At 41.6% G+C, this 72,089-nt stretch overlaps 1 protein-coding gene, 1 long non-coding RNA gene, 1 other non-coding gene and 1 pseudogene across 3 annotated transcripts in view; 3 read left to right on the forward strand and 1 right to left on the reverse strand.

Annotated features, from left to right (window-relative positions):
- Positions 1-6,326: 6,326 nt before the first annotated feature.
- Positions 6,327-46,930, reverse strand: DNAJC12 (DnaJ heat shock protein family (Hsp40) member C12). Its single transcript, XM_021672821.2, has 5 exons — positions 46,685-46,930; positions 33,492-33,570; positions 23,868-24,007; positions 15,624-15,828; positions 6,327-6,874 (listed from the first exon to the last, which is right to left on the reverse strand). Exons 1-5 carry the CDS (start codon positions 46,760-46,762, stop codon positions 6,780-6,782), a joined length of 597 nt encoding a protein of 198 aa, XP_021528496.1. The 5' UTR covers positions 46,763-46,930; the 3' UTR covers positions 6,327-6,779.
- LOC135274050 (U6 spliceosomal RNA) lies at positions 18,551-18,657 on the forward strand. Its single transcript, XR_010341866.1, has one exon. It is a non-coding gene; the product is annotated as a U6 spliceosomal RNA (small nuclear RNA).
- LOC105716651 (mitochondrial import inner membrane translocase subunit TIM14-like) lies at positions 41,938-42,252 on the forward strand (annotated as a pseudogene).
- Positions 46,931-60,652: 13,722 nt separating the features above from the next.
- LOC135274009 (uncharacterized) overlaps positions 60,653-72,089 on the forward strand; it is a 16,083-nt gene continuing 4,646 nt past the window's right edge. The window contains exons 1-2 of the long non-coding RNA XR_010341798.1: positions 60,653-60,981; positions 68,608-72,089. The exon at positions 68,608-72,089 is cut by the window's right edge and continues 4,646 nt beyond it. This is a non-coding gene — a long non-coding RNA (uncharacterized LOC135274009). The remainder of the gene's footprint in view (positions 60,982-68,607) is intronic.

Raw genomic sequence — 72,089 nt, forward strand, 5'->3', positions numbered from 1 at the left:
AGCTCTGTGTTACAGAAGGAATATCTGCAAAGTCTTCTCTGCATTTCGAATTTGGTCATCAAGGGGCATATTTTTGTCAGGTTGGAAATATGTCCAGGTACTGAAAATTATTTGGATTCACTGGAAATTGTGAATTCTACCTGAGTTTTCCAGTGTTCACTGTTGAATTGCCCTTTACTTAAAATGTTTTAGAATTGTATTTCAACATTTCAGGATATCCAGAGGCAAGTAGCCACAGCACTGGGGAAAAAAAAAAAAAAGCCCTGTTCTCCTCTCTCTCTGTAGAAGGTGCCATAAGAAATGTGTGCTCTGGTTTTATTATTGCTCTATATCTTGGGCAGTCCTGGTATTAGGGGATAGAGAAGGTGCTGGGTAAATTATCCCATAAGCACAGTGCTTCAGACTGAGCCACTCAACAAAGTCCGGTCTAGAATGAAAAAAAAGGCAAGAATCTCAGTGAATAAGCATTGTTTCCTGGGTCTTTTTAATCCAATGGCCCTAAGATCTCTGAAGCCTGTCAAATTGCATCTATTCATTTATTGAGAATATGGTAATCAAATTATAAGTGCACATACCTACTCTTTAATCCAGAAATTCCAGTGCTAAGCATTTATCCTACAGGTATACTTTACATAGAAGAAATACTTTATACAAAGCTGTTCATTACAGTGCTATTTGTGATTGCAAAAAAAAAAAAAAAAAATTGTAAATAGCTTGAAAAGGCATTGATAGAGGGAGGATAAGTTAAAAAAAAAAAATGATTATGGTTCCAAAACTTAGCTGGGTATGGTGGTGTGCACCTGTAATCCCAGCTACTTGGGAGGCTGAGGCAGGATAATCACTTGAACCCAGGAGACAGAGGTTGCAGTGAGCTGAGATAGCACCATTGCACTCCAGACTGGGAAACAAGAGCAAAACTCTGTCTCAAACCAAAAAAAAAAAGAGAGAGAGAGAGAAAAGTATGGTTCATTCACACAATAGAACGCTATGTAGCAGGTAAAAAGAATACAGTAGCACTCAAACACTAAAGTGAAAAAACTTCCAAGTTATATTAACTGAGTAAATGGAAATTATTCAGGAGTGAACATACTATGCTATCATTTGTGTAAGGAACAGAAACACATAAATGTATGTAAATCCCAGGATACCTAAGGAAAGATAGGCAAGAAATAGTGCATCAACACATACGAATGCAGTAAGAACGGTAACTAATACACATAGCACTTACTCCTCATGTTCTAAGCACATTACATATTTAAACTAATTCAATATACTACTTTTAAACTGACAGTTATTCACATACCTGTCTTACTCCACTAGAATATCAGCTCCTTGAGACATGATATAAGCCTTCTGATATCCTACACAGGCCAAGTGTTGTGGCTCAAACCTAAAATCCCAGCACTTTGGGAAGCCAAAGCAGGAGGATCACTTGAGGCCAGGAGTTTGAGACCAGCCTGGGCAATACAGCAAGACTCCATCTCTACAAAATATGTATATTGTGTATGGTGTGTGTGTGTGTGTGTGTGTGTGTGCACTTAACATGCTAGGTTTTTTGCATTTATTTTCTATTTTTGAAGTAAAATTTGCAGAATGGTAATGCCAAACCATGTTTTACTAAAGTGCTAAGATATTGATATAAATAATTATCTAAACCAGGCACGGTGGCTCACACCTGTAATCCTAGCACTTTGGGAGGCTGAGGCGAGCAGATCACAAGGTCAGGAGTTCGAGACCAGCCTGACCAACATGGTGAAACCCCGTCTCTACTAAATCCTACACAAATGCTAGTATAATATTTATCACATAATGTTCTCAAGAAATATGTGCCTCATTCAGTCAGTATCAAATATAAGAGAAAATATCTTCACCATTTAGAGCTGCTGATTTTACAGGTTAATAATCGTTAAGTAAAAATGTCTTTTCATAATGAGTTTGCTATGGCATGAAGTTGAGCCACAATGCAAAAATAAGTGGCGTTTAAAGTGTGCTATTCTATATATGCACACCCGATTATGGTTGTGCTGGACACACCAGGAAACTGAACTGAATTATTGAAGAAATGTTGTCCTGTTTTCCTGTTACTTTCCATTCAAAAGACTGCATTATCACAGCACAGTCCCCTCCCTTTTTATACTTGGAGTTCAGGGAGTATTTAAGTCTTTAAGTGTAAAAGGTCTGCTACTAAGTTAAATGGGATCAAGTATACAAAGTGCTTAGCACAAACCTGACCCATTCAAAACCTCCCTTAAAGTGGATGAACATCTCATTTTTATATTGGAGGCTTCAGGCATTATGGGAGAGAAAAGCAAACAAAAGCTGGTGCTCAATCTTGTCAACAATTGGGAAATGAGTCTGTAACAAAAATAGAATGGAACGCGGGAATGAAGTGTTTTTGCCTTTGACAAGTCATTAAAAGTCATCAGTGTTATAAATCAGTCTAGGGGGGAAAGAAAAAATAAATAAAACCCTGATTCTTAGATTCAAAAATTCACGTATTCAATATGGTATTTATTTGGGTGCCTACATGGGCGAGGCAGGCATTGTAACAGGCAATTGTTGCCTTTTGTCGGGAACCGCCATTTTCTAATAATTCACCAAAACGAGGAACACAGAGGAAAAGAGAAGAGGCACCCGACAGATGTTCTCTAGACCTTTTAGAAAACAACGACTTGTTCCTTTGACCCGGCACATGCGAATCTATAAGAAAGGTGATATTGTAGACATCAAGGGAATGGGTTGTTCAAAAAGGAACGCCCGCGACGGCGAAACCGGAAGAGTCTAGTGTTACCCAGCATGCCGTTGGCATTGTTGTAAACACACGAGTCGAGGGCAAGATTCTTGCCAAGAGAATTCGTGTGCTTATTGAGCACATTAAACACTCTAGGAGCCGAGATAGCTCCCTGAAACGCGTGAAGGAAAATGATCAGAAAAAGAAAGAAGCCAAAGAGAAAGGCTCCTGGGTTCAACTGAAGCCCCAGCCTGCTCCACCCAGAGAAGTGCGATCGTGGGAACCAATGGGAAGGCGCCTGAGCTGCTGGACTCTATTCCCTTTGAATTCATGGCATAATAGGTGTAAAAAATAACAAAAGACCTCTGAACTGTAAAAACGTTCCTCTTCATTGAGTATAAGCGTGGTGTCCTTCCCCCAAAGAAATATTTAAAGCAAATTTTAATTGTGTCCTAATTCATTGTGTAACGTCTTTACTATTCAAATTTAATGTATTTCTTGCTGAAAGATGTGAGGTGGCTTATTACGCAACAAATTACTCAATTGGTTACAAAACAGCCATATATTATTTATGAAATGTTTGCACTGATTTGAAGGTAGTCCCTCTAAATCACCATAGTAGAAATAAAATAATTTACAAAAATTAAAAACAAAAAATAGGCAATTGTTGTCCAAAAGCTCACTTTACTAAATTAACATGCTAGGTTTTTTGCATTTATTTTTATATTTGAAGTAAAATTTGCAAAATGGTGATGCCAAACCACGTTTTACTAAAGCGCTAAAATATTGATAGAAATAATTATCTAAACAGTTGGCCGTAACTTTTAGACTTCACAAAACAGTAAAAATTCAAATAAAAGTACGAGAACCAACACAGAGTTGTATTAGTTAAAAAAAAAAAAAAAAAGTTTTCATGGATGTTATGGACGGAATTGTGTCCCCTTGAAATTCATATGTTGAAGTCCCAAACCCCAGTACCTCATAATGTAAGCTTATTTGGAGACAAGATCTGGAAAAAGGAGATTAAGTTAAAATGAAGTCATTAGGGTGGGCTTTAATCCGATTAAGACTGGTGTCCTTATAAGAAAAGGGAGAGACACAACGGATGTGTATGCACAGAGAAAAGGCCACGTGAGGACACAGCAAGAAGGTGGCCATCTGCAAGCCAAAAGAGGCCTCAGAGAAAGCAAACCTGCTGACACCTTGATCTTGGACTTCTAGCCTCCAGACCTGTGAGAAACACTTTTTAAGCATCTAGTCTATGGTATTTTGTTGTGGCAGCCCTGGTAAACTAATACAGGCTATTCTGACACCATTTCATTAAAGGAAACACATTTCAAACTACAATGGTTGGAGCGCCAGGAACGGTGGTTCATGCCTGTAATCCCAGCACTTTGGGAGGCCGAGGTTGGTGAATCACCTGAGGTCAGGAGTTTGAAACAAGACTGGTTAATATGGTGAAACCTCATCTCAACAGGCGTGGTGGCAGACGTCTGTAATCTCAGCTACTCAGGAGACTGAGGCAGGAGAATTGCTTGAACCCAGGAGGCTGAGGTTGCAGTGAGTTCAGATTGTGCCACTGCACTCCAGCCTGGGCAACGGAGTGAGATCTGTCTCAAGAAAAAAAAATTAAAATTAAAAATAAAAATAAACTACAATGGTTGGGAGGACATGGCATCTAAATAAGACAGCCCTTTATAATGAATACATTTAGTTTTTTAAAAGACACTGTCTGACATCTAAATAACAGACAGCCCTTTATACTGAATAAATTTAGCTTTTTAAAAGACACTGTCTGTGGAGGAGGGGAGTGGAAAAAAATGGAAAACAAAATTCCGGTCTTAGTCCACTGGACTACTTAACAAAATATCATAAACTGGGTAGCTTATAAACAACAAAATTTTATTTCTCACATTTCTAGAGACTGGGAAGTCCAAGAACAGAGCAGATTTGTTATCTGGTGAGGCCCCACTTTCTGGCTTACAGATGGTGACTTCCTGCTGTGTCTTCACATGGTGGAAGGAATGCAAGGGGTCTCTCTCTCTCAATCCTCTTTCATAAGAGCACTAATCCCATTCATGAGGGTGAGCCCACATGACATAATTGTAAGGCTGGCTGCGTCGCGGAAATTTCGGACACGCCCCCTCCCCTCGCGGGGCGTTCGGACACGCCCCCTTCCCCTGCCGGGAGCTCGGAAACGCCCCCATCCCCTGCCGGGAGCTCGGACACACCTCCTTCCCTTGCCGGGAGCTCAGACACGCCTCCTCCCCGCCTCCGCCCCCCCCCCCCCCCCCCCCCCGGGAGCCCGGAAAAAAAGCCCCATCAGGACCTACCTGTTACCATTTTGTCCCACTCACCTTGGGCACAGCCAATCGGACGCCTCCACTCCCTATAAAACCCGGTGCCTGAGAGGAGTCTGCGCGACTTCTCCGGCCCCTCCTGTCGGGCCGCAGAACCTCGTCCGGGAGCCTGAATAAAACCCCTTGCATTGGATTATTTTGGTGCTGGCCTCAGTTTCTTCGTTTCGTCCTCGGCGAGAACAGACCTTACAATAATCACCTACCAAAGGCATCACCTCCTAATACCATCACCTTGGGCTTTGGGAATTTCTACTCGTGAATTTGGGAGGAACATAAACGTTCAGACCATAGTACTTTCTATACTCTTTACCTTTCTCATTGTGCTGTAGCCTAGTGAAAACGCTGTCACTAAGAAACCTCCACTCTAAAATCCTTTTTTTCTTTATTTTTCATTCACTTGTTCACAAGCTAAGAAGTAACTATAGACTACATGTTACCATCAATAATTGCAACCCAAAAAAGTTCTATTACCTAACAGGTCCATTTCTATAGTTGTAATATATTTTAGAGACTTATCATTTGCGGCCAGGCACAGTGGCTCATGCCTATAATCCTAGCACTTTGGGAGGCCAAGGTGGGCAGATCACTTGAGTTCGGGAGTTTGATACCAGCGTGGCCAACATGGTGAAACCCCATTGCTACTAAACATACAAAAAAATCAGCTGGGCATGGTGGTACACTCCTGTAATCCTAGCTACTCGGGAGGCTGAGGCGGGAGGATCACTTGAACTTGGGAGGCAGAGATTGCAGTGAGCTGAGGTCACAAAACTGCACTCCAGCTTGGGAGCCAGAGCAAGACATCATCTCAAAAAAAAAAAAAATTGTCACTTGCTTATATAACACAAGAAATCTTGTAAAAACATAATTTCCTCAAACAATAACTTTTAAAATTAAATTAGAAATGTCTATTCAAATTATTTTTAAAATACAGTCAAGTCCAGGCATGGTGATTCATGGCTGTATTCTGAGCACTCTGGGAGGCCAAGATGGGAGGATCACTTGAGGCCAGAAGTTCAAGACTAGCCTGGGCAGCATAGCAAGATCTCATCTCTACAGAAAATAAAAAATTAGCCAGGCATGGTGGTGTGTGTCTCTAATCCCAGCTACTAGGGAGGCTAAGGTAGGAAGATCACTTGAGCACAGGAGTTTGAGGTTATGGTGAGCTATGATTATTACACTGTACTCCAGCCTGGGTGACAGAACAAGGCCCTAAAAAAAATTGAATTATAAATTCATTTATGAACTTTGGGGAATTTATTTATTTCACTCCATGGGGTTTAGACAAGTAATTTCACATTTCATTGTAAGTCAAAGATAAGAAAGCATTTTTTGTACATCCATCAGTAATAGAGATCACAGTATATCAATGAAATAATTAAATACACTGTACAGAGATTGATTTTTAACGGATTTCTACAAATAGCATTAACAGGAAAAAACATACAATACAATCTACTCTGTATCTAAGAGCTTTAATTTATTCAAATATTGGAAGAAATCTGTCTTCTGAAATTTTTCTCATTTAAAAAGCACTATGAGATCTGGTTCAAGGATGGAGGAATCGATTAGTACTCAGCAACTCACAGACATGACATACAGACATGACATGCTGAAAATATAAACAAACACTGCATGTTGGCAGCGTAGGGAACAGTCTTGCTCTTCCTCATTTTCGAAGCAGAGATATTTCATATTTCATAGTTTCTGAACTTCCTCAGGAGTTCTGAGGGAGCATCCTTGGACCAGCGGAAACGAAGGTGCCAACCATTCACTTCTGAAAAATCTTTAAAGGAAAGAAAAGGAATATTTAAAATCATAAATAGGAAAAGAAAAGTCAATCTGGTTATAGTAAAACAGTTTGGGGATAAGATTTCACTGCAACAGGTACAATGTAAGGGTAAGACTTTGGTATAAATTATCAACATCTTACAGAAATGGATTAACTTAAGCAGACTGGAATTCTTATGAACAGGAATTATAATTTATATGGATGAGAAGATCTCACATGCTTAAACACTTAGTAAGAGAAAATACATAGATGCCTCTGGTGGTAGGGATTTTGACAATTCACATGCCAAGAAATTTGAAACCAATTTCACAGTTTTCAAAAATCTTTCAAAAGCAAAAAGTAAATGGTAAAAGAATCCCTGGAAATACAAATACTGTAATTTAATTCCATGGTAATAACATTTTTTTTAATTATAATAAACATTGTTGAAAACCAGAGGAAAAAAAGGTAATTTTCCTTCTCTACTAGAAGTATAAATTGGCAAAACTCCTCTGGCTGGCAATTTGGCAATATTTATCAAACTTGTGAAAATGTATAAACCTTTGACCCAGTAATTTTACTTCTTGAAATTTATCCTAAGGAAATAATAATGGATGCACCCAATGATTTAATTGTAAGAATGTTTATAATGATATCATTAAATTTTTTTTGCAAACCAGGAAACATTCTAAATCTTTAGCAAATGAAAGCTGGTTAAAAGGTTTTGATACAGTCATTAACAATTTTTTAATATTTACTGTCATAGAAAAATGCTCATAGCATATTGCTAAGTGACAGTTAAAAAACTGTTTATGCTGGGTGCAGTGGCTCATGCCTGTAATCCTAGCACTTTGGGAGGCCGAGGTGGGTGGATCACAAGGTTAGGAGTTGGAGACCAGCCTGGCCAACATGGTAAAACCCCGTCTCTACTAAAAATACAAAAACTATCGGGGCGCAGTGGCAAGCGCTTGTGATCCCAGCCACTCGGGAGGATGAGGCAGGAGAGTCACTTGAACCTGGGAGGCGGAGGTTGCAATGAGCTGAGATCACGCCATTGCACTCCAGCCTGGGCGACACAGTGATCCTCCACTTCAAAAGAAAACAAAAACAAAAAACTGTTTATATAGTACTATCTCATTCCTAAACTCATTATTTACATGAGTATTTATGTGGAATGTTTTTAAGTCTAAAAGAAGAAGGCCAGGCATGGTGGCTTACACCCATAATCCTAGCACTTTGGGAGGCCGAGGCAGGTGCATCTCTTGAGCTCAGGGGTTTGAGACCAGCCTGGGCAACATGGCAAAATCCTGTCTCTACAAAAAAAAATACATATATATATATATATATATATACAAAATATTAGCCAGGCATGGTGGCATGCGCCCGTGGTACCAGCTACTTAGGAGGCTAAGACAGGAAAATCACTCGAGCCTGGAGGCAGAGGTTGCAGTGAGCTGAGAGTGTGCCACTGCACTCAAGCCTGGGTAATAGAGTGAGACTCTCTCAAAAAAATAAACAGATAAGAAAAGGTACACCAATCTTTAGAAAAAAAATTTTTTAAAAGGCCAGGCACTGTGGCTCATGCCTGTAATCCTAGCACTTTGGGAGGCAGAGGTGGGTGGATCACCTGAAGTCAGGAGTTCAAGACCAGCCTGGTCATCATGGTGAAACCCCATCTTTAAAAAAAGAAAAAAAGAAAAGGTACACCAAAATTAACAGTATTCATCCCTGGATTATTGCTATAGATATAATTTTCATTTTTATACTCTTTTTTGTTCATCTGTACTTTCTTATTTTTCTACAATAAACAAGCATGCTTTTTGTCTTTTTATGTTCATAATATTGCTAATGAAAAAGCAGGTTACAGAATGATATATAAAATACGCTCCCATTGATATTTTAATATAGTATATAAATATGTAGTTAGAAAAAATCATATACAGAATGGTTAACAGTGGTTATCTCAGAAAAACAGATGACACTGACCCTTTTTAAAGAATTATTGGAAGCCAGGTGTGGTGACTCACACCTGTAATCCCAGCACTCTGGGAGGCCGAGGCAGAACGATCACAAGGAGTTAGAGACCAGCCTGTCCAATATGGTGAAACCCTGTTTCTAGTAAAAAATACAAAAATTAGCCGATTGTGGTGGCGCACACCTGTAGTCCCAGCTACTTGGGAGGCTGAGGCAAGAGAATTGTTTGAACTGGTAGGCAGAGGTTGCAGTGAGCCGAGATCGTGCCACTGCATTCCAGCCTGGGAGACAAAATGAGACTCTGCCTCAAAAAACAAAATAATAATAATAATTGTCGGAGAAAACAAATCTGAAGAATTTCCATTTGGGGAAAAAGCAAAAAAGAAATTTTTTCTGATTGTTATATTTGTTCCTATAATTAAAACTTACTCACGAAATTTGTATACTATGATCCTTTTATATATACTAACACAAATGAAAATATACCAAAATATCGACAATACATATTTCTCTAAATTATAAGATTATGAGTTATAGGTTCTTCCTTTTCCTTGATCATATTTTCTCACATTTTATATAGTAAATAAGTGTCATTTTTGTTTAAAAAGATGTAGTTTATAGTTTGGGTTCCTCTAGAAATAGACATGCAGACAAGAACTTGAAACAGATTGGGCACAGTGGCTCACACCTATAATCGCAGCACTTTGGGAGGCTGAGGCCAATGGATCACTTGACCTCAGGAGTTTGAGACCAGCCTGGGCAACATGGAGAAACCCTCTCTCTACAAAAAATTAGCCAGATATTGTGGTGCACGCCTGCAGTCCCAGCTATTTGGGGGACTGGGGTGGGAGAAGCCTAGGAGGTTGAGGCGGCAGTAAGTCGTGATCACACCACAGCACTCCAGCCTGGGTAACAGAGTAAGACCCTGTCTCAAAAAAAAGAATTTGAAGCAAAGTGGCTAATTTGGGAGGTGATCCCAAGAGGTACCTTAGCAGAATGAGAACCAAATCTATAAAAGGTACATTATCAAACAAGTTACCACCATGGGTGACTGCAAATGATCCCACTGGGGAACCCTGGGAGGCATATAAAACTTCTTAGAGTTATCCCATGTGAGGAGTGAAGGAGCTGGGGAATTTAGCTTCCCACTGCCACTTATCATTGTCATCCAAAGGGCATTTACTCCCTGGCACTTACTGCCTGCTGATTTGCTGCCAAGCAGCCTCCATTGCCAGAGCAAGCCCTCTGGCAGAGTCACAGTGTTTGTAGTTGAGGCCACAGGGTTGGCAATGCCGAGGAAGGTAGGTGCCCAGGGACATGGCAGCACACCAAAATCATTGGGTACATTTAAATTTTTCTTTCCCTTTTTTACTCCAAGATGTTACATAAAACTATTTGATTCTAGAACTGTATTTATCAGAAGGCATATTTATTGCATATTTAAGCAGAAAGAAAGTAAAAATGAGATTGTCTTGCATAGTGGTTTTCAGATGTGGTGCTCCATATTTTACAGTTTGCAATAAAGAATTAGAACGTGATAGGGACTATTTGGTGGCTGCTTATTACAGAAGAGACATCAAAAAGCAAACTCCAAAGTGAATATCTAGCACTGCTTGAGGAAATTAGCAAACATGCTGAAAAGTAATACATAAGAAGTCACTCAGGGCTTGGTAAAGTTGACGTGAATAATATTTCTTAAATGCTGACATTATAAAAATTTACACTGCAGTAAAATGAAATCATAAATAATCATGCAAAGGCACTTTGATAAATCAAACTCCAGCTTTAAGGCATTAGTCAGAAAAGCCAATAATCTTTTAAACAGCATAAAGAAAATACTGGTAAATGCAATCTTTGGCAGAATTTCATAATTCTCCAACAATAGCTTCTTAGAACAGTGATTCCCAGCCGGGTGCAGTGGTTCATACCTGTAAGCCCAGCACTCTGAGAGGCCTAGGTAGGCAGATCACCTGAGGTCAGGAGTTCTAGATCAGCCTAGCCAACATGGTGAAACCATGTCTCTACTAAAAATACAAAAATTAGCCAGGCGTGGTGGTAGGCACCTGTAATCCCAGCTACTTGGGAGGTGGACGCAGGAGAATCGCTTAAACTGGGGAGGTAGAGGTTGCAGTGAGCCAAGACCACACCATTGCACTCCAGCCTGGACAAGAGCGAAACTCTGTTTCAAAAAAAAAAAGAACAATGATTCCCAACCCCTCCACTTCATTCTTTTTTTTTTTAGACACAGAGAGACACAGGGTCTTGTTCTTTAACCCAGGCTGGGGTGCAGTGGCAGGATCACAGCTCACTGCAGCTCAAGCAGTTCTCCTGCCTCAGCCTCCCAAGTAGCTGGGATTACAGGCACATGCCACCATATCTAGCTAATGTTTTTTTAAATTTTGTAGAGACAGAGCTCTTGCTATGTTGCCCAAGCTGGTGTTGAAGTCCTGGCCTCAAGCAATCCTCCTACCTCAGCATCCCCAAGTTCTAGGATTACAGGCCCAAGCCACCACGGCTGGCTCCACTTCATTCTTAAACAATAGCATATACATCACAATATGAAGACATCAAAACTGACATTCACAATTTGTTCTGAATACATTATATGTGAAAATTATATAAATTGGCATTATCTATTATTATGCAAGTAAATAGAGTCGAGAACCAGGAAGAGGAAAAGAAAAGCATTCAGGACACAAACGCCTGCCCAAAGATTCTATCACAAGCCAACTGCCAAAATGACCTGCCTTGCCTCTAAGGCTAGTTTTACCTATTGCCATCACTCACCAAATAGAGCTTGCTAGTTCCCAAAAACTTTGCTAGTGCCAATGAGTTTTCTTTCAAAACAATATGTAACATTTCTCTTTCTAATAAAACCCCCAACTTTGTTTGTTCTTCAGGCACACCAAAGACGACCCATATGTGTATGCCCTGAATTGCAATGTAGTTTTTATATATTTTCCGAAGTAAAACATTTTACATAGAGATGAGAATCTATATTTTTGTTTGACTTTGAAGTAATATATATCTACACTGTGGAATGCTATCAGCTGTTAAAAAGAAGGAATTCATTCTGAATGTAAGGATTTAAAGAGAAGTCCCTTAATAATAAAAGTTAACACTAGCCGGGCGCAGTGGCTCATGCCTGTAATTCCAGCACTTTGGGAGGCCGAGGTGGGTGGATCATGAGGTCAGCAGATAGAGACCATCCTGGCCAACATGGTGAAACCCTGTCCCTACTAAAAATACAAAAAAATTAGCTGGACATGGTGGCACATGCCTGTAGTCTCAGCTACTCGGGAGGCTGAGGCAGTAGAATTGCTTGAACCCGGGAGGCAGAGATTGCAGTGAGCCAAGATCGAGCCACTGCACTACATACAGCCTGGGCAACAGTGCAGTGTCTCAAAAAAAAAGGTAACACTAAAATAGTGTTTATGATGTGCCTGGTACTAGTCTAAATATTTTATGTATATTAAGTTAGAGAGAGAGAGAGTGTGTGTGTGTGTGTGTGCTTGTGACAGGATCTCATTCTGTCACCCAGGCTGGAGTACAGTGGTGCAGTTGTAGCTCACTGCAGACTTGACAGCCCCGCATACACACACCTGGGCTCAAGTAACTGGAATTAGAGGCACGCACCACCACTCCTGGCTAATTTTCGTATTCTTTTTTTAGAGATGGGGTTTTGCATGTTTTCCAGGCTGGCCTCCAATTTCTAGCCTCAAGCAATCCGCCCACCTCAGCCTCCCTAATTGCTGGGATTACAGGTGAGCCACTGCACCTGGACAGTTATTTGCTCCAAAAAAAAAAAACTTATGAGGTAGACACTAATATTTTGACCACTGCATAACTAAGAAGACACAGATGGAGAGGGGTTAACTAGTTTGTCCAAGGTCATACAACTCATCAGTGAAAAGCTGAGCCCACACTCTTAACCACTGTGTAACACAGAGAAATGGTATAGTGTAAACCCATTCTTTACTTGTACAGCTCTTCTAAGTGCACATATACACACTTGTGTTAGCATAGAGAACAGTGGAAGGGAACACACCTGAGTGTCTGCCTTGGTTACTTCAAGAAGTAGAAGCAGAAAAGGTTGGCAGCCTGGCATAGACACTAAGTTACTGCCTATACATGATTCTTTGAATTTTGTTCCATTTTTTGAGATGTAGTCTAGCTCTGTTGCCCAGGCTGGAGTGCAGTGGCACAATCTTGGCTCACTGCAACCTCCGCCTCCTGAGTTCAAGCGATTCCCTGCCTTAGCCTCCCAAGTAGCTAGGATGACAGGCACATGCCACCACACCCAGTTAATTTTTGTATTTTTAGTAGAGACGGGGTTTTACCATGTTGGCCAGGATAGTCTTGATCTCCTGACCTCAGGATCTGCCCTCCTCGGCCTCTCAAAGTGCTGGAATTACAGGCATGAGCCACCACACCAGGCCGATTCTTTAAATTTTTTAACAGCAAGTCTATACTACTTTTGCTCTTATTTAGTATTTAAATGACTATTTTTTAAAAAGAAGGAAAATTTCATAGAATTCTATGAGAAGGGCTCAAGAGGCCTCAGCATCATGCCTGAGTCTCTGAATTATCTCCCACTCCACCCACACTACACCTAATTCTGGTGTGTGCAGACTTGGCCTGAATCTGACAGAAAGACTCGGGGAACCCCCAGGGGTTCAAGACTCACAGAACTCAACATTCATCATGTTTGCATGCAGGGCAGTGATAGTACTCCTGTGTTTGCTTAAAATACTGTTTTTCTACATTTCGGGCTTCTCCTTTGATCAGTTAGTTATATTATAACCATTTCCAGTTACTAGGTGATGTAATCAATGTGCAGATTCCACAGCGATCTCTTGGGTAACTCACAGAGACATCTGAATCAAACTCTATGAATCTTCATTCCCAGCAAGAAGAGAACATGTAAAAGTTCTTCCCAAAGAGAGATTTGAAGTGACTATTTCTCAAAAAACTATAATCCACCACAAGTCATCTAATTATCTTCTTTTTAATACAAATGTTCGAGGGTGTTCAGGAATGTTCTGCTTAAAGGCTAAATTCTAATAGGGTGCTACATCACAAGCCTGAGAATCAACACATAATAATTTGAAGGACAGTTACAATGTGTGTATATACAACAACCTAAACTAGTTGGATGGCTAGATAGATGGCCAGGTAGACAAATGATACAAACAGCTAACGTTTACCTAGGGCTTCCTAGAGGTGAACCGCTGTGCTAAGCATTTTGTAAGTATGTCCTCATTTAATCCTCATGGTAGCCTTATAAGAAGGTACTATTTTTTATTTAAGAGACAGAGTCTCACTGTATCACCCAGGGCTGAATGCAGCACTTACTCACAGGTGTGATCATCGCAAACAGCAGCCTTGAACTACTGGCCTCAAGCCAGCTTCCTGCCTCAGCCTCCTGAGTAGTTAGGACCACAAGTGCATGCCAACGCATCTGGATGAGCAAGTGCTATTATAATCCCTATTTTATAGATGCAGAAACTGAGTCTAGAGAAGTTGAGTAACTTTGCCAAGTAATACAGATAATTAGTTGAACTAGGATGTGAACTCAGGTAGTGTAGCTTGGTAGCCAGGAGATAAACTTCTGTAATACTCTCTGCTTCAGTGGATTTATAAATTATTCAGAATGTCTACAGAGCTACTTACAGATAAGGCAATATCAGGCAGGGTGTGGTGGCTCATGCCTGTAATCTCAGCACTTGGGAGGCCCAGGCAGGCGGATCATTTGAGGTCAGGAGTTCGAGACCAGCCTGGCCAACATGGTGAAACCCTGCCTCTACTAAAAATGCAAAAATTAGCCAGACATGGTGGCAGGCACCTGTAGTCCCAGCTACTGGGGAGTCTGAGGCACGAGAATCACTTGAACCTGGGACCCAAAGGTTGCAGAGAGCTGAGATCGTGCCACTACACTCCAGCCTAGGAGATAGAGGGAGACTCCATCTCAATAAATGAATGAATGAATGAATGAATGAATGAAGGCCAGGCGTGGTGGCTCACACCTGTAATCCCAGCACTTTGGGAGGCCGAGGCAGGTAGATCGCCTGAGATCAGGAGTTCCAGACCAGCCTGGCCAAAATGGAGAAACCCTGTCTCTACTAAAAAATACAAAAAATTAGCTGAGTGTGGTGGCACATGCCTGTAAACACAGCTACTCGGGAGGCAGAGGCAAGAGAATCGCTTAAACCTGGGAGGCGGAGGTTGCAGTGAGCCAAGATCATACCGTTGTACTCCAGTCTGGGCAACAAGAGTGAGACTCCGTTTCAAAAAAAAAATTTTTTTAATTAATGAAATAAAGCATTATCACAGGATAGGGCAATACCTTGGAACACTGACTCTGAAGCCAAACTGCCTTGGTTCCTCAACCTTCTTGAACTTTGGTTTTCTTAACTATAAAATGAGAATAATATTGATGGCCCCACAACCTTGTAGTGAGGATTAAATAAGTTAATTCATGTAAAATTCATATTTAATGAGATAAATGTAAATTAATATATGTAAAGAGTGTTTCTGTACATAGTAAACCTTCAATAAATGTTAGCTAGTGTTATTTCAGTAGACAAAAGACACTGAGAACTGTCTCAAGGTTTCCCTTGAGGAATGTCTTCTAGTTTCGGCATCAATGTTAAGTGTCTTTTAAGATGCTAAACCAATCTTTAAGCTTGGCACTGCTTTGCAGATTGAAAAAGTTAAGAATAAATGCAACATAAACAAAGCTCTTTAATTTCAGACCTTCTCCATTCTGCAGTCACATAACATGACTTACTTGAAGAATCTGGATTCTGCGGAGAGACTGGCTTCTCCGGGGGCTTGGATTCTTTTTGCTCCATTTTCTCTGTGGTTGAAGCCAGCTCCTCTTTCTTTCTTTCTCTTTGCTCATTCCATTCCTCATTTTCAATCTTGTTGGCAAGAGTCTTGTCAGATTCTTCCAGCATCAGGTCCTTTTTACCTCTGACAGCCCAGTGCATTGACTAAATTAATGTAAAGCAGAGACATAAAAATTAAATTGATATTATATGGTTTTCTATATTTAAAGTTTGATATGTGGTAACACCTGACCTACTCCCGTAGTGCTAATTAACAGCATGTTAAACATGACTATTAACCAGATACTCATAAATTAATTCAAATATTAATCCAACTACTGATAGTTACTTTTCACCACACACCCTTTTGTACCTTTATCATTTTCTGTTCTGTATATGTATTTCCTATTAGATTTAAAAATTGAACAGATGGATGAATGGATGGAGGGATAGATGGAAGAACTAACAGATGAATACAGCGAAAAAGAGAGCTTTTGAGTTTGTTATCAAGAATGTTTCAAGTGGAATCATTAGTCCTAGCATCAACCAAAATAATGCATAACTATTTCTTAAAACCTCATCTGGATATCGTGGGAAGCTATTCCTGAAGTGCTAACAAACCGCGACATACTATCTCTATTAGCAAAACTCAAGACTAGAGGGAAACATAGCCTTTTAACACCCTAAAATCATAAATATTCTAGCTCTCTGCCCTAATCAAATCAAGGAAGTCATATATTCCCTCCTCCAACCTATCTCTTCCCAACTACAAAGCATCATCATACTGAACCCACTTCCCCAAATACAACCAGTTCAGAGGATAATCAACCCTAGGATCTATGAACGACCCCATAAAGCAGCCACTGCCACCAATAAATGTAATCAGCTCTCACTCTAACAAGAAAAAGAAACGGGTCGGGTGCAGTGGCTCATGCCTGCAATCCTAGCACTTTGGGAAGCCACGGTGGGTGGATCACTTGAGACCAGGAGTTTGAGATCAGCCTGGCCAACGTGATGAAACCCTGTCTCTACTAAAAATACAAAAATTAGCTGGGCATGGTGGCACACACCTGTAATCCCAGCTACTCACGAGGCTAAGGCAGGAGAATTGCTTGATTGAACTCAGGGGGCGAGGCTGCAGTGAAGTGGGATCGTACCACTGCACTCCAGCCTGGGCAACAGAGCAAGACTCTGTCTCAAAAAAGAAAAAGAAATAGGAAGGAAAGGCACCAAAATGTAACTGTAGTTATGCCTGTGTAACAGAATTATATCTATCTTTTGTTTTTGTATTTCCCAAATTTTCTATGAGAAGATTATATATATGTACAATTAGAAAACATTCTATTTTAGGCCGGACGCAGGCACTCACATCTGTAATCCCAGTACTTTGGGAGGCCAAGGAGGGTGGATCACAAGGTCAGGAGTTCCAAACCAGCCTGGCCAACGTGGTGAAACCCTATTTCTACTAAAAAAAACAAAAATTAGTTGGGCAAGGTAGTGAGCGCCTGTAATCCCAGCTACCCAGGAGGCTGAGGCACGAGAATCACTTGAACCCAGGAGGCAGAGGTTATAGTGAGCTGGTATTGCACCACTGCACTCCAGCCTGGGTGACAGAGCAAGACTCTGTCTCAAAAAAAAAAAAAGAAAAGAAAAGAAAACATTCTATTTTAAAAATTAAATGTAGTTTTCTAGTTATGAAGCAAAAACATACAAGGAGGGAGATTCCTGGTGCCAACAATATGTGTGGGAAGGGAATAGCTACAGAGTAAATACTTCAAAACCATTTGCTAAATTGTAAATGCAAGTATTACCCATTTCCCTGTGGATTTTATTTCAAAATAAAAATGTTAATTTTTAAAAGAGGAAATGCTTCAGCTGGTATTTAAAAAATTGGCTTTTGTTTGGTTGATTTAGGTGTGTTGTTTTGGTTTGGTTTTTGCATATGCACAGAATAAAAGAGACTGCCAGTGACTTCCTTACAGAAGGAAAAGGATATTAGGAAGGTTAGTGAAAATCAGGGAATAAGACATTCAAGAATTCAGGTCCCAGAGAGCTGAAAATGTAGACTGAGAGCTTCACAAACCAGCAAGGTGGCCTGTACATGATGTATGAATCTCTGTACCTCAGTTCTTCTCTCCTGAAACCAAAGTACCTACGGTCTGCCTTAGATAAGTGGTTAGGATTAATGCCTAATCCACAGTAAATGCTTTAAAGGCCCTCAGTGAAAAGATATTCTGAAATAGTAGTCTTATTCATCTCCTTTGTGAGTGAATCAGAATAAAATATGTTATCATCAGACTCCCACATCTGCTGATCCTAATTAAAGAAATATACAGAATAGCCAAACTGTATCTAACCTTAGATACAAGTGCTTCTCAGGCTTTGTAGTTCAATCAAAGGACTAACATCAGAGTGATGCAAAGCAGCCTGGTTTGCTGGGACACAGTTAGATAGTCTGCAAATCACTCATTTCTGTGTTCACAGAGCGTATTTCTCAGCTCCCCAATGGTGTTAGTTGTACAGAACAACATTTAACATCAAGTGAACTAGTCTATTATGGAGCAACTCGTTTCAATAGAATCAACATCAGTAAAAGATATCAAAAGACAACAATTTATACAGACTAAGAGAGAGACTAGAAAGGGGAGAATCTGTACAGCAAGATAATAAAAGGCACAAGACAGAAAATCATTATATGCATGGAAGGAACTAACACTAAACAGAGAACAAGCCTAGGTGCAAAGGCCACTAATCTTAACAGTTTGTGAAATCACTATGTTATTCCGCCTTCACAATTAACTCATTTACCAGCTTTCTTCAATAAGTTGGGTTTTTTTCTAGGAAGCCATTTTCTTACATTCTAGACCTTAGTCAATACTAGGAAATAGTGCTCGCTTCAGCAGCACATATACCAAAATTGGAATGATACAAAGAAGATTAGCATGGTCCCTGTGCAAAGATAACAGGCATGTTCATGAAGCATTCCATTCATACACACACACACACACACACACACACACACACGGAAATAAAAAATTTTGTTTACATGCCAGTAAACACTGGCACAAATTTTTTAAAAATCCATTGACTCAGATGAGCTGAATAGCTATAGAAAATGGATCAGTTATTATTATCCTGGATCACTGATCACCATGAGTGAATTTTTTACTTATCAGGGTGATTTCTGACCTGCTTTTGGATAATATCCAATTAAGACGGATCACCTTTTGAACCAGCAGAAGGTGTTAAATTGCACACTGTTTCCCATCTGGCTGATGAAACAGTGGCCATGTGGGCATAGTAGGAAGCTTTCCTGACCCACCCCAAAGACACCTTACCCAGCTGGGAACCCAGAAACAATCAGCAGACAAGTAGGTTCACATGCGGCTGACCCAATAAGCCCTTCCAGAGGCAATCAACTTGCCAAATGATTGATTCACCAAAAATGTGTTGCTATTAACTCTTTATAAAATTTATAGCAATTGAAGTGGCATGAGATAGTTTTAATAGCTTATGAGAATTTTTCTCAGCTATTCATTTTGACTGTGCTTTTGCTGTGGCTTCTTTTTTTCCACAGCCATCCTAAATCCATGCTGCCATATATTTTGGTGCTAGAGGGAGAGCCACCCATCCCTGGGTCCCTTTGGGTAAAACTGTTTAGCATGTAACTCTTTAGGTTATCCCAGGATCCCAAAAGCCTGGATTACTGAACCCTCACTTCTTATCTTTTTTTTCAAACCAATATTACATGTCTAAATTTAAGTTGCCAACATATTCATCAACCTGGGTGAGATCTTAAAATAATTTTACAAATTAAACTATCAGGAGGAACTTCTAGAAAACAAAAAGAAATAAATAAGTGGGTAGTAAAGTGACAGACTTAGTGTGAGAAAAAAATACCAGTTCAGTTGCATTACTCCTGGGTGATAGAAATGTGGTATATATACACCATGGAATACTACTCAGCCATAAAAAAGAGCAAAATAGTATCTTTTGCAGCAACTTAGATGGAGCTGGAGGCCATTGTTCTAAATAAAATAACTTAGGTATAGAAAACCAAATATCTTATGTTCTCCATTATAAAAGGAAGCTAAGCCATGGGTACACAAAAGCATACAGAGTGGTATTAATATAATAGACTTTGGAGACTCAGGGGAGACTGGGAAGGAGAGGGAAGGATAAAAAAACTACATATTGGGAGCCGGGCATGGTGGCTCACACCTGTAATCCCAGCACTTTGGGAGGCCAAGGTAGGCAGATCACAACGTCAGGAGATTGAGACCATTCTGGCCAACATGGTGAAACCCCATCTCGACTAAAAATACAAATTTTAGCCAGGAGTGGTGGCACACGCCTGTAGTCCTAGCTACTCAGGAGGCTAAGGCAGGAGAATCACTTGAATCTGGGAGGCAGAGGTTGCAGTGAGCCGAGATTGCACCACTGCACTCCAGCCTGGGTGACAGCGAGACTCTGTCTCAAAAAAATAAATAAATAAAAATAAAAAATTACATATTGGGTACAATGTATATTACTCAGGTGATGGGTGCACTAAAATTTCAGACTTCACCACTATACAATTCATCCATGTGGCTAAAAACCACTTGTATTAGTCCATTTCACACCACTATAAAGAACTTCCTGAGACTGAGTAATTTATGAGGAAAAAAGGTTAATTGACACAGTTCCTCAGGCTTAACAGGAAGCATGACTGGGAGGCCTCAGGAAACTTACAATCATGGTGGAAGGTGAAGGGAAAGAAAGGACTTTCTTCACATGGCGGCAGGAAAGAGAGAGAGAAGCGGAAAGTGCCAACACACTTTTAAACCATCGGATCTCCTGAGAACTCACTATCACTGAGAAAAGCAAGAGGCAAACCTGCCCCCATGATCCGATCACCTCCCATCAGGACCCTCATCCAATTCAACATGAGATTTGGGCAGGGACACAAATCCAAACCATATCACCACTCGTCAGTGAAATTTTTTTAAGTTTTTAATACAAGGAAAATATGGCACCCCTGAGGCTGTGCCATTTGAGGAATTCTCCCAACGGAGATTCCCAAGATATGATCTTGTGTATGATTTGTACATTGTGATTTGTCCTGCCTTGTGGGTATAGGGACTAAAAATGCTCCCAACCAGAGTGATTATACTGCTTAAATAAAAAGCAGAAACACAGGGTTGATGGTGTAAAGGAAAGGGAATTTATGAGATTTAACAATCTGTAAATGTGCTGGGCATGCGTTTTAGAAACATGTCACCTGAAACTGAAATCTTAAAGTTATGATCATTTTGTTGTCAGAATGGCACATATAATATAGTAGTCTGCCCTTATCCTCAAGGGGTATTCCAAGACCCCTATGGATGCCTGAACCTTGGGTAGTACCAAACCTTACATACACTATGCTTTTTCTGATATATACATACCTATGATAAAGTTCATAGTTCAACCCCAGCCCAAAAATAGGTGAGTACAGTACAATAAAATATTTTGAAAGAGAGAGTGTGAGAGCACACTCACATAACTTTTAGTACATATGTTGTTATAATTTTCTAGTTTATTATTAGTTATTGTTATTAATCTCTTACTATGCCTAATTTATAACTGTGGCCATGAGGGCATAGTTCTCATAAGCTGTTAAAATTATCTCATGCCACTTCAATTGCTACAAATTTTATAAAGAGTTAATAAAGACACATTTTTGGTGAATTGATCATTTGACAAACTGATTGCCTCTGGGAGGGCTTTTGGGTCAGCCCCATGTGGGCCTATTTGTTTGCTGATTGTTTCTGGGTCCCCAGCTAGGTAAAGTGTCTTTGGGGTGGGTCCAATCTGCCATAGACTACCTACCAGGAAAGCTTCCTACTATGCCTGCATGGCCACAGCTATATAAATTAGGTACAGTAAGAGATTAATAACAATAACCAATAATAAACAAGGATAATTATAACAATGTATGTAACAAAAGTTACGTAAATCTGCTCTCATCCTCTCTCTCAAAATATTTTATTGTACTGTACTCATCTAGTTTTGCACTGGGGTTGATTGCAGGTAACTAAAACCAAAGAAAGCAAAACTGAGGATAAGGAGAAACACTACTGAATACCTGACTCAAACGCCCTAATGATGACATTTACCTACAAAACAATAGATGATGATCTCTTAAGTGATAACAATACTAGGTATGATCATTGTAATTAGTTTCTCTAGAGTAGAGAAATGATAAACGTGTCGAAATATGCAAAAAGACAAGGTGACAATTAAAATGTTATAGAGAGAAGTGAGGCTCTCACATGCAGAAGTTACTGTAAGGCATAGAACAGAAAGGAACGAGAGGAAAGTTACAGAGTGTCTATCAAATACAGATAATACTTGATATATAGGACTCAAAGTCCACTGCAACAGAGAAATAGAAGGATATCAAAAACAATAAGGTTTGGCCCAAACAAAGAAGACTGTATGAGGAAAAAAGATCACTGCTGATTTGAAGCAGAGAGATATGCATCTCATCATTTTGTACTACTAATAAAAATAAATCTGAAGCCAAATATAGCCCAGCACATTTCAACTTTGCCCACAAGACAAATGATGCAGCCAGTAAGATCTAAAATGTAATTATTATAAAACCTTGAACGGTTCACAGTTAAGCTACATTCAAAGCAGAAATGATGTGTTTGGAGACACAGTTACAGTGTGCCACACTTAGGATACTGGGAAATATGGTTATGCAGAGTTGGTAGAACAATGTTTATTTAGCTAGTGTCAAAAAGGAATTTTGAATTTACACAATGAAAATGACCAAAATCTTATTTTCAATACATAAAGCCACTATTTTTTTAAAGATTGCCTTTAGTAATTTTAGGCATTTGTACAATAATCATATGGTTAGTCTCTGATAAATAATTAGCCCACCTTAAACAAATCCACATGAATGCACACTTCTTTCCAAAATGCGATGAAGAAAACAGCTTACGCTTTACGTAGAGTCACTTTAATCATATACTTTGGAAGTTTTGCACTGCTCTTCCCCATTATTTCAAAAAACACCCTTCAAAGTTATGGGCCTTTTGTCAACAATTTGCTCAAGTCTTCTAAAATAAAAACTATGAAGAAAGAAATCTAAATGTAATCCTAAAGGGCTATAATTTAAGAGATGTGAATCATTGTATACACTAATTCTAACTGTCCCTGAAAACTTATCTATGAGGTAATTTCTGAATTATAAATCCCATGTCATAGAAAAGTGTTCCAATGGAGAGAATCTAGGTAACAAATCATGCCTAAATCTTTAAAATTACATTTTGTCTATAATATATAAAGGTCAATGTTGAATAAAATAAATATATAACAGTAATTACAGTGAATATTTTCAGATTTATGCCTTTTAATGACATGAAGAAAGATAACACATGTTTTTGGTTTTGGTTTTGGTTTTTTGAGACAGAGTTTCTCTCTTGTTGCCCAGGCCGGAGTGCAGTGGCACGATCTTGGCTCACTGCAACTTCTGCCTCCTGGATTCAAGCGATTCTCCTGCCTCAGGCTCCCAAGTAGCTGGGATTACGGGCATGTGCCACCTCGCCTGGCTAATTTTTGTATTTTTAGTAGAGACGGGGTTTCTCCATTTTGGTCAGGCTGGTCTCAAACTCCCGACCTCATGATCTGCCCACCTCGGCCTCCCAAAGTGCTGGGATTTCAGTCGTGAACCACTGTGCCTGGCCTGTTTTTAAAGTCTAACAATTTTTTCACCAGAATGATTAATAGTAATAATTCATGGCTTTCTTTGACTAATCAGATCCTGCCTTTTTAATAAAAATTGCAAGCCTTCAAAAGAGAGCAAGTGGACATAAACTAAAAAGATGGAGATATGAATTTACAATGGTTAAAACTCAGCAATTCATGAACAACTTGAGAAGCACATTTATTAGAACTCATAAAACAGTAAGTGATAACAGGGAGTGTGTATACTGAAACAGCCAAAGAGAATGAAAAAATGTAGTCACAGGCTCTCCTGGCACAAATTCATTGCCTCTATTCTGGTGAATTTCTCTTCATGGCATTTATGGACACTGAATTATACCCAGACTCTGCTAACTTCTTGGATTTCTCCCTGCTATTGCCTAATGACTCTTTAAGCTACTACATGAGTCTAATCCATGGGCAGCCTGAGCTTCACATATTCACGTCATCCCCAGAGAGAAACCCACCGTCTTCACTGAGTCATTCAAAGCTTCCCACTGCTGGAATGGCATCGAGATCTGGCTCCTTCGCCAGTGGTCATAGTGGGCTCGACTCTCTTCATTGGTCAGAATCTCCTTTGCCTTCTGCAGTTTCTGAAAGGTCTCCACTGGAAAACAAATCAAGAAATGAGCACTTCTCTCTTGAAGAGGATATTTTAAACTCCAAAACCATCCCACTGATCTCACTAGAACCGTGATTCTGCCACTTAGTAGCGATATGACCTTGGGCCAATTTACCTCGTTAAGCTTTTGTAAAGGGTATCATAGGGACAAGCAAGATCATGGATATAAAGTGCTTGGCACACAGTTTATCCACTCCCTTTATTGTGCCTCCGTCACGTGCCAGATGCTACTCCCAGTGCTGATGACAGATGTGAATAGTTGACATTATTAGCAGGGGAGAGAGGCATTTGTAAACATTGAAAACATACTATTCTATCTTCTAGGAAGAAAACTAACTTTTTTTAGTGCTGGTTATGAGAGAGGGCAGTAATTAGGCAAGAGGGACAGTAAAACTGAAGACTATAAAGCAGGAATGAGCATGGTGATTTAGAGGAAGTAGAAATTGCCTGTGTAGCTGCAGGACACAAGGCTAGGGGAAGAATGATGTAGAGTAGACCGTAGCTCAATCAACCATGGCCTGAGATGTCACTTTAAGGATGCTGGTCTGCTTTTTTTGGTAAGACCAATGAGAGGCTTTAAGTATAATAAATAACATAGTAGATGCTGGGACAAATGGTAGCTTGTCACTAATCTACTTGACCAGGACCAGATGGCATATAATAGAAACCTTTTATGGCTCTGTTAAAAACACCTCCAGTCTCCTCTGCCCCTCAGTGAAGTAAAAACTTTCTACAGTCACATAATAATTCTTTGCTTAAAACTTCCAATAAGGCCAGGCGCAGTGGCTCATGCCTGTAATCCCAGCACTCCGGACCATGAAGCCAAGAGTTCGAGTCAGCCTGGCCAACATAGTGAAACCCTGTCTCTACTAAAATACAAAAAAATTAGCCAGGCCTGGTGGAGGGTGCCTGTAATCCCAGCTACTCGGGAGGCTAAAGCAGGAGAATCACTTGAACCCAGGAAGCGGAGGTTGCAGTGAGCCAAGAGCCCCCCATTGCACTCCAGCCTGGGCAACAAGAGTGAAACTGCATCTCAAAAAAAAAAAAAAACTTCCAGTGACTTCCCACTTCTCTTAGAATAAAATCCAAAATTCATAGCATGGCTACTAGGCCTGTCCTGTCCCTCTCCCTTCCTCCCCTGATCTCATTTCCTGTGACTCATTTCCTCATCTCCCCTTGCTGCAGCCACAGTGACTGTTCCCTGGGCACACCAAGTACACTCCAGCCTCAGGGCCTTAGCACTTGCTGTCCCTACCAAGAACAGTTTTACCCCAGGAACCCATACGACTCTCTTCCCTCAGATGTCAGTTCAGGTGCCACCTTATCAGCGGGGCCTTCTCTGAGCCTGCTATGTAAAAAGACTGCCCACCCATCAGCCCCACTCCGTCATCTCCCATACCCTACTTTACTTTTCTGCATAGTACTCCCTGACATTATATAGCTAATTGTTTATGATCTCTCATCTCAACCAAACTGTCGACTCCATAAGAGCAGAGATGTATCTGTTTTGTTCTCTGCTTGCATCCCTTCCACTAGAGCAGTGTAGTACGTGCTCAAGAAAGCATTATTTGAATGAATAAATTAATGAATGAATGTTTCTTATTTTGAGTATGAATATAAAGATTTTTCCTTTTTTTGAGACAGGGTCTCACTGTTGCCCAGGCTGGAGTGCGTGGTGTGACTGCGGCTCACTGCACCTCTACCTCCCAGGCTCAGGGAATCCTCCCACCTCAGCCTCCTCTTGAGTGGCTGGGATCACAGATACGTACCACCAGGCCTGGCTAATTTTTGTACTTTTTGTAGTGATGGGCTTTTCCCAAGTTGCCCAGGCTGGTCTCGAACTCCTGAGCTCAAACAATCTGCCCACCTCAGTCTTTCAAAGTGCTGGGATTACAGGCCTGCTCCACTGTTCCCGGCCCTAAAGATATTCTTCTAGTGCTATTCTCTGAGCTCCAAGGACTAAAGAAACGGCACATATCCACAAAACATTTTGTGAATTAGGAATATTTTAATAGTATAATTGGAAAATACAATTTAAAATACACTGATAATGCTTAAAAATTCCTCACAGGAATGACCAAGATGCTCAGAAACAGAAAGTGTTAGGGCATATTCATATTCAGTATTTAACAGTACCGCCACACCAATTGTGAAAATCCTGAAATACTTCCGTACTCTAGTTGGTAAAGAACTACATAGGCTGTTCTCGGTGGCTCATGCCTGTAATCCTAGTACTTTGGGAGGCCGAGGTGGGTGGACAACCTGAGGTCAGGAGTTCAAGACCAGCCTGACGAACATGATGAAACCTCGTCTCTACTAAAAATACAAAAATTAGCCGGGTGTGGTGGCACACGTCTGTAATCCCAGCTACTCGCTTGAACCCAGGAGGTGGAGGTTGCAATGAGCCGAGATCATACCAGCCTGAGCAACAGTGAGACTCTGCCTCAAAAAACAAAAAGAACTACAGTTAGTGAGCCGCCATCCCCCACACACCACCACTTCAAGTGTTCCCCAGAGATACTACTTGACACAGTAGAGCATGTCCAGGCCCCTGGTCAGAAGCTGGACAATACAGGTACTTTATGAGCCATTAATTAGTTCAAGGCCTGGCACAGTGGTTCATGACTATAATCCCAGCACTTTGGGAGGCTGAGGCAGGAGGAATGCTTGAGTCAGGATTTCTAGACCAAAGTGGATAACATAATAAGACCTTGTCTCTACTAAAAATTTTAAAAATAGGAAGAAAAAATTAGCCATATATGGTGGCACATGCTTGTCGTCCCAGCTACTAGGGAGGCTAAAGCAGGAGGATCACTTGAGCCCCAAACACTGAGGCTGCAGTGAACCATGATCACCACTGCACTCCAGCCTGGCTGAAAGAGCCTGTCTCAAAAAATAAATAAACAAAATGTTTAAGAAATAGTAAGGGCCGGGCGCGGTGGCTCACGCCTGTAATCCCAGCACTTTGGGAGGCTTAGGCGGGTGGATCACGAGGTCAAGAGATCGAGACCCTCCTGGTCAACATGGTGAAACCCCGTCTCTACTAAAAATACAAAAAATTAGCTGGGCATGGTGGCGCATGCCTGTAATCCTAGCTACTCAGGAGGCTGAGGCAGGAGAATTGCTTGAACCCAGGAGGCGGAGGTTGCAGTGAGGCGAGATAGCGCCATTGCACTCCAGCTTGGGTAACAAGAGCGAAACTCTGTCTCAAAAAAAAAAAAAAAAAGAAATAATAAGTAAAAATGTAAATTTAAAAATATTTGTAAGGCCAGGCATGGTGGCTCACACCTGTAATCCCAGCACTTTGAGAGACTGAGGCAGGTGGATCACCTGAGGTCAGGAATTCACAACGAGCCTGGCCAACATGGTGAAACCCTGTCTCTACTAAAAATATAAAAAATTAGCTGGGCATGGTGGTGGGTGCCTGTAATCCCAGCTACTCGGGAGGCTGAGGCAGGAGAGTTGCTTTAAGCCAAGAGCTGGAGGTCGCAGTGAGCCGAGATTGCGCTATTGCACTCCAGCCTGGGCAACAAAAGTAAAACACTGTCAAAAAAAAAAATTAAATAATAATATTAATTAATTAATAAAACAGTTCAATACTACTCCTGTTGGTAGTAGCAATTCATGGATCAAGGGGAAGACTTTAAAGATGGGGCTATTGAAAGCTACAGGAAAATAAACGAACAAATAAAAGTATCTTGCCATAGTAGCTTGCTCCAGTGAAAGCAATCCTTCCTGTTCCTAACAACAGTGTAAATGTCCCACCTGTATAAATGAGACGTCACTTTTTCCAACAGGAATAAAAAGCTTACTAAATTACCGCCAAGGCTGTCCGTGCCAGTTGCTGCTCATGCCGTGCTTGTAAAGATTTGTGCTTTTATCTGTGACTCACCTTCTCTTTGCACAACATTGTTGGCTTCCCTTTCTAGAACTCCCAGAATGAAAGAAGCTGCTTAGAATTATTCTGATGTAAGTCCCTCAACAACAGTTGATAACCAGAAAGAAAAAAGAAAGCTTTTCTTTCCTATAATGTGACTTTTTCTTGTTCCATCCACTTCGCCACATTTAATAAAAGTGAGTTTGGGTTTATATTTGTCCATTAATGTAGCAACTAATCAAATGAGTCACACAAGATAAACACTGGCCAGTTCTGGGAAGAGAGACCTCATTTTGTAAGCATATATGAGCAAATGATGCTGGAAGTCTTGCAAGCCATTCTGATTTAACTCCATAAAATACAAAGGTTCTTTTAAGTTCATATTTCACAATAGAATTTGTATTATTACAGTCACATTTTAAATGTATGCCATTTACAATTACCTGAGAAATAATAATAATACGATGTCAAAATGTGCTTTGAAAAAATCTGGAAGAAAATATGCCAATTGTTAATAGTGCTTCTCTATCAGGGAAAGATAAAAGCAGACTTTCTCTTCCAATGTTATTTATTACTTATGTTATTTTTAATCTATGGGGAAAAACTGTAAAGATTGTGAAGTAAAAACAAAAAATGGAGACATTAAAAGATGTTAGTTAACAAAGGACAAATTGCTCCCTTCTAATATCCAAATTCTTTGAAGTTTGCATATCAGTAGCAAAAATATCATTCCACAGGTTCTGAATTTAGTCTAAAGTTGACTTTTTTTTTTTTTTTTTTTTGATGGAGTCTTTCTCTGTCCACCCAGGCTGGAGTGTAGTGGTGCAATCTCGGCTCACTGCAACCACCGCCTCCCGGGTTCAAGCGATTCTCCTGCCTCAGCCTCCAGAGTAGCTTCGATTACAAGCACCCATCACCACACTTGGCTAATTTTTTGTACTTTCAGTAGAGACAAGGTTTCACCATGTTGGCCAAGCTGGTCTCAAACTCCTGACCTCAGGTGATCTGCCCACTTGGTCTCCCAAAGTGCTGGGATTATAGGCATGTGCCACCGCACCCAGCTCCAAGTGAATTTTTAAAGATATTTTGAGGTTGAGTGCAAATATATATATATATATATATATACTGATAAAAATATTTCAAACATATATATATATATAAGTGTGTAAAGATCCACGTAACTGGGCATGGTGGCTCACGCACTTAATCCTAGCACTTTGAGATTCTGAGGCAGGTGGATCATCTGAGTTCAGGAGTTTGAGACCAGCCTGGCCAACATGGTGAAACCCTATCTCTACTAAAAATACAAAAATTAGTCGGGCACGGTGGTGGGTGCCTGTAATCCCAGCTACTCGGGAGGCTGAGGCAGGAGAATCGCTTGAACCCAGGAGGCAGAGGTTGCAGTGAGCCAAGATTGTGCCACTGCACTCCAGCCTGTGCAACAAGAACGAAAGTCAGTCACCAAAAAGAAAAAAAAAAAATCCACTTAAATATTCAGAAAGTTGTATTAATGAAAATCAAGTAAATAGATGCTTAGATTAAAAAACAATCTCTACCCAAAGGTTGAATCATATATCAAATGCATGCCTGACTAGAGAAAATATTGATGTCTGTGTACCTTTTCATTTTAAACAATATTTACACAGTCCAGTGTTTCTCTGAATAAGCCTTGAGGCAGCCCATACATGAAAACCCCCATCACTATGGCAACTAGAAACGGCAATGATTACACAGTGATTCATCATGTATCCTGAATAAAAATTGTTTGTCAGGGACAGAGAAACAACTCACAGTCATGCTTCACCGAAAAGAACCCAGTTAAAGAATAACCTGGAGTGATGGTGGGTTTTATTATTTATCAAATTTATATATTTATTTATTTATATATATATATATTTTGAGACAGAGTTTCACTCTTGTTGCCCAGGCTGGAGTGCGGTGATGCAATCTCGGCTCACTGCAACATCTGCCTCCCAGGTTCAAGTGATTCTCCTGCCTATGTATCCCAAGTAGCTGGGATTACAGGAGCCCGCCACCACGCCTGGCTAATTTTTGTATTTTTAGTAAAGACGGTGTTTCAAAGACGGTGTTCACCATGTTTCAAGCTGGTCTCAAATTCCTGACCTTAGGTGATCTACCTGCGTTGGCCTCCCAAAGTGCTGGGATTACAGGGTGAGCCACTGTGCCCGACTTAAATTTTTATAATTTTTTTTTTTTTTTTTTTTTTTTTTGAGATGGAGTTTCGCTCTTGTTACCCAGGCTGGAGTGCAATGGTGCGATCTCGGCTCACTGCAACATCTACCTCCTGGGTTCAGGCAATTCTCCTGCCTCAGCCTCCTGAGTAGCTGGGATTACAGGCATGCGCCACCATGCCCAGCTAATTTTTTGTATTTTTAGTACAGACGGGGTTTCACCATGTTGACCAGGATGGTCTCGATCTCTTGACCTCGTGATTCACCCGCCTCGGCCTCCCAAAGTGCTGAGATTACAGGCATGAGCCACCGCGCCCGGCCAAATTTTTATAATTTTATGCTAGGACACCTATCTTTTTTTTTTTTTTTTTTTTTTTTTTTTAGGACACCTATCTTAATATTAACTCTAGTTCAGACAGGTAGTTAATATGTCCCCTAAAGAAATGTTTGGGCCAGGCTTGGTGGCTCATGCCTGTAATCCCAGCACTTTGAGAGGCCAAGGCAGGCAGATCACCTGAGGTTGGAAGATGGAACCTGGCCAACATGGTGAAACCTTGTCTGCACCAAAAATACAAAAAATAGCCAGGTGTGGTGGCACATGCCTGTAATCCCAGCTACTTGGGAGGCTGAGACACAAGAATTGTTTCAACCTGGGAGGCAGAGGTTACAGAGAGCATCGAGATCGTGCCACAGCACTCGAGCCTGGGTGACAGAGCAAGACTGTCCCCCAACAAAAAAAAAAAGAAAGAAAGAAAGAAAGAAATGCCAGGTGCAGTGGCTCACACCTGTAATCCCAGCACTTTGGGAGGCCAAGGCGGATGGATCACGAGGTCAAGAGATCGAGATCATCTTGGCCAACAAGGTGAAACCCAGGATCTACTAAAAAATACAAAAATTAGCTGGCCGTGGTGGCGCGCGCCTGTAGTACCAGCTACTCGGGAGGCTGGGGCAGGAGAATTGCTTGAACCCAGGAGGTGGAGACTGCAGTGAGCCGAGACTGCACCACTGCACTCCAGCCAGGCGCCTGGCGACAAAGCAAGACTCAGTCTTCAAAAAAAAAAAAAAGGCAGGGGTGGGGTGGGGAAATCAAATGAGCAAAAGCAATAGTTAAATACCTAACAAAAGATGACCTCACATATAGAAAAATGATCTGTTTTTGCAAATCAAAGGAATCAATAATTTCTAGAGAAAAGTAATAAAGAACTTTAAGACAAGGAAAACATTTTCTAAATAAAAGAAGAGTTTGGATTTGTGCAATATAAAATTATAGATAGGTCTTAGTATGATATCGTCCTTATAGAAAAATCACATATACACACATGCTATACACATATAGTAAACATAACCACCAAATTTAAGATATAATATTACCTACTCTGAGGATAACCTCAGAGTAGGAAAACACAAGAGACTTCAACTGCACTGGTAAAGTTTTAAGCTGGATGAAACATATGTAGGCATCTGTTAAATTTTTTTTTTTTTTTTGAGATGGAGTCTCTTGCTGTTGCTCAGGCTGGAGTCAGTGGCAGGATCTTGGCTCACTGCAACCTCCACCTCCGGGGTTCAAGTGATTCTCCTGCCTTAGCCTCCTAAGTATCTGGGACTACAAGCATGTGCCACCACACCTGGCTAATTTTTGTATTTTTAGTAGAAATGGGGTTTCACGACGTTGGTCAGGATGGTCTTGAACTCCTGAGATCATGATCTGCCCAACTGAGCCTCCCAAAGTTAGAGTATTCTTTATTCCTTTTTGTACATATATTTTTTCCATAATTAAAAAGAAAAATCACTATCTGCAATGAGAAGCACTTAAGGAATGCTGTAGCCATCCAGGCATGAAATGATGGGGGCTTACTTACAGCAATGGATGAAGGGAAGAGGACACAGTGGAGAGAGATAGGGAAGGTAAATCAACAGTGTTTGTCAATTGCCCAGATATGGACATGAGGGAGAGGAAAGAGATGAGGCTTCCATGACACCAACTGAATGGATGGTGGTGTCATTCACTGAGATGGGAGAACACAGAAAAATAAGCAAGATTTCAGAAGGGGTGATAGGAAAATAATGAGTCTAGTTTTTGACAGGGTGACCTTTAAATATTTCCAAATGGAAATTTCCCAGAAGCAGTCAAAACTACGATCTGCAGATGGGGATTGAGAACGGAGTTAAAGATAGATTTGGGAGTCATGAAAAGAGCTGATGATTAAAGCTACAGACCTGGACAAAGCTTCAGAGAGAAAATGGGGAGTGGGCTCAGAAAAGAGCTTAGGAGGGAATGTTGGGACCACAGAGGAGTCACAAAGGAGACTGATAGAGAGCAGGAGGCTGGAGGAACCATGAGTGCATATTATCCTAACAGCTAAGAGAAAAAGAGTGTTTCAAGGAGGAAGGTATGGTCACCAGGGCCACATTATGATGCAGGTTCAGGAGAGATAACTACTAAAAGGAAACTACTAGATTGGATACCCGGGCAGTCCTTGGTTCATTTCTGAGAAACTAGAGAAGTCAGAGGGGGACAAATGGAAAAGTAGGGAGAAGGGAAATAGTGACATCAACTGCGGACTTCTTTTTCAGGAAGCCTGGCTCTAAAGAGAAGAGAGGCAGGGAAGGAGAGAAGGAAGACAGGTTGCGGAAGGATTATTGGTTTGTTCATATTTTTCCCAAGTTTGGGATAGACATAAGAATATTTAAGTGATAGTGACAGAAAGAAACAAAAGTATGAATATATGGTATATTCAGGTCCCCAGTAATCCAGTAATGAAGAAATCACAGCAAGGTTCTCATCAAGACAACTGCCTGGCCAGGCACAGAGGCTCACTCCTGTAATCCCAGCACTGCTGGGAGGCCGAGGGAGGCAGATCACTTGAGGTCAGGAGTTTGCAACGAGGCTGGCAAATATAGTGAAACCCAGTCTACTAAAAAAAAAAAAAAGAAAAAATTTAGCCAAGTGTGGTGGTGCACACCTGTAGTCCCAGCTACTCAAGAGGCTGAGGCAGGAGAATCACTTGAGCTCAGGAAGCAGAGGTTGCAGTAAGCCATGACTGCACCACTGCACTCTAGCCTAGGTAACAGAGTAAGACTCTGTCTCAAAAAAAAAAAAAGAGACAACCACCTGGTTACAAATATACTTAAGTTATGTTAACACTCAATAGCTGGTGAAATAAAGCATTAACTAGAAGAATTTTAAACCACAAAGCAACACATCATAGCAGAAAGAAAAATGGACCTTAAATGACTACTATTAGAAAAGACCCTGCACAGTCCTCTCCCTTTCTGTCATCCAATAGTGCAAAGAAACAATACATTTGAGCATAATAGACAAAAGAAAATGAAGTTACTATTCACCAGTTTTCAGTTCTATATACTACTCATTTTCTTGAGAAATTTATGAAATTCTTACCAGCTTTGGAGTTTTCAGGATGCTTGTCTGGGTGACATTCCAGAGCTCTGACTTTAAATTCTGCCAGGATTTGTTCAACCTAAAACAAAAATCAGTGTTCAAAATAAGGAGTCATGCCAGGTGCAGTGGCTCCTGCCTATAATCTCAACACTGGGAGTGTGGGGCAAGGGGATCGCCAGGAGCAAGAGCAGCCTGGACAACAAAGTGAGACCCAGTCTCTACAAAAAATAAAATAATTAGCTGGGCATGGTGACACATGCCAGTAGTCCCAGTTACTTAGAAGGCTGAGGCAGGAGGATCCCTTGAGCCCAGGAGTTCAAGGCTGCAGTGAGCTATGATTGCACCACTGCACCCCTGCCTGGGTAACAGAGCAAAACACTATCTCAGAAAAAAAAAAAAAAAAAGTCAAATTTAAATGCATGAAGGAAAAAGCTGGGGTATCAATCTCCCCCAAAACAGCCATGATCAACCCAACTTTGTTTTATCCTTATATTTCTACTTTGACTTTTTCCTCGAAGAAATAATTTCCTCAATAACAATACTTAGAAAGCATCCAATAAATTGAAATAGTAGTTATGGCCAGGTGCAGTGGCTCACACCTATAATCCCAGCACTTTGGGAGACTGAGGCGGGCATATCACCTGAGGTTAGGAGTTCGAGACCACCCGGCCCAACATGGAGAAACCCTGTCTCTACTAAAAGTGCAAAATTAGCCAGGCATGCTGGTGCATGCCTGTAATCCCAGCTACTCAGGAGGCTGAGGCAGGAGAATCACTTGAACCTGGGAGGTGGAGGTTGTGGTGAGCCGAGATTGCACCATTGCACTCCAGCCTGGGCAACAAGACTGAAACTCTGCCTCAAGAGAAAAAAAAAAAAGAAAGAAATAGCCGTTGTGATGACAATTTAGCTACTTAATTTAAATGATGGCCCAAGATACCTATGAGCTCAAAATATTTAAATATCCAAAATGGTCAGGTAGGTTTCTCCTAAGAATATACAAAATATCCAAATTCTTCAAAAATGCTTAGCCACCATTACTCAAGGATAACTGTCTCTGAATTATAAATTATAAATTATATATTAGAAAGCTCATTATTCCTGTCTTTTGGTCTTTTTTATTTTTTCATTAAGAATATCCAAATTAAGCCAGGCGAGGTGGCTCACGCCTGTAATCCCAGCACTTTGGGAGGCCAAGGTGGGTAGATCACGAGGTCAGGAGTTCAAGACCAGCCTTGCCGAGATGGTGAAACCCTGTCTCTACTAAAACTACAAAATTAGCCAGGTGCGGTGGCACTTAAAACAAAACCTGATCATCATAAGAACTCAATAATAGTGGCTATTACTAAATACAGGTGGTTGGCTGGGCTTGGTGTCTACACCTGCAACCCCAGTACTTTGGGAGACCAAGGCAGGGGGATCACAAGTTCAGGAGTTCAAGACCAGCCTAGCAAACATGGTGAAACCTCAGAAGGCTGAGTCAGGAGAATTGCTTGAACCAGGAGGCAGAAGTTGTAGTGAGCCGAAATCATGACACTGCACTCCAGCCTGGGCAGTAGAGCAAGACTCTACCTCAAAAAAAAAAAAAAAAATTAAATACAGGTGATTAAGTAAACTGTCCAAAGACATTCAGCTAGTTACTTAAAAAAGCTGAAATTTTGTTAACTAAGCAGTCAGACTTTTCTTTCTTTCTTTGTCTCCCTCCCTCTTTTCCCCACCTCCTTCCCCCCTCCCTCCCTCCCTCCCTCCTTTTCTTTCTTTCTTTCTTTCTTTCTTTTACCAACCTGGGCAGGTTCACCCCTCCTTAGGCAACCTGGTGCTTCCCCACTCCCGGGAGGTCACCATATTAATGTTGAGCTTACTGTGGACACCCCATTGGCACAGCACTACAGTCCAAAGTGCTTCAGTCTCCCAAGGAGCTGGGATTACAGGCATGTGTCACCATGCCCTATGACCCAATTCGTCAGGCTTAGGAAATTCTCATGGGGTTCCATATTTACTGACCGCTAATTAATGAAAACAAATTAGCTCTTGTTTGAGAAATTAAATCTCAAGCAACTCAGCTGAATATTATCATAAGATTCATGGTAGAACATGAATCTTATGTTCTTTTCTCAGTTCCATGTTATCCTTAGTCAATTCTCATAAGAAATGTCTTCACTTTTACAATCAAAGTCAGACTGTGTTAGGTAGGCCTATGTATAAAACCCAGAGTAATGACTGTATTCTTTTCTTTGTTAAACTTCTGAGAACACCTTCAAATAATAGGAAAAGATAGACTTCCCTGTTAAGAACCGTAATTAACTACGTGTTTCCTCTTCCTGGGTGCTGTCTTTAACCATTAGTCACCATAACCTGCTTATATAACAAATAAAACTGAGAATTAGACTTGTTTTTAAATTTTAAATTGTCAAATATTCTATAGAGTGTAGTAGTAAGCATTTTTAAATTCGTAAGTCATTTATAAATACTCACAAACTCTCTGAAAAACGCTCTACATCTACAGAAAAAAAGTAAAAAGAAAAAAGTCCCTTTATTCCTCATCCAAGGATTATACCCAAGAGGATAAATTATATCCTTAAACACACACTTTGGCAGTGGTGCCATCATGGTTCACTGCAACATCCACCTCCTGGGCTCAAGCAATCCTCCTACCTCAGCCTCCCAAAAAGCCGAGACTACAACACGGGCAACCACGCCCAGCAAATTTTTGTACTTTTTGTAGAGATGGAGTTTTGCCATGTTGTCCAGGCTGGTCTCAAACTCCTAGGCCCAAGCAATCCACCTGCCTCGGCCTCCCAAAGTTCTGGGAATACAGGCATGAGCCACTATACCTGGTCTAAAGACGCATTTTTACTGTGTGTGTGTGTGTGTGTGTGTGTGTGTGTGTGTGTGTATCTTGGGGTTTTCCAAGCATGTAAATAGATAAAATTATATCTATCAAAGGTAGAAAGTTTTGGGGTTTTATCGTTGCTGTTGTTTTATTTTTCAATTCCTATCCCACTAGAAAACATTCTGGGCTGAGCACAGCGGCTCACGCCTGTAATCCCAGCACTTTGGGAGGTTGAGGTGGGCAGATCACTAGAGGTCAGGAGTTCAAGACCAGCCTGGCCAAGATAGTGAAACCCCATCTCTACTAAAAATACAAAAAATTAGTTGGGCATGGTGGCGCGAGCTTGTAATCCCAACTACTCGAGAGGCTGAGGCAGGAGGATCCCTTGAGGCCAGGAGGTGGCGTTTGCAGTGAGCCAAGATTGCACCACTGCACTCCAGCCTGGGTGACAGAGTGAACTCTCTTTTTTTTTTTCTTTTTCTTTTTCTCTATTTATTCCAGGCTTCAGGGTGAGGCCCTAGAATAACTCTCTCTTAAAAAAAAGAAAAAAAATTCTAGGCCGGGTATGGTGGCTCATGCCTGTAATCCCAGCACTTTGAGAGGCCAAGGTGGGTAGATCACCTGAGGTCGGGAGTTTGAGACCAGCCTGACCAATATAGTGAAACCCCTGTCTCTACTAACATACAAAAATTAGCCAGGCATGGGGAGAGGCACCTGTAATCTCAGCTACTCAGGAAGCTGAGGCAGGAGAATCACCTGAACCCAGGAGGCGGAGGTTGCAGTGAGCAGAGATTGTGCCATTGTACTCCAGCCTGGGCTACAAGAGTGAAACTCTATCTCAAAAAAAAAAAAATTCTGATATTTAGTATATGGAAACAAATGTGTCAAAATGGTTGATTCTCAGTTTGTTTACATTTGTGATTGTTATTTTCTTCTTTCTATTTTCTGGGTTTTATCAATTTCATATTTTAAAAAATTAAGAAAGTCCATATCTTTCTTTCATTATTATTGCTAGTTTTACTATCATAAAGTTTATTACAAAGCTCCTATAGAGCTGGCTGTATGTAAACTGGTAAAGTGGGTTAGTTTATCTTGAATACATTGTATTTATCTTCTGGCCTCCCCGCTCCATAGGCCCACTGCCAAGTACAGTCTATTGGCGGCTGAGGCCCTCCATGTCAAGGTCCACCAAATCCTGCCTTCCTGACCCCAAAGTCCAGTAGTCTGGAAAACTGCCTACCCTGTTGTCCTGTAAACATACAAAAAATGTTCAACTCTACTCATAATCAAATAAATCAAAATATCCGAAGGATGGTAATGAACAGTGTTACTGAGAGTGCAAAGAAATAAACATTCATGTTTTCCTGGTAAGGCTGTAAATAGGTATAGACTTTCTTCAAAAAAATTGAAAGATATATGTTTGTGTGTGTATCTATTTATAGACAGATAGATACACACACATATATATAAGGAGTCTTTAATTTATTTCCTACTCTTAGATTCAACAATTCCAATTCTAGGAATTTGTCTAAGGAGATAATCAGAGGTAAGAAAAGAATTGCTGTAAGAAGGTCCAAGAATAAAACATAAATTTTAAACAAAACCTATGACAGAGCAGGAGCAGTGTCATCTCGGACAAACACCGACACTTTAAATTCCAGCTCCCTGTCTAGCCTCATGCATTTCAAGGAAATCACTTCTCTTCTAACTACAAGCAGCCAGAAAGAGCAGCCAGTAAAACGGATAAGACAGCTTGGGCACAGAGGGAGGTTGCGATGGATGGGGGGCGGGGGCGGGGTTGGGGGAGTCTCTTCTTTTGTAGCTGCCAAACTTCATCCTCATACAATGGGCCCTAGTAAAAGAGTAGACCTTAATAAGCACATTCCTTTCCCTTCAGGTGCACTAAGATAGGGAAGCTAAAAGTAGACTTGGGGTAGGGGGAAGCCTGCAGCTGCAGGAAGATGTATGGGAACATACACACAACTCTCCCTCCTAGAGAAGCACAACAAAGAGACACAGAAGCAGTCCAAGCCTCTGATAAATTCTCCCACCCCGAATCCTTAAGAACAGTCGGTATGAGAGTGTGGCTCTGACCTAACTCGGCCAGCTGCCCCTCTCAGGTTTATTCAAACTATGGAGCACCTATTTCAACTTGTTGATGTAGCAGTCACAAGACAGCTTCTTCTAAATTCTATGCTTTCCAGCCATAACCAGAGTTTCGTGTTATCATATATACTCAACGGAGGCCCCTAATTAAGAACGCCTTGGGAGAAATTTCCAGAAAGAAACAAGAGGAAAGGAAAGAAAACCAAAACACTGTTTTGAAGCCACCATGCAAAAGAATACAACAAAAAAGGCAGTTAGTAACTTATTCAGAAAAATCAAGAGAGAGACAGCCTGGTCTTGAAGGCATTCAGTTTAGCAACTTAAGATTAGAGACTTAATCATTTTTCAAATATATATATAAGGTGAGGGGATAAACATGCAATATATTTCACAGTAGCTCTTCTATCAGTCTTCCCCTGTGAAAAAGAAAGCCCAGGCTTAAGGAAATTGCAGCTAATATTTTACATGGGTTTATTTTATACCTGTTGTCTTACTTGCAGTACAAGTTACCACCACTGAGCAACAGAAGAAAATGGTACCAGGGAGGGGAACATCACACACTGGGGTCTGTTGGTGGGGGTGGGGGGGACTAGGAGAGGGATATCAGGGGGTGGGGAGATTGGGGAGGGATAACATTAGGAGAGATACCTAATGTAGGTGACGGGGGGATGGATGCAGCAAAGCACCATGGCTTGTGTATACCTGTGTAACAATCCTGCATGATCTGCACATGTACCCCAGAACTTAAAGTATTAAAAAAAAAAAAGACCGCAACGATCGTACCACTGTGCTCTCATAAAAATAAATAAATAAATAAATAAATAAACCTGACCCTGTTGACTGTCAAGCCGCCCTTCATATTTCTCTCCTCTTTCTTTAATTCTTACAACCTATGTGTCCAAAAATAGGATATTTGTTACAGTTGATTGTAATACAACTATAGATTAGAATACTTTACAGTCATTTAAAAAAATATCGTCATAAAAGATTTTTAACAACCTGAGAAAATTTAAGTATTTCTGTGAGAAAAGGTAAGATATTATGAGCAATATATTATGTTATACTGCATATAATAATATATAAGTATTATGTGCAATATAAATCCATAATGTCTTATCTCAAAAGGGATTATGTAACATATATATGTATACAATAATGATACTTATTATTATTTTAAATTTATTGAGCCAGGCACGGTGGCTCATGCCTGTAATCCCAGCACTTTGGGAGGCTGAGGTGGGTGGATCACCTGAGGACAGGAGTTTGAGATCAGCCTGACCAATATTGAGAAACCCCATCTCTACTAAATACAAAAAATTAGCCAGGTATGGTGGTGCATGCCTGTAATCCCAGCTACTCAGGAGACTGCTGAGGCAGAAGAATCACTTGAACTCAGGAGGTGAAGGTTGCAGTGAGCCCAGATTGTGCCATTGCACTCCAGCCTGGACAGTAAGAGTGAAATTCCATCTCCAAAAAAAAAAAAAGGTCAGGTGCGGTGACTCATGCCTGTAATCCTAACACTTTGGGTGGCCGAGGCAGGCAGATCACTAGGTCAAAAGATCGAGACCATCCTGGCCAACAAGGTGAAACCCCGTCTCTACTAAAAATACAAAAAATAAAAAAAGCTGGGTGTGGTGGTGCACACCTGTAATCCCAGCTACTCAGGAGGCTGAGGCAGGAGAATTGCTTGAACCCAGGAGGCAGTGGTTGCAGTGAGCTCAGATTGCACCACTGCACTCCAGCCTGGCAACAGAGTGAGACTCCATCTCAAAAAAAAAAAAAAAAAGATTCATTTTAATACTGATTTAATTGATATCTATTATTTTAATTCACTCAGTTTGAAACTAGATTTTTCCCAAAAAATTCCAGATATTAGCAATATCCCTGAAATAAGGGATCCTCCTAAATTATTTTAGTAAAATGATAATTAAGACATGAGGCACAGAAACAATTTGAGACACAAAATAAATAATGGTAGTATTTGGGTTATAACCCTTAAAATACAATAACTTATCTATTAATTGATACATGATAAAAATAAGCTGAATAAACAAATAATGTGGGAGAAGGGATAGTTTTTCCTTACTGAAGAATTCCAGCAAATAAATGTAAAATTAATGAGAAAAATAAAGTCACCATTAGGCAAACACCACAGTAATAACTGTTACAGGCAAAATCCACCTAAAAGATGCTAAACTCAGTGAGTAAGTTTGAGGAGAAACAGTATAGTCTCAAAGTATCTTCCCCAAGATATTTGTTAATTACAAAAGGAAAAATAATAACCCTACCATGGAAAAACCTAGCAGAACTAGCAGAAGCAACCTGACGGACATCACCTTAACGAAGTGACGGAGGTCAACAAAGCACATCCATATCATGTACCCCTACATGATATACTGAGAAAGACACAACATCACATCTGAGGAGTTCTTTCCAAAAATGCAAAACCTCAGTCTAATCATGAGAAAATATCAAACAAAGCCAAATTGAGGGACATTCTACAAAATAACTGCCCAGTAGTCTTCAAAGTGTCCAGGTCATGAAAGACAGAAGGTAGAAGAAAGCATCAGCTTGGAGGCCACTAAGGGAACATGACAACAAAGTGTAATAAGGGATCCAGTCTTTGATCCTAGAACAGAAAAAAGGCATTAGTAAGAAAACTGAAATTAGATAAGACTTATAATTTAGATGAGGGATTGACTGACTGAGTCTGGCCTACTACTACCTGTTTCTTTGTTGTTGCTGTTCATTTGTTTGTTTTGAGATGGAGTCTTGTTCTGCCACCCAGGCTTACTGCAACCTCTGTTTCCGGAGTTCAAGCAATTCTCCTGCCTCAGCCTCCCAAGTAACTGGGATTACAGGCGCGTGCCATCACGCCTGGCTAATTTTTTGTATTTTTCATAGAGACAAGGTTTCACTGTGTTGGTCAAGCTGGTCTCGAACTCCTGACCTCAGGTGATCCACTCACCTCAGCCTCCCAAAGTGCTGGGATTACAGGTGTGAGCCACTGCCCCCAGCTGCTGCTGCCTGTTTTTTAATTAAAGTTTTATTGGAAGACAGCCAAGATCATTCACTTATATGTTGCTTTGGCTATTTTCTCCAATGGCAGAGCTGAGTAGTTGGGACAGAGACTATAAGGCCTGCAAAGCCTAAAATATTTGCTATCTCAGGATCAGCACCAGGTGAGGCAAGCAGAACACCTAGGTTTAAGGAAATATCCTCTCTCTCTCTCTCTCTCTCTCTCTCTCTCTCTCTCTCTCTCTCTCTCTCTCTCAAGTTTCTGTACGTACACAACCCTGAATCCTGACTCTGTCTATCTGGCCCTTTACAAAAAAATGTTTGCTAGACTGCGGTAGAGTTAATTGTAGCAATGTTAATTTTCCGATTTTTGTAGTGGTTTGTGCTTCAGCGGCTGCATCACTCTCCGGTAAAGGCATGTGGTTGTTGGCTGTGACCTCTGGGCTCGGATGATCTGTGCTTCCTGTAGAGGCAGGGGGCCCAGCCAGAGCCATGGCCAGTACAGTGGTAGCAGCTGGACTGACCATTGCTGTTGCAGGATTTGCAGGCCATTATGTTTTGCAAGCCATGGAGCACATGGAGCCTCAAGTAAAACAAGTTTTTCAAAGTCTACCAAAATCTGCCTTTAGTGGTGGATATCACTGAGGTGGGTTTGAACCCAAAATGACAAAACAAGAAGCAGCATTAATACTAAGGGTAAGCCCTAAAGAAAAATAAGAGATGCTCATTGATGAATTATACTCTTAAATCATAGCAATCAAAATCAGTGAAGCTAGAGATTTACTAGAAGTTCAAGCTAAAAAATGAAGTAAATGTATGAAGAATTTTAAGTTCATTTTAATTTATGTATATAAGAACCAAGTTTTTATAATAAAATGCCTCAGAGCTACAATTCCTTTTTAATTTCTGATTCTGATCGTTGTACTTTGATTAAGTATGATGTTAACATAAAGGGAAGCTGAGTTAAGGGTATATAGAACCCTGTGTACTATTTTTACAACTTTTCTGTAAGTCAAAAATTATTGCCGGCTGCGGTGGCTCACACCTGTAATCCTAGCACTTTGGGAGGCCGAGGCAGGTGGATTACCTGAGGTCAGGAGTTTGAAACCAGCCTGTCCAACATGGCAAAACCTCATCTCTACTAAAAATACAAAAATTAGCCAGGCACCATGATAGGCACTTGTAATCCCAGTTACTAGGGAGGCTGAGGCAGGAAAATCGCTCGAACCCGGGAGGAGGAGATTGCAGTGAGCTAAGACCCCACCACTACACTCCAGCCTGGGCAACACAGGGAGACTCCATCTCAAAAAACAAAACAAAGCATTATTGTAAAATAAAACATCTTAAAAATAATGCAAGCTCAAGGATAGGATAAGTATACTAAGTTCCAAGTGCACAGTAACACTATGGGGCCAAAACAACAGCCACAACCACAACCACAACAACTTAGCACTCTGCGCCAGGCACTGTTCAAAGTACTTTACATATCGTGCATTGTTTAATCCCCACAACGCTATGAGGTGGCTACTATTTACTCCCATTTGCAGGTTAGAAAAATGAGTCATATTTTATCATTGTTATACAACTAGTAAGTGGCAGAGTCAAGATCTGAACCCAGGTAGTGTGAAGTCAACAAGAGGACTAGAAAAAAAATATATAGATGTTTCCATTTATCAGGTTCATGCTCATTTTTCAAGTCCATGAAGTCTTGAAGTCATAAATGTCTTCTAATCATTAGTACCGAAATACCAAATATTTTAAAACCAGTTAAGAGCCACACCAGAGAGGATGCTTTACAACTCAAGTGTGTAGTGTATGCAACAGTAAGAACTTTACAGGGTTTTGTAGCATGTGTCTTTTGTGTAGAATCCAATATAAGGGGCCAGGCGCAGCGGCTCATGCCTGTAATCCCAGCACTTTGGGAGGCCAAGGCAGGCGGATCACTTGAAATCAGGAGTTCGAGGCCAGCCTGGACAACATGGTGAAAACTTGTTTCTACAAAAATACAAAAATTAGCCGGGCATGGTGGCATGCACCTATAATTTATGCTACTCAGGAAGCTAAGACAGGAGAATCACTTGAACTGAGGAGGAGGAAGTGAGGTCCCACCACTGCACTGCAACCTGGGCAACACCGTGAACCTCGTCTCAAAGAAATAAAAATTTTTAAAAAGAAATCCAATATAGGGAGAAAGGCTGACCATCTTGGCATCAATCTTTGTTAAATTGTTTTGAAATGGGGAGTATATTGTTTTCTATACAACATGGAAATCCTCCCATAATCTATATGATAAGTCATGATGTGAACTAGAAAGTTAGTCTCATTGCTTATTGTCATGGTTGTATTTTCAAATTCTGAAAGATGATTTTTAAAACTCTCTGAGGAGGAAAAGCTTCAGAATTACTACTCTAAAACCATTAGAAAACATATAATTTTACTTTAATCAATTTCCAGCACAAATTTTAAATTGCAAAAACTGTATACCAAAGCAAAAGTGTTATGTGGGTGTCTCAATTCGATTGTGACAAATAAAATTCAAATATCAAATTGTTTTGAAATTCTAACTGCTAAAATGCTTTCGGGCATAACGAGTTCTGGTTAATTTTAGAGCATCAAATGAAGGAATACCTGAAGTAAGGCAATCTATCCAATACAAATCAAGTAAAGGAAATGTCATATTATTCAAAAATGTCATAAACATATTTTTTAAATGGGAAGCATACCTATAAAAAGAAGAGAAAAAATTATATATATATATAAAAAGAAGTGACAAAATTGTGACAAACATTTTATTAAAAATAAATGATTGTTATCTCGATATGCTATGCCATTGACAGACCAGTAAAATACATCCAGTAAAAGGAATGTTGAGACAAAGAAGTATGACTATGCCTGGTAACCATATTTTGATTATTATACATAAACAATTGGGATTATTTTTTGTGAGGCTGTCCAAAATGAACCCTCCTTCTATGTAGACTGAAAAGACAAGAACATCACTTCAAAAGACTGACTATGCAATCATAAAAAAGAATGAGTTCATGTCCTTTGCAGGGACATGGATAAAGCTGGAAACCATCATTCTCAGCAAACCAACACAGGAACAGAAAACCAAACACTGCATGTTCTCTCTCTCTCTCTTTTTTTTTTTTAGAGATGGGGTGTCACCATGTTGGCCAGGCAGGTCTCGAACTCCTGACGTCAGGTGATCCACCCATCTCAGCCTCCCACAGTGCTGGGATTACAGGCATGAGCCACCGCGCCCGGCCCCCGAATGTTCTCTCTCACAAGTGGAAATTGAACAATGAGAACACATGGACACAGGGAGGGGAACATCACTCACCAGGGCCTGTTGAGGGGTAGAGGCAAGGGGAAGGAGAGCACTAGGACAAATACCTAATGCATGCAGGGCTTAAAACCTAGATGACAGGTTGATAGGTGCAGCAAACCACCATGGCACATGTATACCTATGTAACACACCTGCACATTCTGCATATGTATCCCAGAATTTAAGGTTAAAAAAAAAAAGACTGACAAATTGAGTCACAAGATTATGGAGATATAATGATCTTTACTTTATAGCTTAACACATATATTTTTTTTAAATCCAAATTTTGAGCCTTATCAAGTTAAATTATGTTCCTTTGATTTTAAATTATTCCTTCAAAAATTATTTGATAATAGTAAAATTTCAAGTGTGACTAGCACATGGTAAAAATGGTAATAAGCTTTCTCAATCGCTATAAGCAAATCACCACCAACATAAACAAGAGTATCACATTCTTAAGAAGAAATGTGTAACTCAAAGACCATTATAAGCTATTTTGGGGCGGGGCAGTTTTTAAAATTTCAACATGTCTAAGATAACTTCCTCAGCATAGCAAAAATAGAGATTTTAATCCTTGTGTCCAATAACACATTCTGTCCTTAAAACAAAACTAAGTACATTTTATTAATGAACTACTGCCTTTATGAAACAACAATAACTACAGAAACATTTTGCTTTAAAATGTTAATATTACTATTTAGCTATTAATAAAAATAATAAAATAAAATGTATTAATTATATAGTATAAATATATTCCAATAACATGATTCAATCATATATAATTTAATAATAAATATATTTTATATTAATCAACACTATTTTAAATCTTAAAAAATTGGAAATAAATAAAATATTTAACAATAAGAGAATAATTCAACTGTGGTAACACAGTAAAATGGAATATTTTGCAACCATTAAAAAGTGTATAAAGAAAGTTTAACAGCTTAGAAAAATCCTTGCTATGAGTGGGTAAAAAGCAGGAATCAACAAGTATATACAATATCCTCCCAAACATGTCTTTAAAGAACATACATAGAAAGAACATAGGAGATTAATATGCCAAAATATTACTATTGTTACCCTTGAGAGAATTATAAATGATTTTTCCATAATTTAAAAACCTCTACAACCTTTATAATTGTTTATTGGGAATGTTAAAAACCTTATTTCCTTACCGATCCAGTGAACAGCTACAGAGTTTTCATACATTTTGTTTCAGAAGCCACCCTTTCAAGAAGTAATTTCTGTTACACAATTCGAAATATTAACATAAAAGGATGCTTCTTGGTTTATATATATATATTTTTTAATAGAGATAGGATTTCTCTGTGTTGCTCAGGCTGATCTTAAACTCCTGACCTCAGGTGATCCATCCACCTCAGCCTCCCACAGTGCTGGGATTACAGGTGTGTGCCATCGTGCCCAGCCAGTTTATACTTTAACTGCTCACATAGGAGTACATATTTTAATAAAATCTATTAAAATCCCTAACTTAATAAGAAATTTCATTTCACCTCAATTATGAGTCACCATAATAAAAGTATAGCTTATGTATACTGTGAAACACTGCAATCAGAAAGTACAATAAAATTTCAAATATTTATTTTTAGTATACTATATTGTGAAATAGAATGTATGTCCATGTGCCAGAATACACATATTTAATCAGAAGTGTCCATAAAATTGCCATAGGACACTATTCAAGTAAAAACCCAATATACATTTAAATTTTTAACTTTCTCTGAGCCAAAAGTGCTTTAAGACAATACAAGATTTAAAAAAAAAATACAAGATTAGGTTTGTAGGCAATGTAACTAAAAATTCAAAGTTAAAACCTTAAATAAAAACTTGAAATACTATTGTGAAAAAAATGCTGTTGTGATTTAAAAAAACATTATCCACTGACTTACCGAAGATAGTTCATCACATCCCAGCAACGTATAGTAATCTTCAGTATCTTCTAATCTGTAATTCAGTATTGCATCCATTTAGATGACTTAATTAGCTCTTCTTCCGTCAGAAACAAGAGTCACAGTGAGCTTCGAATTAACAGGAAAAAAACTCTTTTACAGCAGCACGTTCCAAACAGCAAAAACTAGCTTTAAGACTGGCCACAGTCAGTACACCAGATGTCATCCTAGGCCTTTGTAAACTCTGCTTCTCATTGGCTGTTTATAGAGAAGAAAAGAACAGTCCACGTGTCTATTATTGCAGTGCTGCCTGGGATCTGTAGTTTGAGTTTATATAAGAGCTGCACATGAACCATTTGTTTTATGAGTTAATAAAGACTGTCCATTTTCAGAAACTTGCCACATTAGCCACCTCTCCATAGCCTATACATTTTTGTTTTTATCATTTAAAGGAAAAAGAAAGAAAATTTGAAGCAATGTGGTAAAATCTTAGCATGTGTTAATTAGGGTAGTGGGAGCTTTTCTGAGCATTTAAAATATTTCATTTTATTTATCTATTTATTTTCAGACAGGGTTTTGCTCTGTCACCCATGCTGGAGTGCAGTGGTGCAATCTCAGCTCACGGCAACCTCTGCCTCCCAGGCTCAAGCAATCCTCTCACCTCAGCCCCCAGAGTAGCTGGGACCACAGGCACACACCACCATGCCCAGCTAAATTTTGGTTTTTGTTTTGTGTTGTTTTTTGTTTTGTTTTGTTTTCAGAGAAGGAGATTTTGCCATGTTGCCCAGCCTGGTGTTGAACTCGTGAGCTCAAGGAGATCTGCCTGATTCGGTCTCCCACTGTGCCGGAATTACAGGTGTGAGGCACGGTGCCCAGCCAATAACACAGTTTTGATTTTTATGGAGCTTATGTTCTGATGGAGGAAGACAACTGAAAAACATGCAAAAAAAAAAAAAAAAAAAAAAACAGGTTCATTTAAAATAGTGATTTGTAGGCCGGGCATGGTGGCCCACACCTGTAATCCCAGCTACTTGGGAGCCGAGGCAGAATCGCTTGAACCTCGGAGGCAGAGGTTGCAGTGAGCTGACATGGTGCCACTGCTCTCCAGCCTGGGCAACAGAGCAAGACTCCATCTCAAAAAATAAAATAGTGATTTATGCTGTAGAGGAAATAAAATAGGACAATGTGAAGGAGAACTTTATGATAACTCAGGTCAGATGGCTGTGCTATTTCTCCTGGGTTGGTTCTCCAGATTCAGGTGTGTCTCTGGTCTGAGGTGGGTCCTGGCAATTTATGTTTCAGTTCATTTTGGCCCTAAGAAAACACAGCTCAGGTCTGGGATTTAGAGAACAAGGTGAGTGGTCAGGAACACAACACTTTAAATGCCTTAACACTTTTTTTTTCTTTTTTCTCTTGTAGAGAGACAGGGTCTCCCCATATTTCTCAGATTGGTCTTAAACTCCTGGAGTCAAGCAGTCCTCCCACTTTGGCCTCCCAAAGTGCTGCAATTACAGATGTGAGCCACCATGCCTGGCCCTTAACACTTTAAATTCCCCCACCTTAGGGGAAAAATAGTTTTTATTTTAGCCCACCTATATACATCTTTTTAAAGGTTTATTTCTGAAGAGAAGCAAGAAAAAGCACTGAAGAAGCCCAGGCATGGTGGCTCATGCCTGTAATCACAGCACTTTGGGAGGCCGAGGTGGGTGAATCACAAGTTCAAGAGTTCGAGACCAGCCTGGGCAACATGGTGAAACCTCGTCTCTACTAAGAATACAAAAATTAGCCTGGCATGGTGGTGCGTGCCTGTAAGTCCAGCCACTCAGGAGGCTGAGGCAGGAGAATTGCTTGAACCCAGGAGGTGAAGGTTTCAGTGAGCCGAGATTGTGCCACTGCACTCCAGTCTGGGTGACAGAGCAAGACTCCATCTCAGAAAAAAAAGAAAGAAAAAGCACTGAAGCACCATTTTTACTAATCCTTCATTGTACATGTTGTCTTAGCAAGTTGTCATGCTAAGAATTTTAAAATACAATTAATTTTGTCTTGGAAGTTTCACTACATCCTTTAAGGTATTTGGAGGTCTATTTGCATATCACAAAATCTTGATCAAAATCACTGATGAATGGCCTTTTAATGATGTGAAGTTGCCATGGTGGAAAGCAGTATGGTGGTTCCTCAAAAAATTAAACAAAGAACTACCATGTGACCCCACAATTCTATTTCTGGGTAAATACACAAAAGAATTCAAAGCCAGAATTTGAAAAGATATGTATATACTCATGTTCATCAAGGCATTAGTCACAATAGCCAAAAAGTGGAGGTAATGCAAGTGTCCATCAATGGATAAATAAACAAATGGAAAGTTAGAGTTGGACACAGTGGCTCACGTCTGTAATCCCAGCACTTTGGGAGGCTGAGGCAGGCAGATTACTTGGGGTCAGAAGTTCAAGACCAGCCTGGCCAACATGGCAGAACTTAATCTCTACTGAAAATACAAAAAAAGTTAGCTGGGTATAGTGGCACATGCCTGTAATTCCAGCTACTTGGGAGGCTGAGGCACGAGAATTGCTTGAACCCAGGAGGTGGAGGTTGCAATGAGCTGAGATCGTGCCACTGCACTCCAGCCTGGGTGACAGAGCAAGACCTTGTCTAAAAAAAAAAAAGCGTGATGCCGGGCACGGTGGCTCATGCCTGTAATCCCAGCACTTTGGGAGGCCGAGGCAGGTGGATCACGAGGTCAAGAGATCGAGACCATCCTGGTCAACATGGTGAAACCCTGTCTCTACCAAAAATACAAAAAATTAGCTGGGCGTGGTGGCGCATGCCTGTAATCCCAGCTACTCAGGAGGCTGCGGCAGGAGAATTGCCTGAACCCAGGAGGCGGAGGTTGCGGTGAGCCGAGATAACGCCATTGCACTCCAGCCTGGGTAACAAGAGCGAAACTCTGTCTCGAAAAAAAAAAAAAAAAGTGTGTTATTGATCAGGTGCAGTGGCTCATGTCTGTAATCTCAGCACTTTGAGCCCAGGAGTTCAAAACCAGCCTGAGCAAAATAGCAAGATACTGTCTCTATTTTTATATTAATAATAAAACATTTTTTAAAGTGTGTGGTATCTTCCCCAGCTCTCTTACTCCTGCTCTCACCATGTGATGTGCCTGCTCCCACTTCACCTTCTGTCATAAGTAAAAGCTCGCTGAAGCCTTCCCAGAAGATGAACAGATGCTGGCTCCATGCTTCCACATCCTGCAGAACTGTGAGCCAATTAAACCTCTTTTCAGTATAAATTACCAAGTCTCAGATATTCCTTCATAGGAATGCAAGAATGGCCTAACACAAAAAATTAGTACCAAGGAGTGGGGCATTGCTATAAAGATACCTGACAAAGTGGGAGCAGCTTTGAAACTGGATAATGGGCAGAGGATGGAGGACTTTGGAGGGCTCAGAAGAAGACAGGAAGATGAGGGAAAGTTTGGAAATTCTGAGAGACTGGTTAAATGGTTGTGACCAAAATGCTGATGGTGATATGGATAGTGAAGTCCAGGCTAATGAGGTCCCAGATGGAAACAAGGAACTTATTGAGAACTAGAACAAGGTCACCCTCATTATGCCTTAGTAAGGAACATGTCTATATGGCATTCATGCCCTAGGGATCTGTGAAAGTTTGAACTTAAGCCGGGTGTGGTGGCTCACGCCTGTAATCCCAGCACTTTGGGAGGCTGAGGCAGGTGGATCACCAGGTCCGGAGATCGGGACCATCCTGACCAACTTGGTGAAACCCTGTCTCAAAAAAAATGTTGATTTAGTAAACTGATAAAAATCAAAAAAAAAAAAAAAAGAAAGAAAGAAAGTTTGAACTTAAGAGTGATGACTTAGGATATCTGGTAGAAGAAATTTCTACAAAGCAAAGTGTTCAAGAAGTGACCCGGCTGTTGCTAACAGCCTAACTCAGGTGCAGGAGCAAAGAAATGACTTAATTTATATTTAAAGGGGAAGCAGAAAAAGCTTGGAAAATTTGGAACCTAGCCATGTGGTAGAAAAGAAAAATCCATTTTCATGGCAAGAATCCAAGCAGACTGCAGAGCAACCACTTGCTAGAGAGACTTGCATAAATGAAAGGGAGCCAGGTGCTAATAGCCAAGACAATGGGGAAAAAACCTCAAAGGGATTTCAGAGATCTAGGAGGCAGCCCCTCCCATCACAGGCCCAGAGGTCCAGAAGGAAAGAATGAATTAGTGGGCCAGGCTCAGGGTGCTGCTGACCTGCACCACCCTGGGAGGCTGCTTCCCTGCATACAGCCACTTCAGCCCCAGACTCAGCTCAAAGGGGCCCAGGTACAGCTTAGGCCACAGCTCTGAAGGGTGCAAGCTATAAGCCTTGGTGGCTTCCATGTGGTGTTAAGCCTGCAGGTGTTCAGAATGCAAGAGTGAAAGAGGTTTGGCAGCTTCCTCCTAGATTTCAGAGAATATAAAAGAAACCCTGGGTACCCAAGCAGAAGCCTACCACAGGGGCAGAGCCCTCACCAAGAGCCTCTACTAGGGCAAAACAGAGGGGAAATGTGAGGTTGGAACTTTCATATAGTTTAAAAGTGTCCCTGCCTGAATCTCATGTTGAATTGTAATCCCCAGTGTTGGAAGTAAGGCCTGGTGGGAAGTGATCAGACCATGGGATTGGATTTCTCACGAATGATTGAGTATCATCCTCTTGGTGCTGTCCTCGCAATGGTGAGTGACTTCTCTGAGATCTGGCTGTTCCAAGTGTGTATCACTTCACTCTCTCTCTCTCTCTCTCACACTCCTACTCCCGCCATAGGAGATGCCTGCTCTACCTTCACCATCTGCCATGACTGGAAGCCTCCTGAGGTATCCCCAGAAGCAGATGCCTGTGTTATGCTCCCTGTGCAGCCTGCAGAACCATGAGCCAATTAAATCTCTTTTCTTTATAAATTACCCAGTCTCAGGTATTTCTTTATAAGAATGTGGGAATGGAGCCCGCATAGCCAAGTCAATTCTAAGCAAAAAGAACAAAGTGGGAGGCATCACACTACCGGACATCAAACTACACTACAAGGCTACAGTAATCAAAACAGGATGGTACTGGTACCAAAACAGAGATATAGACCAATGGAACAGAACAGAGGCCTCGGAGGCAACACAACACATCTACAATCATCCTATCTTTGACAAACCTGACAAAAACAAGCAATGGGGAAAGGATTCCCTGTTTAATAAGTGGTGTTGGGGCCGGGTGCGGTGGCTCACGCCTGTAATCCCAGCACTTTGGGAGGCCGAGGTGGGTGGATCACGAGGGCAAGAGACCAAGACCATCCTGGTCAACATGGTGAAACCCCGTCTCTACTAAAAATACAAAAATTAGCTGGGCATGGTGGCACATGCCTGTAGTCCCAGCTACTTAGGAGGCTGAGGCAGGAGAATTGCTTGAACCCAGGAGGCAGAGGTTGCGGTGAGCAGAGATCATGCCACTGCACTCCAGCCTGGGTAACAAGAGTGAAATTCTGTCTCCAGAAAAAAAAAAAATAAATAAGTGGTGTTGGGAAAACTGGCTAGCCATATGCAGAAAGCAGAAACTGGACCCCTTCCTGACACCTTACACTAAAATTAACTCCAGTTGGATTAAAGACTTAAACATAAGACCTAACACCATAAAAACCATAGAAGAAAATCTAGGCAAAACCATTCAGGACATAGGCGTAGGCAAGGACTTCATGACCAAAACACCAAAAGCATTGGCAACAAAAGCCAAAATAGACAAATGGGACCTAATCAAACTCCACGGCTTCTGCACGGCAAAAGAAACAGTCATTAGAGTGAATCAGCAACCAACAGAATGAGAAAAAATTTTTGCAGCTTACCCATCTGACAAAGGGTTGATATCCAGAATCTACAAAGAACTAAAACAGATTTACAAGAAAAAAACAAACAAGTCCATTCAAAAGTGGGCGAAGGATATGAACAGATACTTTACAAAAGAAGACATACATGAGGCCAACAAACATGAAAAAATACTCATCATCACTGGTCATTAGAGAAATGCAAATCAAAACTACATTGAGATACCATCTCACGCCAGTTAGAATGGCGATCATTAAAAAATCTGGAGACAACAGATGCTGGAGAGGATGTGGAGAAATAGGAACACTCTTACACTGTTGGTGGGAGTGTAAATTAGTTCAACCATTGTGGAAGACAGTGTGGCGATTCCTCAAGGACCTAGAAATAGAAATTCCATTTGACCCAGCAATCCCATTACTGGGTATATATCCAAAGGATAATAAATCATTCTACTATAAGGACACATGCACACGAATGTTCATAGCAGCACAGTTTACAATAGCAAAGACCTGGAACCAAACCAAATGCCCATCAATGATAGACTGGACAGGGAAAATGTGGCACATATACACCATGGAATATTATGCAGCCATCAAAAACGATGAGTTTGCATCCTTTGTAGGGACATGGATGAACCTGGAAACCATCATTCTCAGCAAACTGACAGAAGAACACAAAATCAAACACCGCATGTTCTCACTCATAGGCGGGTGTTGAACAATGAGAACACATGGACACAGGGAGGGGAGCACTACACACTGGGGTCTATTGGGGGGAAATAGGGGAGGGACAGTGCGGGGTGGGGAGTTGGGGAGAGATAGCATGAGGAGAAATGCCAGATATAGGTGAAGGGGAGGAAGGCAGCAAATCACACTGCCATGTATGCACCTATGCAGCAATCTTGCATGTTCTTCACATGTACCCCAAAACCTAAAATGCAATTTTAAAAAAATACATATCTGCATAGCCTTAAACCAGAAGATGGAACATGAGTGCTTAGGAGAGTCAAATGATATCAAATCAAATTATTGTAAGTATGTCATTTGAGCAGAAACAAAACAATGTGCAGAATAATAAAATATATATATATTTTTAAAAAATGTGGGAATGGCCTAATACAAGCCCCCACACAGAGTCCCCACTGGGGCACTACCAAGTAAAGCTGTGGGAACAGGGCCACCACCTTCCAGGCCCAGAGTGGTAGATCCACTGGCACCTCACGCCCTGCACCTGGAAGAGTCACAGGCACCAATCCGTGAGGCAGCCTGGAAAGACACAAGGGGCAGGTCTGCCCAAGGGCTTGGGAGCCTGCCCCTCACAGCACTATGCCCAGAATGTGGGACACAGTTCAGTAATTATTTTGGAGCTTTAAGATTTAATGACTGTCCTGCTAGGCTTCAGGCTTGATTGGGACTTGTTGCTCCTTTCTTTCTTTTTTCTTTTTCTTTTTTTTTTTTTGAGATGGAGACTTGCTCTGTTGCCCAGGCTGAAGTTCAGTGGCACAATCTCAGCTCACTGCAACCTCCACCTCCCAGGTTCAAGCAATTCCTCTGCCTCAACCTCTCTGAGTAGCTGGGATTACAGGCACGTACCACCACGCCTGGCTCATTTTTGTATTTTTAGTAGAGACAGGGTTTCGCCATGTTGGCCAGGCTGGTTTCAAACTCCTGTCCTCAGGTGATCGCCCTCCTCAGGCTCCCAAAGTGCTGAGATTACAGGTGTGAGCCACCACACTTGGTTTGTTGCTCCTTCCTTTTAGCTGATTTCTCCCTTTTGGAAAGGGAGTGTTTACCCGATACCTGTATCTCCGTGTATCTTGGAAGAAATAACTTCGCTTTGATTTTACAAGTTCATGTGGAAGGAACTTGGCTCAAGTCTCAGATAAGACAGACTTGGGACTTTTGAGTTAATGCTAGAATGAGTTAAGACTTTGGGGAACTATGGGCAAGGGATAATTGTATTCTGCAACGTGAGAAGAATATGAGATTCGAGGGGTCAAGGTGGAATAATGCAGTTTAGATGGTGTCCCCTCTAAATCTCATGTTGAATTGTAATCCCCAATGCTGGAGGTAGGGCCTGTCAGGAGGTGACAGGATCATGGGGCCAGATTTCTCATGAATGGTTTAGTGCCCTCCTGTGGGTGCTGTCCTCAGAATAGTAAGTGAGTTCTCATAAGATATGGCTGTTTAAAAGTGTGTAGCAAGGCATCTTCCACCTCACTCTCTTGTTCCTGCTCTTGCCATGTGACATTTCTGCTCCTGCTTTGCCTTCTGCCATGAGTAAAAGCTCTCTGAGGCCTCCCCAGAAACCAAGTAGATGCTGCCTCCATGCTTGTACAGCCTGCAGGACCACAAGCCAATTAAAACTCTTTTCTTGGCCGAGCAATGCAGCTCTGGCCTGTAGTTGTAGCACTTTGGGAGGCTGAGGCAGATGGATCACTTGAGCCCAAGAGTATGAGACCAGCCTGGGCAACATGGCAAAACTCCATCTCTACAAAAAATATAAAAATTAGCTGGGCATGGTGGCATATGCCTGTAGTTCCAGCTACTCCAAAGGCCGAGGAGGGAGGATCACGAGCCCAGGAGGTCAAGGCTGCAGTGAGCCGCAATCATGCCACTGCACCCCAGTGTGGGTGAAAGTGAGACCCTGTCTCAATTAAAAATTTAAAAAAAAAAAACTATTTTCTACAAAAAGAAAAAATAAATAAATAATAAAAAATTTAAAAAAACTATTTTCTTTATAAATTACCCAGGCTTAGGTATTCCCTTATAGCAATGCAAGTATGGCCTAAGACAATATGATTTTGAGGAACATTTTAACCCAGGAATTCACAGAAGCACTCAGAAAATAAATGAAAAGCAGAAGGAAGGAGCAAAACATATAAGCTATCATACAGAGATGGAAATGTCCATTGCATGTTCAGTTAAAGGTAAGGAAAACGACCTTATGGTAAGGTGTGTTGGAGAGAATGCCTTTAATACTGGGATTGAGCAGAAGACTTGAGCCAGAATATAGAGAGCCTTGATGATCAGGTAGAAGATAATGAGTGAGTATGGATGCAACCGGAATTGTAGGTTCTTGAGCACGTGAATAACATGCTAAACGTAGTGCTTTTAAGATTAGTCTGGGCAGTGCACAGTGGTTTCCACTTATAATCCCAGTGCTTTGGGAGGCCAAGGTGGGAAGATCGCTTGAGACCAGAAATTCAAGATCAGCCTGAAAAACACAGTAAGACCCCCATCTCTACAAAATATATATATATATATATATATATATATATATATATTTTTTTTTTTTTTTTTTGAGATGAAGTTTCACTCTTTTGCTCAGGCTGGAGTGAAGTGGCATGATCTCAGTTCACTGCAACCTCGCCCCCTGGGTTCAAGCAATTCTCCTGCCTCAGCCTCCTGAATAGCTGGGATTACAGGCATCCGCCACCACACCCAGCTAATTTTTGTATTTTTAGTAGAGACGGGGTTTCATTATGTTGGCCAGGCTGGTCTTGAACTCCTGACCTCAGGTGATGCACCTGCCTTGGGCTCCCAAAGTGCTAGGATTTACAGGTGTGAGCCACTGCTCCCAGTCTAAAAAAAAAATTTTTTTTTTTAATTAGCCAGGCACAGTGGTATGCACCTGTAATCCCAGCTACTCAGTAGGCTGAGGTGGGAGGATCACTTGAGCCCAGACCAGGAGTTTGAGGCTGCAGTGAACTACATAACTGCCACTGCACTCCAGCCTGGGTGATAGAGTGAGACCCTGCCCCTAAACAGAAGAGGAAGAAGAAGGAGGAGGAGAAGGAGGAGGAGGAGAAGGAGGAGAAGGAGAAGGAGGAGGAGGAGGAGGAGGAGGAGGAGGAGGAGGAGGAGGAGGAGGAGGAGAAGAGTCTGGCAGCTATGTACATTTGGAGGAAGGAAGAGGTGAGAAATAATGGCAAATAGTGTTTAACCATCATTTCAAAAATTGGGCCCATATTTATTTTTGGAATGTTCCAGATTCAGTGTCTGGTAAGGCTTACTGTTTGCTTCATAGATGGCACTTCGTTGCTGTGTCTTGACATGATGAAAAGGGCAAGGCAGCTCCCTTCAACCTTCTATAAGAGCACTAATCCCATTCATGAAGACAGAGCCCTTGTGACGTAATCACTTCTCAAAAGGTCCAACTTCTTTTTTTTTTGAAACGGAGTTTCGCTCTGTCACCACGCTGGAGTGCAGTGGCATGATCTGGGCTCACTGCAACCTCCACATCCCGAGTTCAAGCAATTCTCTTGCCTCAGCCTCCCAAGTAACTGGGACTACAGGTGCATGCCACCACGCCCAGCTAATTTTTGTATTTTTAATAAAGATGGAGGGTGGTGGGGGGTTAAAAAAAATAGAGACGAGATTTCACCACGTTGGCCAGGATGGTCTTGATCTCTTGACCTCATGATCTGCCTGTCTTGGCCTCCCAAATTGCTGGGATTACAGGCATGATCCACTGCGCCCGGCCAGCCCAACTTCTTAATTCCACCACAATGAGGATTCAATTTCAACATAAATTTCGGAGGGACACACTCAGACCATAGCAATACCCTTCTGAATCTTAGTGCTCTTTTTTCCTTTTCACTTGATTGTCTCATTCTTCTTTTTTTTGAGACAGAGTTTCACTTTTGTTGCCCAGGCTGGAGTGCAGTGGTGGGATCTCGGCTCACCTCAACCTCCGACTCCTGGGTTCAAGGGATTCTCCTGCCTCAGCCTCCTGAGTAGCTAGGATTACAGGCATGCACCACCATGCCCAGCTATTTTTTTGTTTGTTTTTTTAGTAGAGGTGGGGTTTCTCCACGTTGGTCAGGCTAGTCTCGAACTGTCGACCTCAGCTGAGCCACCCACCTCCCACCTTGGCCTCCCAAAGTGCTGGGATTACAGGCGTGAGCCACCGCGCCCCACCTGATTGTCTCATTCTTTTCAACATGTGCACAGCATTCCACCCTGGTCATACAATACTTTATTTAACCAGTGTCTTTTTTAAGTTGCCTATTTATTAGAAAACTTTCATTACTTATTTTAATAAATATTAGCAACTTTTTTGCATATTGTTCAGAAAAAGCAATAATAGAAGATGAACAGGTGTTTTGAGGAAAGTTGGAGTACCACTTCATTATTCCTACTCTTTTCCCCAAAATTAACCTTCAAACCTTTGCAGCATCTCATGGTAGGGCATAATTTTAATGTTCTTTGGGGTTCTCTCCCCATGTACAGAGGTAACAAAAATCATGACAAGGCAGAGCGTGGTGGCTCACGCCTGTAATCCCAGCACTTTGGGAGGCCAAGGCAGGCAAATCACAAGGTCAAGAGATCAATACCATCTGGCCAACATGGTGAAACCCTGTCTCTACTAAAAGTACAAAAATTAGCTGGGCCTGGTAGCATGAGCCTGTAGTCCCAGCTACTCGGGAGGCTGAGGAAGGAGAATTGCTTGAACCCAGGAGGTGCACTGCACTCCCTCCAGCCTGGGGGACAGAACAAGACTCCATCTCTAAAAATAATAATAATAATAATAATGACAGGACCACTAGCTAATCTTTTGGAGAAGTGATAAATAGTAAAACTAGAGCCACTCCTCTTTATGCCAAAATAAATTACAGAAAAATCAAATACCTCAGAAGCCATGGGAAAAAATCTCATAAGCATGACTACATAAAAATTAAGTGGCCAGGTGCAGTGGCCCATGCCTGTAATCCCAGCACTTCGGGAGGTCAAGGCAGGTGGATTGCTTGAGCCCCAGGGTTTGAGACCATCCTGGGCAACATGGCAAGATCCAATCTCTAAAAAAAAAACAACTTAGCCAGCCATGATGGCACACACCTATGATCCCAGCTAATTGGAAGGCTGAGGCAAGAGGATTGCTTGAGTCTGGGGAGGTCCAAGCTGCAGTGAGCTGAGATCATGCCACTGCATTCCAGCTTGGGTGACAGAGCAAGACCCTGTCTCAAAAAAACAAAAAAAATTAAGCACATTTATGTGACCAAAATAAAAAAACATACAAAAGCAAAATCAGAAGGCAAATAATATACAAGGAAAAAAATCATAATTTTCATAACAGACAAAAGACTAACTTCCTCAATATACAAATCAATTTTTAAAAGATGAACAACACAATAGGCAATTAAGTCAAAAATACAACTACTTTCAGAAATAGAAATGGCCAATAAATACACAAATAGGAAAGCAACCTCACTAGTAATCATGAAACTGCCAATCAATCCAAAGAGGATAAAGTGGTTCACCTCGGATTAGCGAAGGTTTGATAATACCCATTCTAGAAAGCAGAAATGAGGAAGAAAACATTTCTGTACATTGTTGGATGAGAAAATATACAAACAACAAAATGTTCATCAGTGGAGTGGAGAAGGGCAGGGGATGAATAAATTATGGCATTTGTAGGATGAACTACTATATAGCTAGTGAAAAGAGAATAAACATAGCTTTTTATGTGCAAGTATGGAAATATGTCTAACATGTGCTATCAAATGAAAAAAGAAGTTTGAGAAGAGTATTACAGCATTATCTCTACTGCGTACTTTTAAATATAGCAAGTGGCTGGTCTGAGTACAGTGGTGTTTACAACTAATTGAGCACAACCAGTTACAGATTTCTTTGTTCCTTCTCCACTCCCACTGCTTCACTTGATTAGCCTTTAAAAAAAAAATTAAAATATATATATATAAGGCCGGGCGCGGTGGCTCAAGCCTGTAATCTCAGCACTTTGGGAGGCCGAGGCGGGTGGATCACGAGGTCAAGAGATCGAGACCATCCTGGTCAACATGGTGAAACCCCGTCTCTACTAAAAATACAAAAATTAGCTGGGCATGATGGCGCGTGCCTGCAATCCCAGCTACTCAGGAGGCTGAGGCAGGAGAATTGCCTGAACCCAGGAGGCGGAGGTTGCAATGAGCCGAGATCGCACCATTGCACTCCAGCCTGGGTAACAAGAGCGAAACTCCGTCTCAAAAAAAAAAAAAAAATATATATATATATATATATATAGCATGTACATTTACACTTGTAATTTTTTCTGAAGATATCTGCCTTTAAAAAGCAAGCAGGCCAGGCGCCATGGCTCACGCCTGTAATCCCAGCACTTCAAGAGGCCGAGGCGGGCGGATCATGAAGTCATGAGTTCCAGACCAGTCTGACCAACATGGTGAAACCCCATCTCTATTAAAAATACAAAATTAGCTGGGTATGGTGGCCTGTAATCCCAGCTACTCTGGAGGCTGAGGCAGGAGAATCGCTTAAACCCAGGAGGCGGTGGTTGCGGTGAATCGAGATCTTGCCATTGCACTCCAGCCTGGGAAACAAGAGCATAAGTCCGTCTCAAAAAAACAAACAAATAAATAAATAAACTGTGTGAAGTCGATATAGTCATCCCACCATTTTTCTTCTGTATGGAAGAATATAGCATACAGTAGAAATCATGTAGACCTTTTTAACAGTTAAAGCTCTGCGAAGGCCAGGCGCAGTGGCTCATGCCTATAATCCCAGAACTTGGGAGGCTGAGGCAGGTGGATCACTTGAGGTTAGGAGTTCCAGACCAGCCTGGCCAGCATGGTGAAACCCCGTCTCTACTAAAAATACAAAAATGAGCCGGGCATGGGTGGGTGCCTGTCGTTCCAGCTACTAGGGAGGCTGAGGCAGGAGAATCGCTTGACACGGGGAGGCAGAGGTTGCAGTGAGCCAAGATCACGCCACTGCACTGCAGCCTGGGCAACACAGCGAGACACTGTCAAAAGAAAGAAAGGAAAGAAAAGAAGGAAAGGAAGGAAAAGAAGGAAGGGAGGAAAGGAGGGAGGAAGAAAAGGAAAGAAAAAAGAGAAGGGAGGGAGGGAGGAGGAAGGAAGGAAGACAAAGAGGAAGGAAGGGAGAGAGAGGAGAGATCACATACACAAGACGAGAGAGAGAGAGAGAGACAGAGAGACAGAGAGAGAGGGAGAGAGGAGAGATCACACACACAAGACACAGATCGTCCTATGCTCAATCCCACGCCTTGGGGGCAGGTTCCTCCCTGACGGGAAGCGTGTCCCTCATCTAAGACTACAACTCCCACAAGGCATCGCGAAAACGGCGCTAAAGGGGAACCGGAAACAAGCCAGTTAATGTCTTACTCCCAAAAACAGCCTCACCCGCCCGCCGTGCGAAGTGCTATATTTACATCTAATGCCCTCGACTGGAAGTAGGTAAACTGAAACTAAGCTCAAATAAAAAGGAGAAAGGCTGGAAGACAAGAGGCTACAAGGTCCAGAAGCTCCGAGTGAGGATGGAAATTACCCAGCCAGGTGGGCTCTGCGCGGCCCCGAAAGTCGCACTCTCACGTGACCGTTTCAGCCTCTCGTTTTTCTTTCCGGTCTGGCTTCAAAGTTCTGTATTGCAGAACGAAATCGGCGCCTTTCCCCAACAAATCTTACAAATACGAGGTAAGGAGGCACAAAACCCGGGTTCCAGAAACTGTGCCTGCAACCATTCGTCCTTATTTCCGTACACACAGGCCCCTGCTCCCCGCTAAGGTTGGAACCCTAGACACGAGTTTTGCGCTCTGATGGAAGGGCTTAGATTCCAGTTTGCCACTGGGTTCTCAAAGCCTGCTCCTTAAAATCTACTGAAGTGGTCCAGCTTAAGATCCAGTGGAAAGAAAACATAGTGACAGGTATGGAGGCTCACGACTGTAATCCAGCACTTTGGGAGGCTGAGGCGGGCGGATGACGAGGTCAGAAGATCGAGACCATCCTGACCAATATGATGAAACCCATCTCTACTAAAAATACAAAAATTAGCGGGGTGTGGTGCCGCGTGGCTGTAGTCCCAGCTACTTAGGCAGGGGAATCGCTTGAACCGGGGAGTTGGAGGTTGCAGTGGGCCGAGATCACGCCACTGCACTCCAGCCTGACGACAAAGTGAGACTCCGTCTCAAAAAAATAATAGGGAGAAAGGAAAAAGAAAGAAAGAATACACAGCTTGCCCAGACCGTAACCTTTTAATGTTTCAGACCCTCCATTTGTAAAATAGCCTTATAAAATCTCTCCCTGACTTACAGAACAGGACAGCATTCTAGTCCAAGAAACGGATGAGTCAAAAGGCGTTTCTGTTGAGTCAAACATAGAATATATGAATACCTAGAAATTCGTAAGTGATTCTTCAAAGGCTGTTGAAATAGCGTTTTGAAGTTATAATCAGGTGTGATGACTAATGCTATTAATGCCATTATTAAGAATAGTAAGTGCAGGATGATAAGTTATTCTGGGAGGAAGGGAGATGGGGTATGTGAACGCTGTACTTTCCCCCTCAGTTTTGCTGTGAAACTAAACTGCTCTAAAGTAATTCAGTAATTTTTTTTTTTTTTTTTAAGTAACAAAAATAATAGGCTGGGCACGGTGGCTCATGCCTGTAATCCCAGCACTTTGGGAGGCCGAGGCAGTTGTATTATTTGAGGTCAGGAGTTCGAGACCAGCCTGACCAACATGGTGAAACCCTGTCTCCACTAAAAATACAAAAATTAGCCAGGCGTGGTGGTAGAGGCCTGTAATCCCAGCTACTCCAGAGGCTGAGGCAGGAGAATCACTTGAACCAGGGACACAGAGGTTGCAGTGAGCCAAGATCAAGCCACTGCACTCCAATCTGGACAACAAGAGGGAAACTTCCTCTCAAAAAAAAAAAAAAAGAAGAAGAATAACCACTCAGATAAAATGACAACAAATTTAAAGATCTTAATTGGCTTTTATTTGCAATAAAAAATCAGATAGCACCTCATTCTGTAAAATACATTGAGTGTTCTGGTGATATGGCCAGGAGGTTGGCTTTATAAGCAAAAAAGGGCTGAAGAAAGCAGAAACAGATAACAAAAAGCAGATTGGTCATTTCAAAGTTACTTTCCTTGTAAAGTTAAAGCACAGGCATCATGCCAGCTGAAACTGGGCTGTATGGGAATGTGGCTGTTGTCTCTCCTGATTTCTTGGAAAGTGGAATAAGCAACTTAGTTTTGGTTTGGTGACATGGTAGTTCAACATGAGTAACTTCATTTTGACTTCATTTTTGTTTGGTCTATTGGGCCTAGTGCTAGAGCTGAGCTCAAACCAACGGCCTATAAATTTTATTTAACACCATTATTGAGCTCTTCTTATGTGCCAGTGATAAAGCTGGGACTTGAACTCTGCTACGTCTGACTCCAAAGTCCCTAGTGAAGAAATTGTTTAAAATACTACATCAAATTATCTGTCCAGAATTTTGGCATATTAGAAAATGCTTGTAGGCCAGGCATGGTGGCTCACACCTGCAATCCCAGCACTTTCGTAGGCCGAGGTGGGTGGATCACAAGGTCAGGAGTTCAAGACCAGCCTGACCAACATGGTGAAACCCCATCTCTACTAACAATACAAAAATTAGCTGGGCATGGTTGGTCCTGTAGTCCCAGCTACTCGGGAGGGTGAGGCAGAAGAATCACTTGAACCCAGGAGGCGGAGGTTGCATTGAGCCAAGATGGCGCCACTGCACTCCAGCCTGGTGACAGTAAGACTCCTTCTAAAAAAATAAAGAAAAGAAAATGCTTGTAATCCCAACACTTTGGGGACAGGAGGATCGCTTGAAGCCAGGAGTTCAAGACCAAACTGGACAACAAAGTGAGATCTTATCTCTACTAAAAATAAAATACAGTAAGCTAGCCAGACATGATGGCATGTGCCTGTAGTCCTAACTACTCGGGAGACTGAGGCAAGACGGTCTCTTGAGCCCAAGAGTTTGAGGCTGCAGTGAGCTATGACTGCACTGCCAATGCACGCCAGCCTGGGGGACAGAGCAAGAACCTATCTCAAAAGGAAGAAGGGGAGTGGGGAGGAAAGGAAGGAAGGAAAGGGAAAAGGAAAGAAAGAAATGCACTGGACAGGGTGTCAGAAGACCTGATTTAGAGTATCAGTTCTGCACTGGCTCCTTGCAGAACCATGCTTCCTTGATTTTTGAAGACTGGACAAGAGCAATGATTCTCAAACTTAAAGCTACACACAAATCACCTGGAGGTCTGATTAAGATGCAACTTCTTGGGGCCGGGCGCGGTGGCTCACACCTGTAATCCCAGCGCTTTGGGAGGCCGAGGCGGGTGGATCACGAGGTCAAGAGATCAAGACCATCCTGGTCAACATGGTGAAACCCCGTCTCTACTAAAAATACAAAAAATTAGTTGGGCGTGGTGGCGAGTGCCTGTAATCCCAGATACTCAGGAGGCTGAGGCAGGAGAATTGCCTGAACCCAGGACGCAGAGGTTGTGGTGAGCCGAGATTGCACCATTGCACTCCAGCCTGGGTAACAAGAGCGAAACTCCATCTCAAAAAAAAAAAAAAAAAAGATGCAACTTCTGCCTCAGGATGTCTGGGTGAGCTCTGAGATTCTACCTTTCTAGCAAGCACCCAGGTGAGCTTCATGTTGATCTAAGGATCACACTTGGAATAGTAAAGGACAGGATGACCTCCAGATCCTTTTACACGCTAACACATCAATCAGTCTTTCCCTCTAACCTTAGCTCAGTTACTATCAAGGAACTATTAAGGGAACTGTCAAAAAAGAGAATCATTAAAGAAAATTCCTATCTGAAGCCCCAAAATAAAAAAGAGCTATTTAACTTATGATAATAACGTCTCTGGAAGGATTTACAAGAAACCCATAAGAGTAGTCACCTTCAGGGGGAGGGACTGGGTGTATAGGAATGAGACGTAAACTTTACTACTAGATTCTTTTTTTTTTGAGAAGGAGTCTCACTCTGTCGCCCAGGCTGGAGTGCAGTGGCTTGATCTCAGCTCACTGCAACCTCCATCTCAAGGTTCAAGCATTTCTCCTGCCTCTTCCTCCCACCTCTGCTGGGACTACAGCTGTGCACCACCACATCTGGCTAATTTTTGTACTTTTAATAGAGACAGATTTCACCATGTTGGCCAGGCTGGCCTTGAACTCCTGACCTCAGATTATCTGCTCACCTTGGCCTTCCAAATTGCTGGAATTACAGGCATGAGCCACCATGCCTGGTCTTTTACTGGATTCTTTTCTATCTTTTGAGTTCTTATTATATGTATGCATTTTTAAAAAAAAAATTTAATGATCATAGAAAACTATTTCCAGAAGTTGAGGCCAATAACTCACATCTGTGGTCTGATAGAGTGTGCTATGACATTCTCATGGGAAGGAGAAGGACACTCCATGTTCTTATCATAGCAAAACATATGCCACTCACATAGTGAAGTGTTTGGAATCGCTTCAAAGCTACATAACTCTTGGTGAAGTTAAATAGATACATGCCAATCCAGGATCCTCCTGCTGACCAATTAAAAGGGAGTCTTAGAGTGAGGCATGGGTATAGGTTGTTTTGTTAGACATTGTCACCCAGGCTGGAGTGTGGTGGTGCATCACAGCTCACTGCAGCCTCAACCTCCTGGGCTCATGCAATCCTCCCACCTCTGCCTCCTAAGTAGCTGGGTCTACAGGCGCATGCCACCAGACTATTTAGTTATTTATAGAGACAGGGTCTCATTATGTTGCCCAGGCTGGTCTGAAACTCCTGAACTCAAGCAATCCTCCCACCTCTGCCCCCCAAAATGCTGGGATTAGACATGAGACACTGCACCCAGCCATCATGGGTATTTTTTTTTTAAAGCTCCCCTCAATGATTATAATGTGCAACAAGGTATCACGTAGACCAAGGATGTTAATCTATAGGAAATATTAAGGGAATGAAAACAAGAACTTGTAACACATACTTTCTATGCCCTAGACCTTGTCCTCTGTGATAAATTCAGAGAATCCATTTCATTCAGTGGTAAATTCACAAATGTCATAAAATTCTGTGATAGCCCAAGCTTGCCAAATGAATGTCTGCCAAAAGGAAGTGAAATATAAATATAGAATAATATTCATGAGAAGATTGATGGCTCAGCAAATTTCCTTGAGAACATGGTATATACCTAGTGCTGTAGGAGGTGTAAAAGGAATCTATTTTAGTGGTTCTTCCCATAAGGAACTTGCATTGCAGTTAAAGAGAGAAGACTGAACTTGTGACCCATACGTCAAATCAGGCCTCCCAAACCATGTCCAAAAAAAAAAAAAAAAATCATGAGTTAATTGCTAACATTTCAAAATTGAGAGATTTTACATAAAATTCCATGCTTCTACCTTCTGTTGCAAAATTGAAAGATCTGACAACTTTGGGTCTGCTTGCCATTCCAAGTGACAACATTTGCCTGGAGCTGAGTTGTGAATACCCTCCCCTTTAGATGGGGCATGTGGTATTGAGTTTGTCACAACTCCCTGTTTCTCTCTGATACTGAGGCCAAGTGTCAGTGGCCAGACTTTATCACAGTGTCACTTACATTTTTTTTTTTGAGACAGAGTCTCGCTCTGTCACCCAGGCTGGATTGCAGTGGCACGATCTCAGCTCACTGCAACCTCCACCTTCTGGGTTCAAGCAATTCTCCTGCCTTAGCCTCCTGAGTAACTGGGATTACAGGCCATGACACCATGCCTGGCTAATTTTTTTGTATTTTTATTAGAAACAGGGTTTCACCATGTTAGCCAGGAGCTGACCAACAAGGGAGGAAAGGGTGGCTTTTTCCTTTCTTCTTGGTCAGCTACCATTTACCAGCTGTGCGATCCCACTTAATGGCCCTGTGCCTCAGATTTCCCCTCCTCATCTGTACAAGTGGGATGAAAACAGCACCTCCCTCACAGGGTTCGTTTGAGGATTGAACAAGGTAGCATGAATTATTGTGGTATCTGGCACCCCATAACAGCTTCATAAATGTCAGCTATTTTTATCCTCATCAGAAAATGCTAAAGGGTGAATTAATGTGCGGGACAAAGTGAGTTGTTGGAGAAGCTTTGTAGCTGACCAAGAAGGGAGGAAGAGGCAGCTTTGCCAAAGCGAAGGGAAGACAGGGCAGGATAGGCTTAAGCAACAGCTCAGAAGAGATGGTGACCAGGACCTGGGCATTCAGGCCGTATTATTTCAAGACAATCCCAGTGGAGAGTTTTCCTGATGTTTCAATTTTAAAAACTAAAGACTTTGCTGGCCCCTGCTTCATGCTATACAGTAGGTGACTGCTGTGATTGTAATAGCAATTTTATGATTTTTCCCATCCAGCATTTGGCAAGGATTACAAAATTTCAAGAATTCAAACTTCTGTTGAGTGTTTCAGAATTCTATTAAAGATATTTTAGGCCAGGCGCTGTGCTCACGCCTGTAATCTCAGCACTTTGGGAGGCTGAGGCGGGTGGATCACAAGGTCAAGAGATGGAGACCAGCCTGGGCAACGTGATGAAACCCCGTCTCTACTAAAAATACAAAAATTAGCTGGGCATGGTGGCATGCACCTGTAGTCCCAGCTACTCGGGAGGCTAATGCAGGAGAATCGCTTGAACCCAGAAGGTGAAGGTTTTGGTGAGGCGAGATCATGCCACTGCACTCCAGCCAGAGTGAAACTCCGTCTCAAAAAAAACAAAGATATTTTAGCTCTCACTCTAGAATGTTTGTGCTTGGACACAGTCACCAGCACTACCCCATCATCACCACAAGGGGGACTAGAACCAAAAGAATTATCAAGCGGCTAGGTACAGTGTTTACCTTCCCTGATTCCTGCTCAATAATTCCCTATTAACATTTTTTTCCTTTGAAGCATATTTCTATTTTATGCATATTAAAATGCTTTAAAAATTCAAACTCTAGTAGAATATAGGAGATTAAAAAGTCCTAATGATTCTCATCAGGAGAATCTGTTCCGACCCACAAAGTAGTCACTGTTAATAAGATTCTTGTGTATCTTTCCAGATGTTTTCATATTTATTCTTCTGTTTAAACCCATGATGTTTCTCTTGACTACCACTCTAACTTCATCTTCTACTACTCAGATCTTTGAACTTGCCAACCCTTGCCCTCATTACATTATCTTCCTGGACAATTTCTTGTCTTTTTCTTTTTTTCTTTTGAAACAGGGTCTCACTCTACTGTTGCCTCGCTGTACTCACTGCAACTTCCTCCTCCTGAGCTCAAGGGATCTTCCCACCTCAGCTTCCCTGATAGCTGGGACAATATGTGCATGTTACCAAGCCTCGCTAGTTTTTTATTTTTTGTAGAGATAGGGTTTCACCATGTTACCCATGCTGGTCCTGAACTCCTGGGCTCAAGCAATCCAACTGCCTTGGCCTCCCAAAGTGCTGGGATTACAGATGTGAGCCACTGCACTGGGCCCTGGACCACTTTCTTTTCCTCACTCAGGAGGCTGAGGCATGAAAATTGCTTCAACCCAGAAGGTGGAGGTTGTGGTGAGGTTTCCTCACTCAGATGCCAGCTCCTATGTCACTCGCTCACAGACACCTGTTGTGACACCCATCAAGTAAATACTACCCAATCGAAGTCACTCTCCATCATTGTGTTAGAGATTACCTTGTTCATTTAAGTGCTTGCTATCTTATTCACTGCTAAAATATGACCCCTATGTTCTTTTAACAGTGTCATGGAAGGCCGGGCGTGGTGGCTCACGCCTGTAATCCCAGCACTTTGGGAGGCCAAGGTGGGTGGATCACGAGGTCAGGAGTTCGAGACCAGCCTGGCCAATATGGTGAAACCCCGTCTCTATAAAAAAAAATAATAAAAATAAGAATTAAAAAAAACAGTGTCATGGTATTCATAAATTTCATAAATGATTTATAATTTATTTTATTCAATTCTGTGTTGATAGACTTTTGGTTGTTTCAGTTTTTGTTATTGCAAATGTTGCAGTAATCATTTTCTTGCTTGATAAATATATAGTATAATAAATTCCTAGAACTGGAGTGGCTAAATCAAAACGTACATGTATATCAGATCATAAAAGATCTTAGCAGACTTCCCTCCAAGAGGGTGCCACAATTTATAACTCCCACCAATGGTACACAAGAGCACCAACTTTCCCATACACTTGTCCAGGATAAATATTTCAGGCTTTTAAATGTTTGCCACTCTGATGAGTGAAAAATGGTTGGTCACTCTTGGGTTTTATTTTACATAAATGTTTAATGTCACTAATCTTGACCAGGCATGATGGCTCACCTGTAATCCCAGCACTTTGGGAGGGCGGATCCCAGCACCGAGGCAGGTGCATCACCTGAGGTTGGGAACTCAAGACCAACCTGACCAACATGGAGAAACCCATCTCTACTAAAAATATAAAATCAACTGGGCATGGTGGCGGGTGCCTGTAATCCCAGCTACTCAGGGAGCTGAGGCAGAAGAATCGCTTGAACCTGAGAGGCAGAAGTTGCAGTGAGCCAAGATCGCACCATTGCACTCCAACCTGGGCAACAAGAGTGAAAAAAAAAAATTCACATATCTCCTCTGTATAGTTCCAATTTTAGTATACATGCTGCCGAAGCAAACACTGCTCACTGTTGTTTCGATGTTCATTTAACTTCTTCTTATGAAGTTGAATATCTTTTCATATTTTAAAAATTGATTTACTGATATGTAATTAACATACCGTACAATTCACCTAAAGTGTACAATTCAATGGCTTTTTGTATACTCACAACTATCACCACAATCAATTTTAGAACATTTGCATTACTTTAAAAAGAACCCCATATAGTTTAGCTATCACTCCTCTATCTCCCTATTATCCCCCACCCTAAGCGACCACTAATCTACTTTTTGTGTCTACAGATTTGCCCTTTCTGAACATTGCATATAAATAGAATCATATAACATGTCATCTTTTGTGACTGGTTTGTTAGCATAATGTTTCAAAGGTTCATTCATGTTGTAGTATGTATGAGTACTTTTTTTCCTTGTTTGTTGAGACCGGGTCTTGCTCTGTCACCCCAGCTGGAGTGCAGTGGCACCGTCATGGCTCACTGCAGTGCTGACCTCCTGAGCTCAAGTGATCCCCTCACCTCAGCCTCCCAAGTAGCTGGGATCACAGGTGCATACCCCATCCAGCTAATTTTTAAAATTTTTGTAGAGATGAAGGGGGAGACCCAGGCATCTCAGATCAACTTCCCCTTTTTTTTAAGACTGTAAACTTCCCCTTTTCATTCCTAAGACTGTAAACCGAAACCCTTTTCATATGTAATTCCTGAGACTGTAAACCAAGACCCTTTTAATATGTTAAGCTATAAACCTAAGATTCTTCCATGTGTAACATCTAAAGTATAAGCCTACATAAAGACGGAACCTTCCTTTGTTAGGGGAGCTTGGATGTTAGGCAACTGTGCCACCTTGCTCCCGGCTGAATAAACTCCTTCCTCCTGTATCCGGTGTCTGAGATATCCGTTTCCCATGGCTGCTCCTGCTACATTTTGGTGTGTTGGCTGGGAAGCGAGTCTCAGATAGCAGACAGCAGGAAAAAGTCTCTTAGGTGGTTTGCCTAGCCCTGTGGAGCATCCCTGCAGGGGGACTCCTGCTTGCTGGGGTGACGCATCCTGAGAGCGCTCCTGGGCAGGTATTTGCCCAGTGGAAAAGCTTCGCCAGAGCGGAGCAGGAAGGCCCTGCAGTGCGGATCCACCCAGTGGCTGAACACTGAGGAGGAACAAGCATTTGGGGAAGTCTGGCTCACTGAATTTGGTAAGATTGAACCCAGGAAAGTAGCTCACCTCATTTTGGGTGGAAGCGTGGCCTGATCACCCACGGGTGCCAGATTGGCACATTGGAAGGTAGCTCTCTGTAACCTTGGAAGATTTTGCTTATGGTTTTTAATTGGAAGAAGAGCAATTGGATGTGTGTCTCTGTGTGTGGATGTGTGTCTGTGTCGTCGAACAATTTGTAAGAAAAGATTGAACCCGGGAAGGTAGCCCACCCCATTTTGGGTGGAAGCGTGGCCTGATCACCCACGGGTGCCAAATTGGCACATTGGAAGGTAGCTCTCTGTAACCTCGGAAGCTTTTACTTACGGTTTTGAATTGGAAGGAGAGCAATCAGATGTGTGTCTGTGTGTGTGGATGTGTGTCTGTGTCGTCGAGCAATTTGTAAGAATTAGAGACAGCCACATAAGGCTGAGTGAAGAAGCCTCTGGGTGTTGTAAAATGATTGAAGTGAATGTAAATCGTAGAGTGCTCTGTGCTGCCTCTTGCTAGGCAGGAACTGCTGTGAGTGACTTAACACTCTCCTAAGTGTGGGAATTGTTTCTTTGAATTGTTAATATGGGTCACTCCCATAGCAAGCCCACCCCTTTAGAAATTATGCTGAAAATTTTCAAGAAGGGATTTAGTGGGAATTATAAAGTATGACACCAGATAAATTAAGGGTTTTATGTAGGGAAGATTGGCCAGCATTTAGGGTAGGTTGGCCCCCAGAGGGGACCCTAGACAGGCCCCTTGTCTCCAAAGTAAGGCTAGAACACCTTGATCAATTTCCATACATAGACTCTTGGTTGCAGTTAGTGTTAAACCCTCTGAAGTGGCTAAGAGAGCAGGCAGCGACTTTTAGTAGCCAAGGGACAGACTGCTAGAAACCACCATCCCCCTCGCCACCAAAAAACGTAGACTCCCAAGTCCAGGCAAATTCAGTGGCAGAAACAGGCAGGATTTGCATGCATGAATACTTCAGTTATTGGAAGTAGCTAACCAGGCGTTTGTAAACCAAGAGGCAGTAAGCCAGAGGGAAAAATCACAGGGAAAGGGAACGTCAGGCTCAATGGAAAGCTGACTTGATAGCTGCTGCTATGAGAGGAATGCCCCCAAGAGCATGGAAAAAGGGGGGGTTCCTGGAAAAGCCCCATGGTCTGCCCGCCTGTGCCTGCAACGCGATCAGTGTTCATTTTGTCAAGAAATAGGACATTGGGAAAAAAAATGCCCACAGTTAATGGGAGAACAGGGTGATCCTAAGCACGAAGATCCAGATAAAAAGTGAAGGGGCTCTGTTCAATCTAATGGAGGGGCCACTGGACTAAAATAGAGGGGGGCCGGACACATATGCCCCCAAAGAGCCCACAGTCCGGACGACAACTCTGTAACCCTCCATGGAAAAAACAGAACCAATATTGTTAGAGCTATTAAAGTGTGAAGAGAACAGACTTTCTTGTACTTAATGGACTGCCCCTGCCCCCCTTCTCCGGCAAAACCTGTTGTGCAAATCGAGGGCCACTATCCCAGTCAAAAAAAAAAGACTCCCTGCAGTTAAAAATGCCTCAGGCAGGGATCATCCAGGCTCTCATTGTCCCTTGGGAAGGAGGGTGGAGACTTCCTAGCCAGAAGCAGAAGACTGATATTATCACCCAAGCCCATGCAGGGCTTGCGTGGCTTTGCACCCAACTCATACACGCAGTTGGGATTATTGCCAGCAGAGGATAGTTGGTTCACTTAATTGAACTTAAAGAATACCTCCTTAGCATTGGACTGGCCTCGGAGGTCAAAAACTATTTGCATTTCAATGGCAGAAACCCAGAAGCAGGTGTAACCACTCAATACCCCTGGATCCAGCTTCCCAGGGGCTCAAAACTCTCTCATCATCCTTGGGGAGGCATCAGCCCGTGACCACCCCACAGAAGCTTCTTGCTTGCATGCCGCCCCCATATGCTGATAACCT

The sequence above is a fragment of the Aotus nancymaae genome, unplaced genomic scaffold (assembly GCF_030222135.1).
Source record: "Aotus nancymaae isolate 86718 unplaced genomic scaffold, 86718_ANA_hifiasm-v0.15.2.pri h1tg000010l, whole genome shotgun sequence".
Taxonomy (NCBI): domain Eukaryota; kingdom Metazoa; phylum Chordata; class Mammalia; order Primates; family Aotidae; genus Aotus; species Aotus nancymaae.

Coding starts and splice junctions, on each gene's coding strand:
- DNAJC12 (XM_021672821.2), bottom strand. CDS start 46,762: ATGGATGCAATACTGAATTACAGATTAGAAGATACTGAAGATTACTAT. Junction 15,829..23,867: donor TGAATGACTCAGTGAAGACG/GTGGGTTTCTCT, acceptor ACATTAATTTAG/TCAATGCACTGGGCTGTCAG. Junction 6,875..15,623: donor GCAGAATCCAGATTCTTCAA/GTAAGTCATGTT, acceptor TTTCCTTTAAAG/ATTTTTCAGAAGTGAATGGT.